General features: G+C 41.8%; 1 long non-coding RNA gene across 1 annotated transcript; it reads left to right on the forward strand.

Moving 5' to 3' along the window:
• Window positions 1-42,937: 42,937 nt before the first annotated feature.
• LOC307117320 lies at window positions 42,938-46,758 on the forward strand. Its single transcript, XR_013815426.1, has 5 exons — window positions 42,938-43,191; window positions 43,979-44,031; window positions 44,684-44,850; window positions 45,407-45,577; window positions 46,211-46,758. It is a non-coding gene; the product is annotated as an uncharacterized lncRNA (long non-coding RNA).
• Window positions 46,759-72,089: the final 25,331 nt, after the last annotated feature.

Below are 72,089 nucleotides of genomic sequence, written 5' to 3' on the forward strand. Positions count from 1 at the left end.
TATATTACATCTTGCAAAAAAAGAGGCATATACATCCCCTTTAAAAGGTGGTTTGTTGCTCCACTAAGTTGGTTTACATTGCTCAAGTTGGGGTGATTTGACTGTTTAGATGGGTTTTAACCAGCTGGTTTTGAATGGCCACCAATCTGCTTTCTAATGCTCAAGGGGACTGGTTTAATGGCTTAGAGGGTGTTTTGAGAACTTAGGAGGCTTGGAGACCAGTTGGCGACTAGCTAACCAAGCTGAACCCCGACTTGACCAGGTTTGGAGTTTTTTCAGCTGCATGGTTTCAAAGTGGTTTTGCAGCTCTAAACAGCTTGGCCAACATGATCTGTCCTAAGCCCCATCAATTGGTATTGAAGGTGATCAGTGATATAGACAAGCTTGGACCAGTTGATAACCATAAATAGCCAGGGCAGACCACGCAAAAACAATTAAATGGGATTTTCCAGCAAAGCAAATGCTTCAAAACACTCACCTGTGTAGGTGTGCTTTCTCAGAGCATTTTATTTGGCTCTGCATACTATATTGTTATTTAGTGAGAGTGACATTACCATACAATTTCATAAAAAATGAAAACAAAAACATGCCTACGCTATCCGAAAATGTTCCCAGTACTGTTTTCAAGATACTTGGAAGGATAATAGTGTTTTGTGTGTGTGTGTGTGTGTGTGTGTGTGTGTGTGTGTGTGTGTGTGTGTGTGTGTGTGTGTGTGTGTGTGTGTGTGTGTGTGTGTGTGTGTGTGTGTGTGTGTGTGTGTGTGTGTGTGTGTGTGTGTGTGTGTGTGTGTAAATAAGGAGGACGAATCAAGGGAGAAAGAAATGAGAGAGCAAGAGAAAATAAAAAGAAAAGAGTGCAACAATAAGCCCAAGCTGCACAGGCACAAATTGCCGTATCCAGCACGGGCACTGCCATTATGTCTTAATGTATTGAAAACTGCAAGTGTCCATGCAGACCTCTAAACCGATGCATCACCATGGCAACCAGGCCCAGAGTAAAATGACAGTGTCTGTGTGTGTTTAGGAGTATTGTGCATGAAGTGCTCGTATGGAACATCTTTACTAATTCACACCACACCAGTCTCCTCACAATAGGCACAATGTTATTGATGCATTATTTTCCATTTACAGTCTGAAGGACACAGCGGTGCACTTCAAAGATGCTACCAAATCACAGCGCTGAAGGATTGTGTCGAGAGTGAATTGAAAATGGCTTTCTGCGGTCCTTTAAAACACGCAAGAAAACAGCAGCCGAACATAGGAGAGATGTCAACAGAGTGAAAGATAATGTCACAGATTTTGAAAATAACAGCATCTGATAATTTATTCATATTGGCGTTTTTGCTTTAATCTTAAAATCCACAAAGGGGAACATGCAAGAGTTCCATTAAAATATAATCAGGCCTTTCAAATAAAACACCTTCATTCAGTCTAACAGCAGTACCCAGGAGAAAATAGTATTGCTCAAATCTTTCTCTTTTATAGAGACTTAATGGACTTGTCTCATATAAGTATTATTTTGACTCAGATGATTTTTCTAAAAGGCCTTGGGAGAAATAAAAATAGAATAATAATAATAATATGGATTCCACAGCTCCAATAATTTAGCCTCAGAAGAGTCTGATGGGAAATATTGGAGTTCATACTGAGATGCTGACTCTTGGTTACAGACTTTGAAAAACATGAGCAAAATTTGAAACATTGATGAGATCCCTGTAAGAAAAATGTGAGACCGGTTTCTGAAGAAAAAACAGAAAATGTTTGGTTTGGTTTCCATTGATTCCCCTTGCTGTCAGAGAGAAACAATTGTGAAACAATTATATACTGTATATACTCTTGAGATGCACTGATGTATCAGCTGCCGATATTGGGCAATTTGTTTTGGTTACACTTTATTTGATGGTGCCTTAGTTACATTGTACCTTCTCAGATAAGTAGAATAATATTAATTAACTCCATGTACACTGTAAAACAAAAAAGGTCTCCAATTGAAAAACCTTCTAGTGACTGATCACATCTAATTTTTTTAGTTGACCAAATTTAATTTCTGTGAATTAAATTGCATCAATTCACAGAAATTCAATTTGGCCAAATGAAAAATTTAGATGTGATCAGTCACTAGAAAATCTTCAATTGGAGACCTGACAGTTTTTTTACAGTGTAGTTACTATAGAGTTATCATTAGGGTTAGGGTTCGGTTTAGGGTTTGTTACTTGCAATTATGCATAATTTAATGTAATTACTATAGTAAGTACATATAGTAACATGTAACTACAACAGCTTAAATTAAAGTGTTACTATTTTTTATCAATTTAAAACCATCAGTACATCACTATAGCAAAAAAAAAGGACAGATATATCAAACCTATTTATGAATTAACATATTTTTAATTAAAATATAGCAGGCTCAACAATATACTGCCTGATCGCCCGGTGGCAGCGTGAAAGATACTCTGGAGTGGACCAGTGCTGCATCATCGCGAAAATTCAGCATTTGCATTTTTGTTTTTTTAAGCCTTGCCAATTTAAATATTCAAATATGCCAAAAAATTATGCCAAAGAAAATCTAATTAGGTACTCGCGCACTGTGTTAGAAGTTTTGTGTGTACACACATCTGAAGCACGCACACAGAAAGCCGCGTCTCAGACAGCATGCGAGTACTGAATTTAATTCCCTCACATGTCTTCTTGTGCGTGAATGGAAAAATTCTCACAAAGTTATCAAAAGGGCCATCTTGGTTTGTATTATAGTAAACAGCATCCGTCTCTTTGCATTGCACTCGGTGATGTAAGGCTTGGATGCAGATGCTCGGCCATGGAAACCCATTCCATGAAGCTCTCTACGCACTGTTCTTGAGCTAATCTGAAGGCCACATAAAGTTTGGAGGTCTGTAGCAATTGACTTTGCAGAAAATTGACGACTTCTGCGCACTGTGTAATAATAACTTAAAAATTATAACTTTGTTATAACACCACTAACAGTTGGCCGTGGAATATTTAGTAGTGAGGAAATTTCACGAATGGACTTATTGCACAGGTGGCAACCTATCACGGTACCACGCTTGAATCCACTGAGCTCCTGAGAGCAACCCATTCTTTCACAAATGTTTGTAGAAGCAGTCTGCATGCGGGTGCTTGATTTTATACACCTTAGGCCATGGAAGTGATTGGAAAGCCTGGATTCAATTATTTTGAGGGGTATCCCAATACCTTTGGCAATATAATGTATATTTAATTTATACAGTGAAAAATACGCAGTGTTATTTTCAATCAACATTTTCATTTCTGTACAGATATTTCTTTCCTGCAGCCTCGGGAGGTCAAAGGTGACGTCCAAGAACTGGAGGTCTGAGGTTAGTAAGAGATAATCACAGTCAGTTAGGCCGGTGTAACCGTGTCACTGCGCTCTCTCTGATTTCATTTTACCCACGATCACGCAGAGCGACCGGTTCCGCGCTGCTGCCTGACCCCCTTGTGCTGGAGTATCAGATCAGGTCACAGCACGAATGACACATTTCATAGTCATTATAAATCTCTGGGGTGGGACGTCCATTGATAGATATATCTGATGAGGAGGTCTGTGTTTTCAGCGAGCTTGGGAGATGAATTAAATAAGCTCATTTTAGACAAGCAATAGAATTTAGGTTCATCGCTTCAACTGGCCAAATAAAAATCAAATTGACCCAGTTCAATCCAGCAGTGCTGGTGTGCCTAATGTATTTCAACGAGCCGTAAATGAGTGCAGTAAATGAGCAGGAAAAATCAGCGCTTGCAAGGGACCAAACACTGAAATTTTCTTCATTTATCTGGACTATATAGCACGCATGCAGAAACACACCTGTCCACGTTTGATAGGAGATGCATAAGAGGTAATATAGGAGAAAAAATGACTTTAGATTGGAAAATACAAAAGCAGCGGGTGGTCTCCCATCAGTATGCGGTTGAAAGAAGCCCCAGACAATTATCTATTGATTACATTTGTAAATCCAACAGTGCAATTTAATGGGCTTTAGCTGGTAATAGGAAAGTTTCTTTGGCAAGAAGGAGAAACAGATATTTTGTTGAGAGGATTAGTTTAATCTATTACCCTCTGAAATCACTAGGCAATTACACAATTGTCTCATTAAGAAAGAAAGACTATGAGCAGGAATACTGGCGATTATAAAGTGAACCTAGTGTCCGCCAGTAATCGCAGCTGACATGTTGACACCACGGCAGAAATCGTTTAACTCATTGTACTGGTCCACAGCAACAAGTCAGACTGTAAATATAAGCTAGATTTGTTCTTTTTATTAGAGTGAGGGTGCTTGCCTGTGCACAAGGTGCCTTCATTAGATTAGATTAGATTAGATTAAACTTTTTTGTCATTACACAAGTACAGGTACAAAGCAACAAAATGTTGTGAGCAGATGAATGGGTCAGAAAAATGGGTCATGATGTTGTGGGTCACTGTATGATCTCTACATATGGCTCTGCTTCCTCCTTCAATGCAGTTTTATCATACACCTGGAGAAAAACTGCACAATTGGAGTGATTTCCTTTTGAATGGATTCAGTGCTTTGTGGTAGGGTTTTTGAAAGTACTTGAGCGTGTGTCCTTGGTTTGCACTCCATAAGACTCCATGGCAACACTATAAACAGGTATGCTGTTTGCCATTGGTCAGATAGTTCAGACAGTCCTGCCCCCAACTCACACTATTGGTTAAGCCAATGTTGCTGTGTCGGGCCAATTTGAGAGGCGCAAACAAACAGAGCAATGTTCTGATACTAAACAGCCAGTTTTATTATCCCTTTGCATAGTACAAGCTTACTTAGGATTTTTTGAGTGAATTTAAATTAAAGTATCATGGATTCAGGTTATATTTGAAGTATTGTGCTAAAAAAGATGTGACTATTGCATCTGTCCAGTGTTCTGCCAGACGATATTCCCAGTAGAATGGTAGCCATTTGCAACGGATAATCAAAAAACATACACTATGTCCGAAATTGAATACTTTCCTACTATATAGTGTGAAAAACAGCACAGCAAAAGAACAGTATGCCCGAATACATAGCATTCGAAAAACAGTAACTAAAAAAGTCTCTGATTGACCTCCTAGTTCTGTCGAGATTTTGAAGTACGCATTCGATGGATACTTTACAATCCCTCGAGGCCACGGGAGGGGATTAATGAATGCAAGTAAAATGACGCAACTGATGCTGGTAGGTCACGTGACAGTAACATGACGGATGTGGTAGAGTTTACATTTTTAACAGTCGCAAAGTTAATTCAAATTCAAATGTAGCACCAACTAAGTACGCGATTTCAGATGCAGCGATAGTGTGTTATCTAGCTAGTCAAAAGAGCTAGATTAGAACCATCTAGCAACATGCCAGTCTATAGAGTGTTGAAGGGGTGATGTATTTTTGTAGGCCAAAACTCAGAGTTAGCATTTTAGCACTTTAGGTTGCATCATTCTGAAGTCAAAGTTTTTTTTTTAATGTGTTTTTGAATATGCCTGAAATAAGGTCTGTTTTTAACACAAGCTCAAGATATTTTCAAGTGTTATACTCTACGACATACCGCCCTTGGCTTTTACTTGTCTTGACAAAAGCAGTTGCTAACAAGTGGCTAAATGGGACTACAGAGGTTGTCGGGGAAATTAAACCAAAGCCATCTTTGAAATGCCTCTCGGGCTGCAATTTCAGTCATGCAAGTAGAGTTCCTATCTCTTTGAATGGGGAAACATCAAAATCTCAGAAGCTGTTCACCAAGCTTATGATTACACTTCATATTTTGAAAATCACCAATGAAATCTGACAACAACTGTATCATAAATGTTCTAAAAGCTCAGATCATGTCGAAAAAATTGCATATTTCAGGCTGGACCAACCAATGCGCACGTGCAGTCATAAGCACACATCTCAGAACATTGACTGTTTCTATAGCTTCTAATGGCAGCTTCAGTGACGCAATGACTTCCCAATAGAGTGCAGTCGGGTCCCAGAAGTAAAAACTGAAAACCATTGATTTTCTCCATAAGGAAATAGATTTTTAATGATAACTTTAAACCTTTAAAGAGATTTGTTAATTAATAGCATATTTGCTTCATATTGTTGAAGCCATCAGCCAGCATTATTTCAACTTAGTTTTAAAATAATCGTGTTTATCAGCAGAATTTGTCAGTCGAAACAAGCAAAACGCACCAAAAGATCTCTTTAGCCACGCTCACTCCCATGAAGCACGAATGAGTCATACACTCTCAAAATATTTAAATATGCATATTTTGCAATAAACTACACAGACACACACACACACATACACATGCCAGGAGTGTGATCCTGGCATTTATGTATATATTTATATATAAATGTAAATATATTTGTAAATGCATTTTTTATTTGATTATGCCGTTTGTGCTACATGGGCTTGTAATTATTTTCCCTTACAGCCATTTTGGGGTATTTTTTGTAAAAAAAAAAAATTGCATCCAAGTTTGTAATGTTATTCACCTTCTAGCTGGTTGACTTGGTTCATGGCTTATAACACTATTTTAAAAACCCTATGGGAATAATAAATGAAAAAAAAAAAATCTTCCGAAACCAGCGATGCTGAACAAAGGGGCGGGCACTGTTGCACTCTATTGCCAATTTAAGGTGGGACTTATTCTGCCATATTGTGCATTGCACTTCATCCCATTTATCCAAAAACATAAAGCGTTACACATTTTATTGGTGCAAAGATCAGTAGGCTGTGTATTTTGAACAACATTTGCAACTGCTTTTTATCACTTTATTAGAAGCACCACAATTTTAAAATTGTGTCTTCTGTTAGTTACATAGCGACTACTGAACAGACAATTAGAAGATTATTTTGAAATGCAAAGTATTGAAAATAATAATAAAAAAAATCTCTTTAAACACTTGCATCTTTTTGCAACACTATAAGTGTGTCCCATCAGGTAATCAAATACAATTGCAGTCTTCATGCCTACTTGAAAACTTGGGCCAAATACAGGAAAATCCATCATGTAAAAAGAGGTCAAGTGCAAAGACCACAAGTGTGGGTATTTGGACAGGGCAATATGAGTGCACTGTCTTTGTATATCTAAAGTCTTTGATTAAACATAATCATGGTAAACAAGAAAACTCAACTATGTACACACACACACACACACACACACACACACACACACACACACACACACACACACACACACACACACACACACACACACACACAGGGTATATATATATATATATATATATATATATATATACCACAATTTTAAAATTGTGTCTTCTGTTAGTTACATAGCGACTACTGAACAGACAATTAGAAGATTATTTTGAAATGCAAAGTATTGAAAATAATAATAAAAAAAATCTCTTTAAACACTTGCATCTTTTTGCAACACTATAAGTGTGTCCCATCTATATATATACACACAGACACATTCTCTAAGTCAGTTATCCATCAGGATACTGAAATAATTTTTCAGTCCTCAGGCTACAAATCCCATCCATCTATCCATTGCTCGTGGCTAAACATCACGCTCAAAACTAGCATTTGAGGCTCAATACAACAGAAGCATAATAGCGCATGAGCAATGTGAATAACACAATTAAGCACAACCTTGAACTTGCAAACTGGGTTATTTATGACGGTGGTCAGATATAATTACACATTGATCGAGTCTCCTGACAGCCTGTGGTGAGAGTTAGATTGACCCTGCATTGGCATAATACCATCCTAATGAATGATCAGTGATACACGGAGGCGCTAATGCTGCTGAAGTTTGGCTAAGCGTGTCCGTTCAGCATGGAAAAACGTCCGAGGAGAGAGAGAGCGATTAGGCATTCTGGGTGATCGGTCTTTTGAAATTATGGATCTGTCATGAGCGGACAATACCACTGACAAATACTGTAATGGGGTGACATCAAACTGGAATGAGAGCACGACAGCTGACAAATTACACTTTGTGCTCCCTCTCTCTTTAACTTCCCTCTCTTTTTCTCTTACCATGTCTTCCATTGCACCTTAGACCTGTTGCCAATCCAACACAGAAACAAGTTTGTGAAATTACAAAACAATGTTAAATGTTTCATTCAAATGTACTGATAATGAACTGCACATGCCAAATAATATGCAAAGTTATTAACATTCTAATTTTTTAAATGCAGAACAATACCAAGCCTGTAGTGCTCCAGTCAGAAATTGAAGCTTCCGCGCCTCGATCGCCCCCCGGTGGTCGGTCCCAGTATAGCTCCTAAACCCCGCCTCTCCATGTATTTGAATGGGCGCGAGACACACTAAACAATTTAATTACACTTCAAATAATTGTTTCCTAAAGATGGTTTCTGTCATTTTAGGCAGTTTTTATTACAATAATTTCATTTCAAGTGTTCGTTTTTTAAATAAGTTTAGTTTTAGTGAGTTATTTGATGCTATAAAAACGGGGGGTGTGACGTCATGATTGACAGCTGAGATTGACGGCTTCTCTGAGTGAAGTTGTCACTGAGGCACTAACAGACTTTTGTCTGGATTTTTGGGAGGAAATTGGAGCTTTAGCTTTCATTTCTACACTTCCATAACTGTTTATTTCACACCAACATAATGAATTGTTCTGCATCTGCGAGAGTGTGGGCGGGCTTTTGATAATCGCGCCTCTACTTCCTGTTCTCTACTGCGCAACTCCGGTCCCGAGATCGCTACTGCGCAGACTCGGTCCCAAGATGTCAGCGCCGTGAGCGGGCCTATGAAAGCTTCAACTTTGGTCAGCGGAAGTCAATGGAGTCGCGTCGTCCATATTTTTTTACGGTCTATGAACAATACATATGTTCCTCTATAGCACTTGTAACTTGTAATTGGTCAAAAAGGACTTCCAAAATGACACCTGGAATTCCCACATGTCCTCATCTGAATAGGGATTTTGACATGAACAGTAAATAATTCTGTAGTAAGAGTTTTCTCCTCCATTTTAAAAGTTAACTTAATTTATTATGCAAGCCTACACTCAAAAAAATGCTGGGTTAAAAACAACCCAAGTTGGGTTGAAAATGGACTTACCCAGCAATTGGGTTGTTGTAACCCAGTGAATGGGTTGTTTTGACCCAGCAATTGGTTTGTTTTAACCCAGTGAATGGGTCGTTTTAACCCAGCGGTTGGGTTTAGAGTGTAAGTAAATTTATGGAATCAAATTATTTTTTATACAACTATTATTATTTTTTGGATATATGTCGTTGTTACAGTGTAATTATACATTTAAGTACTGAGTAATATTAATTAACAGCATGTTAATATAGGGTTAGGTTTAGTGCTAGTTGCATGTAACTATACATAATTTATAACGTCTCGGTTACGTATGGTAACCCTCGTTCCCTGAAGGAGGGAACGGAGACGTACGTCGGACGTACCGATGAATTGGGATCACTTCTGGGAGCCCCTATCAGCTTCGAGCTATCTAGAACCGGCCAATGGACAATTGGCGTGCGAGATTTGCATCTCGCGCCCCGCCCCGCGCCGGGGGTATAAACAGGAAGCGAGAGCGAATGCACGCTGTTTTTCACTGAGGAGCCACACGTAACGGCTCAACCTGCAGTGATGGTACAGCAACTGTGGCGACGGGACGTACGTCTCCGTTCCCTCCTTCAGGGAACGAGGGTTACCATACGTAACCGAGACGTTCCCATTCAGTCGTTCACGTTCGACGTACGTATGGCCGCCTCCGCAACCTTCGTAAAGACGTGGGGCGACAGGGACAGGCCGAAGGGTAAGACGCGGTACTGATATGCCCGTCCCTCGAACGCGAAGCGCAGAAAGGGCCGGTGTCGAGGGAGAATCGAGACATGAAAGTACGCGTCCTTCAGGTCGATCGCTGCAAACCAATCTCGGGGACGGATGCACCTGAAGATGCGCTTCTGCGTTAACATCGTGAACGGCAGCCTGTGAAGGGACCGGTTCAGGAATCGCAGGTCCAAGATCGGTCGTAACCCGCCGCCTTTCTTGGGTACAATGAAGTACGGGCTGTAGAACCCGGACCTCATATCGGCTTGAGGGACCGGCTCTATCGCGTCCTTCGCCAGTAGGACAGCGATCTCCGCCCTGAGCACGGGGGCGTTCGCCTCCACTACAGTCGTGAAGTGAACGCCCCTGAACTTGGGGGGACGCCGGGCGAACTGAATCGCATAGCCGAGTCTGATGGTACGGAGGAGCCACCGAGACGGGCTGGGAAGCACTAGCCAGGCTCCCAGACTCCGAGCAAGGGGGATCATCGGCACCACAGACGTACCCGCAGCGGGGCAGCGAGGCGGAACGCAGGGATCCGGCTCGGACGGCATGGGAGCGGCCCGGAGCGGGATCTGAGTGTGCTGTGCAATACTTACCTGCATCCGCGGAGGGGACGTGCGAGTGTGGGGAGGCCGCTTGTGTGCGTCCCGACAGCCGGCGTCCCCTGCTGGCGAAGGGAGAGGTACTTGAGGGTGGCGAGGCATGGAAGCGTCGACCACCGCCAAGCGCGCTCTCTTGGCACCCAGAGATATTGGAAACTGCTCTTTATTGAAGTTTTGGGTGCACTGGGGCCAGCGGCGGAACAGACAAACAAAAGATTTTCCCCCGGCCCTCCTCCGGGGGAAGGAGTGGTGCTGCAGCCATCTCCCTCAGAGCAGTTTCCTCCATCTCTGGGTGGCCCGTCTCAGGGCCGCTTGCGACGACGCTTGCCACCTTTCTTGGCGGCGGCCTGAGCGGGCTGGACGTCCTTCCCACGGCCGGCCCCACGCCGACGGCTGGTGGAAGGCTGCTGCGGCGCCTTGGCGGGGGCGGAGGCGGGTGGACGTCCTCGGCGACGAGTAGTCGGAGGCGCTGCCGCCGGCGGCGGGGTGGAGGCAGCAGCGGGCCGCCGGGGCAGGATGTGTTTAATCGCCTCCTTCTGCTTCTGGGCGGCCGAGAACTGCTGGGCAAAGCTCTCGACCGCGTCGCCGAATAACCCAGCTGACGAGATGGGGGAGTCCAGGAACCGATATTTATCGGTCTCCCTCATGTCAGCCAGGTTCAACCAGAGATGACGCTCCTGGACCACAAGTGTGGACATCGCCTGTACAATGGCACGGGCGGTGACTTTCGTCGCCCGGAGGGCGAGGTCCGTCGCCGTCCGGAGCTCCCGGAGGAGCTCTGGGTCAGGCCTACCCTCGTGCATGTCAAGGAGTGCTTGGGCCTGGTGGACCTGAAGCAACGCCATGCCATGCAAGGCAGACGCAGCCTGTCCGCAGGCCTTGTAAGCCTTCCCGGTCAGACCGGAAGAGAACTTACAGGCCCGGGACGGGAGACGTGGGTCACCGCGCCAGTTAGAGGCGGTCGCCGGACACAGTTGCATCGCGACGGCGCGCTCCACTGGCGCTCCACTGGCGTGATTCCCACGTAACCCTTGGCTGGCCCGCCGTCGAGGGTAGTGAGGGGGGAGGAGTCACTCGGCCGGTTTCTGGCAGAAAAAGGTGCCGTCCACGACCTTGTGAACTCCTCATGCACCTCCGGGAAGAAAGGTGTCGGGGCGGGACGCTGAGAACCAGCGCGACCCACCCCGAGGAACCAGTCGTCCAACCTAGAGGGTTCGGGACACGGTGGAGGGTTCCACTCGAGCCCAACCCTTTCGGCGGCCCGGGTAAGCATAGCAGCCATCTCAGGGTCCGGGGCAGCCGTTGCCACTCTCCCAGAGGGAGGCAGTACAACTGACCCTTCATCCCCCGAGGACTGAAACTCCCCCTCCGATGCAGCGATTGACATCTGTTCATCCGCTGGAGCTCCAAAAGTCACCACTGGTCTCCCGTGGGAGGGTCCAGCGGGTTCCCTTGGAGGCTCTACCGGCTGCGGAGCAGAGGGAATAGGGGCCTGCGGAGATTCACTCGGCGGGTTTGCCCTAAACGTGATCCTCAGATCACCCTGGCCATCCAAAGAAGCAGGTCCGCCCGGGTTAGGGGCAGACCTAGTTTGTGGGATGGGTAAGGGGACTCCCCCAGCCCGGAGGTAGGAGAGTCTCGATCTTAGCTCCGAGATAGTCATGTTCCCGCAGTGGGAACATGAACTATCCACAAACGCCACCTCAGCGCGCTGTGTGCCCAAACACGTGAGACAGCGATTGTGACCGTCAGCAGGGGACAGGGAACGACCGCATCCAGAAACGCACGGGTGGTAAGACATCTTGAAAAAGACGGCACGTCACCCGTGAAGCTCTTTTTGTGAGGAAAACGCTCTGTGCTGAAGCCCTCAGGGGAACCGCGACAGCGCACGGGATTGTAGTGCAGCCCGTGCCTGTACTCAGACAGGAAAACGCCCTACCCAGACCAACGGGGTTGCTGTGATAACAGCAGTTTTCTCTGTTATCTCAGAGGCAGCTGGATGAGTCAGCGCGGTCCCGCTGAAAGGTGCCGTTTTCTCCAACACGTGTCCTCCTCTGGTTCTCTCCGGTCCTAGAAGTCTTGCTGTAGCAGCGAAAATACTCGTCTTCATAGATGAGTGAGTCCTCTTCATATGCCTGTGTGGCTCCGAAGTGAATGACAGCGTGCATTCGCTCTCGCTTCCTGTTTATACCCGCGGCGCGGGGCGGGGCGCGAGATGCAAATCTCGCACACCAATTGTCCATTGGCCGGTTCTAGATAGCTCGAAGCTGATAGGGGCTCCCAGAAGTGATCCCAATTTGTCGGTACGTCCGACTTATGTCGAACGTGACCGACAGAATGGAAACCACAAGTAACGTGTAACATGGACACTAAATTAATGTGTTGAGGGTGATTGATGAGGGAAAGAGCTGCAGGTGATCATTGAGTGTGTGCAGGTGGGAGCCAGGAGGGATGCTGGGAAACGTAGTGTAGAGGTGATTGTTTGGAGTGGGTATGATTTTTTCAATGTTCTGAACAAAGACTTGTATGCTCACTAAAGGCCCCGATATACTCATGGTGAAGTTCTTTTTCGTTTAGGGGTAAAACGAAGTTCAAAATACGTTACCAGCAAAACAAAGTTTGTTTTGGGAGTTCGAAACGGCTTTCCAAGGCCAATGATAGTACAAAGGTGTTTACCAGCCTCAGTGAACTTTTCAACGTTTGCTTTGGCGAGCCGGTTTGAACTCCAAAACTAAATCCAAACGAACTTCGTTTTGGCCTGATTTTGTTCGAAATGTTCATTTTCTATTTAGCTTGAAGTATATTTCGGCCTTTAGGCTGCATTTATTTGATCAAAAATACAGTAACACTTTGAAATGTTATTAGAATTTAAAATAACTGTTTTGTATTTTAATATATTTTATAAAGTAATTCATTCCTGTGAAGGCAACACTGAATTTACAGCATCATTAAAGAAACTGTCACTTTTGATCAATTTCATGCATCCTCGCTGAATAAAAGTATTAATTTCTTAAAAAAAAAATTTAAAAATGTTTTTGCACTGCAGTGTACTTCCGCCATTGTTTTGTCCAGCTTTTCCTGTGACCAAACAACTGAGACAGTAATGAGAAATAGTCAGGGTCAGATGCCAGCTGAAGGTAACATGAGGTGGATCCCCATTTTGGACACACACTTCACTCACAACAGTGTTGCTTATGGCTGACTGACCCTTCTGTCACTTTTCTGCTTTTCCTCTCACCAACTTGCAGAGCGTAGACCACTGAGGGGGGAGAAACAAGGAAAAATGGCACTGATTGCAAAGCCGTGACAAGAGAATCCATCGATTTCGGAGTGGAATTAATGAAGGTCCAGTCAGCGTTGACAGAGCCATGGCAGCTTCAGAGGAATCATATTGAGCACTTTGCACTTGTGGCTATTAGACTAGAGATAAAGTGTGTCCAGTGATGACAGAATAAAGGATTCAAGCTGTTAAAAAGGCATTCATTAAAAAAACAATTTACTCAAATGCCGTTTTACAAGAGACTGGACCATTGTTTGATTTCACCCTAACTCTAATTGAACTTTGTCAAAACTTTAATGTTCTGTCAGCCACAACTGACCATTTATTTCAGCAAATCTTTTGTGGAACTGAAGTTTATTACATATCTGAATGATGTACAAACCAAACGTAAGGCTTTATTTTCAGTTAACCACACCCATGTTACTTTATCGTGACAAAATCCATAAAGAAACGTGGTGTTGTGTATAATTTTCTATTCAGCTTGACAGCATGCCATTAGAAGTCATGGCACTTTCTTTTAAAGTAATTCATTTAAGTCTGAAGTCTGATCATGTATACTGCAGAGCTGGAAGGTCGAGTAAAAAAAGCGAAGCAGTGGTTTCATAATACTTTAGAAATTCTAATAAAACTTCTGAAAAACATTCATTTGGAAGTTGCACACAGCAAAAGCAGGAAAAGAGTGTCTGATGTGAACAGGTGCAGTGGAAAACGTCTCGGTTACGTATGGTAACCCTCGTTCCCTGAAGGAGGGAACGGAGACGTACGTCGGTAATAACCGACGAATTGGGATCACTTCAGAGAGCCCCTATCAGCTTCGAGAACTTAAGAACAGGCCAATGAACAATTGGCGTGCGAGATTTGCATCTCGCGCTCCGCCCCGCGCCGCGGATATAAACAGGAAGCGAGAGCACCGCACTGACGTTTTTCACTGAGGAGCCGAACCAGAGACCGGCCAAGCAGTGATGGAAGGAACTGTGGCGACGGGACGTACGTCTCCGTTCCCTCCTTCAGGGAACGAGGGTTACCATACGTAACCGAGACGTTCCCTTTCAGTCGGTCACTACGACGTACGTCGGTAATAACCGACGAATTGGGATCCCTATGGAAAACGCCACAGTTACTACCACTTCCAGCGCCCAGCGAGAGCCCCTCAGACCCCGTTCTGAAGCGGGCGGGAAGATTCACGCCAGAAGAGTCATACTGCTGTTCCGCAAGACCCATTCAGCAGACTTGATTGGATAACGCTGGGAAAGCGTGCCCGAAGGACGCTGCGGGAGCCACATCATGCCCGGAGGGAGTTACCATGTGGAGAACACGTATGGGCTGGCCGTGGGCAGCACAACATACGGAAGTCCCAGGGGAGGCCCCGGCCTAATGCAGGCGGGGGACGACACCGTACTGAGACGGCAGAGAACTCTGCCAAGGGAAAGACACGAGCTCGCCGTAGGGAGCTGTACCGTGGAAATACACGTATGGGACCGCCGTAGGGGTCACGACATACGGAACCCAGCCTGACACAAGTTCCACCAATGCATACGAGTGCCAGACCTGGCGTCGGACGCTCCGCAACATCCGACTGCCGAGGGGTGCGGAGGACTCAACAGGGTTCGCCAATCCTGGGGAACTCGACTGGAGAAAATAAGCGCACGTATCCGTTCCAGGGGAAGGGAACGGCGCAGCAAGCCGACACTAGAACGGGCACTTCAGTGAAGCTGACTATGGGAAGCGAGCACACGAGAAGCCACCGGCTCTACACGCAGGCTATAAAACCTAGCGAACGTGTTGGGTGTCGCCCAGCCCGCAGCTCTACAAATGTCTGTCAGCGAGGCGCCACGAGCCAGCGCCCAGGAAGAGGCTACACCCCTGGTGGAGTGAGCTCTAACCCCGAGCGGGCAGGGCACGTCTTGGGATTCATACGCCAAGACGATGGCATCCACTATCCAGTGGGCCATCCTCTGCTTGGAGACAGCCTTTCCCTTCTGCTGTCCTCCGTAACAGACGAAGAGCTGCTCTGAGGTCCTGAAGCTTTGCGTTCTGTCCACGTAAGTCCGGAGAGCACGGACGGGACAGAGCAAAGCTAGGGCTGGGTCTGCCTCCTCCGAAGGCAGCGCTTGCAGGCTCACCACTTGGTCCCGGAAGGGAGTAGTGGGAACCTTGGGCACATATCCAGGCCGGGGTCTCAGGGTTACCTGAGAATCACCCGGCCCGAATTCCAGGCACGATTCGTCGACCGAAAATGCCTGCAGGTCCCCTACCCTCTTAACTGAGGCCAATGCAACCAGGAGTATTGTCTTTAGAGACAAGATCTTAAGCTCTACTGACTGTAAAGGCTCGAAGGGCGCCCTCTGAAGTGCGGTCAGCACCAGAGTCAAGTCCCAAGAGGGTATAGAAGAAGGGCGAGGAGGATTTAGTCTCCTCGCTCCCCTTAGGAACCTGACGATCAGATCATGCTTGCCTAAGGACTCACCATTAACGAGGTCATGGCTTGCGGCGATGGCGGCAACATATACCTTGAGGGTGGAGGGAGACAGCCTTCTCTCCAACCCGTCTTGAAGAAAAGATAGCACAGATCCGATCGAACATTTCCGGGGGTCTTCTCGGCGAGAAGAGCACCAGTCGACGAACAGGTTCCACTTCAACGCATATAGCCGTCTCGTAGAGGGGGCTCTGGCGGAAGCGATGGTGTCGACTACCGCTTGCGGTAGGTCACCTAGAACCTCCGCGTCCCGTCCAGGGACCAGACATGGAGTTTCCAGAGGTCTGGACGCGGGTGCCATAGGGTGCCCCGTCTCTGAGACAGAAGGTCCTGCCTCAGAGGAATGGGCCAAGGAGGTGCTGTCGCGAGGAGCACTAGTTCCGGGAACCACGTCCTGTTGGGCCAGTACGGAGCTACCAAGAGGAGTTGCTCCTCGTCCTCCCTGACCTTGCACAGAGTCTGTGCAAGAAGGCTCACTGGGGGAAACGCATATTTGCGCAGAGCCCGGGGCCAGCTGTGTGCCAGTGCATCCGTGCCGAGGGTCCCCTCGGACAGGGAATAGAACAACTGGCAGTGGGTCGTGTCGTGGGCGGCAAACAGATCGATCTGTGCGGCCCCAAAGCGACTCCAGATCAGCTGGACCACCTGGGGGTGGAGTCGCCACTCTCCGGGAAGCACTGGCAACCGTGACAGCTCGTCGGCCGCACGGTTGAGCAGGCCCGGAATGTGGATAGCACGAAGGGACCTCAGATGCTTCTGACTCCACAGGAGGAGATGGCGGGCGAGTTGGGACAAACGGCGGGAGCGTAGACCACCTTGTTTGTTGATGTACGCAACGGCCGTCGTGCTGTCCGTCCGGACCAGAACGTGCTTGTCTTTGAGCGACCCTTTGAGGCGGCTGAGAGCAAGACGAACTGCCAGCAACTCTAGGCAATTGATATGCCATTGCAGTTGGGGCCCCGTCCACAGACCCGATACTGCAAGCCCGTTGTACGTGGCACCCCAACCCGTGGGTGAGGCATCCGTGGAGACAACATGATGCCTGGACACTTGTTCTAGAGGCACTCCTGCCCGTAGAAACGAAGGGTCCGACCACGGGGAGAGGGTTTGGCGGCATCTCGGCGTCACTTGGACACGGAGGGACCCGCTGTGCCACGCCCATCTCGGGACTCGGTCGTGTAGCCAGTGCTGAAGCGGTCTCATATGGAGCAGCCCTAGCGGCGTTACTGCGGCTGCTGCTGCCATATGCCCCAGGAGCCTCTGAAAATGTTTCAGTGGAACCGCTGTACTGCGTTTGAGCGTACTCAAGCAGCTCAGCACCGACTGGACGCGCTCCTCTGTGAGGCGCGCAGTCATGGCGACCGAGTCGATCTCCATCCCGAGAAAAGAGATCCTCTGTACGGGACAGAGTTTGCTCTTCTCCCAGTTGACCCGAAGACCCAACTGGCTGAGGTGCCGGAGCACCATGTCCCTGTGTTCGCACAACTGCTCCCGCGACTGGGCAAGAATCAGCCAGTCGTCGAGATAGTTGAGGATGCGAACACCACACTCTCTCATGGGAGCAATGGCCGCCTCCGCGACTTTCGTGAAGACACGGGGCGACAGGGACAACCCGAAGGGTAGGACTTTGTACTGGTATGCCCGTCCGTCGAAAGCAAAGCGTAGAAACGGTCTGTGTCGAGGGAGAATCGAGACATGAAAGTACGCGTCCTTCAGGTCGATCGCTGCAAACCAATCCTGGGGACGGATGCATCTGAAGATGCGTTTCTGGGTTAACATTCGGAACGGCATCCTGTGGAGGGAGCGGTTCAGGTAACGCAGGTCCAGGATCGGTCGTAACCCGCCACCTTTCTTGGGTACAATGAAGTACGGGCTGTAGAACCCGGACTTCATATCGGCTGGAGGGACCGGCTCTATCGCGTCCTTCGCCAATAGGACAGCGATCTCCGCCTGAAGCACGGGGGTGCCCTCCTTCGGTATAGAAGTGAAGTGGACACCCCTGAACTTCGGGGGACGCCGGGCGAACTGAATCGCATAGCCGAGTCTGATGGTGCGGATGATCCAGCGAGACGGGCTGGGGAGCGCTAGCCAGGCCCCCAGAGACCGAGCAAGCGGGATCATCGGCACCACGGACGTACCCGGAGCGGGGCAGCGCAGCGGAACGCAGGGGCCCCAGGACGACATGGGAGTGGTCCGTGCAGGGGTCTGGGTCTGACACACGACCTGCATCCGCTGAGGGGACGGGCGAGCGTGGGGAGGCACTTTGTGTGCGTCCGCTCAACCGACGCCCCCTGTTGGCGAGGAGAGAGGTGTCTGAGGGGTACGAGGCATGGTAGCGTCGCATACCGCCAGACGCGCTCTCTTGGCACCCAGAGATGTTAGAAACTGCTCTTTTATTGAAAATTTGGGTGCCACTGGCACTGGGGCCAGTGGCGGAACAGAAAATAAAATGGGGTTCCCCCGGCCCTCCACCGGGGGAAGGAGTGGTGCTGCAGCCATCTCCCGAAGAGCAGTTTCCTCCATCTCTGGGCGGCCCGTCTCAGGGTCTCTTCCGACGGCGCTTGCCACCTGGCTTGGCAGCGGCCTGAGCGGGCTGGACGTTCTTCCCGCGACCGGCTCCACGCCCACGACCGGTGGAAGGCTGCTGCTGGGCTGGGGCGGGGGCGGCCGCAGGAGGACGTCCTCGGCGACGGGCAGGCGGAGGCGCTGCAGCCGGCGGCTGGGTGGAGGCAGCAGCGGGCCGCCGGTGCAGGATATGCTTGATGGCCTCCGTCTGCTTCTGGGCGGCCGAGAATTGCTGGGCGAAATTCTCGACCGCGTCGCCGAACAACCCGGCCGACGATATGGGGGAGTCCAGGAACCGGTTCTTGTCAGTCTCCCTCATGTCGGCCAGGTTGAGCCAGAGATGCCGTTCCTGGACCACTAAGGTGGACATCGCCTGACCCACGGAACGGGCGGTAACTTTCGTCGCCCGGAGGGCGAGGTCCGTCGCCGCCCGGAGCTCCCGGAGGAGCTCTGGGTCAGACCTACCCTCGTGCATGTCCATGAGTGCCTGGGCCTGGTGCACCTGGAGCAACGCCATGGCATGCAAGGCAGACGCGGCCTGTCCGCAGGACCTGTAGGCCTTCGCAGTCAGACTGGACGAAAACCTACAGGCTTTGGACGGGAGACGAGGATCACCACGCCACTCGGAGGCGGTCGCCGGACGCAGCTGCATCGCGACGGCGCGTTCGACTGGCGGGATCCTCTCGTAACCCTTGGCCTGTCCACCGTCAAGGGTAGTGAGGAGGGAGGAGCCCCCAGGTCTGTTTCTGGCACTGAAGGGTGTCGTCCACGACCTGGAAAGCTCCTCATGCACCTCCGGGAAGAATGGCACTGGGGCGGGACGCTGAGAACCAGCGCGACCCCCCCCAGAAACCAATCATCCAACCTAGAAGGCTCGGGACGTGGTGGAGGGTTCCACACAAGCCCGACCTTTTCGGCGGCCCGGGAAAGCATAGCCGTCAACTCAGGGTCCGACTCGGCCGTTGCCACTCTCCCAGAGGGAGGCAGTACAGCCGAATCTTCATCCTCCGAGGACTGGAACTCCCCCTCCGATGCTGCGATCGACATCTGCTCGTCTGCGGGCGCTCCGAAAGAGATGACTGGGCGCCCGTGGGCGGGACCAGCGATCTCTTCCGGTGGCGCCACCGGCAGCAGTGCTTGTGAGGGTTCAGGGACCTGCGTAGGAACACTAGGCGGGTTTGTCCTGAACGTAATCCTCAAGTCACCCCGGTCATCCGTCGAAGTAGGTCTATCCTGGTTAGGGATAGCTCTAGATCGAGGTATGGGGAGGGGGACTCCGCCTTCCTGAAGGTAGGTGAGTCTTGACCTAAGCACCGCAATAGTCATGTTCCCGCAGTGAGAACACGAGCTATTCACAAACGCTGCCTCAGCGTGCTGTAAGCCCAGGCACGTGATGCAGTGAGTGTGGCCGTCAGCGGGCGAGAGGGAACGACCGCATCCAGAAACGCACGGGTGGAATGACATCTTGAAAAAGACGCAGTGTCACACCCGTGTTGCTCTTTTTGTGAGGAAAATGCTCTTTTAAGAGAGTGCTGAAGCACCCAGGGAAACCGCGGCAACACACAGGGGATAGTGCAGCCTGTGTTTGCACTCAAAAGGAACGCCCACCGATACCAACAAGCTCTTTCTCTTGCTGTGATAACAGCAGTTTGTCCCTCGCGGCTTGAGTTCACGGTCCCGCTGGAAAGCGCCGTCACACCAACACAAACGATTTCCTCTTCTCTCTGTTCTTGAAATCTCTTCGCTGAATAGTCAGGAAGCAGTCTGTAAACTTCAAACGCCGGTTCGGCTCCGAAGTGAATGACGTCAGTGCGGTGCTCTCGCTTCCTGTTTATACCCGCGGCGCGGGGCGGAGCGCGAGATGCAAATCTCGCACGCCAATTGTTCATTGGCCTGTTCTTAAGTTCTCGAAGCTGATAGGGGCTCTCTGAAGTGATCCCAATTCGTCGGTTATTACCGACGTACGTCGTAGTGACCGACTGAAAGGGAACGCTAAACACTAAACGCTAAACACCGCATTCTCTAGTCTAGCGCCACTAGCTGGCCTCCGTTACACACGCAATGCAAGAGTGGATGTCTATTTATCATAGCAGAAGCGAAGCAAAATAATGCTTCACCATAATGTAAATGGTTCTTTGGCGGGGTGTATGGTTCCATGAACCACCTTTCCATTGCACAAAAGGTTCTTTGTAGCGCAGAAAGGTTCTCTAGACAATAAAAATGGTGGGACAAAAATGGTTCTTTAAAGAACCTTTCACAAAACGGTCCTGCAGGGAACCAAAAATGGTTCTTCTATGGCATCCCCCTTTATTTTTAAGGGTGTACAGTACACAAGAGTAAATACAAGCAAGAGTTGTTTGTAGCAGCAGCTCCAGACAAGCAATGACACTCAAAACTGTCCTGTAATTGTGGCAATCATTACAAAAACAGCATTTTTTGGTTCTGTGAAACGGCAAAACCAATTTTAGTCGCGTTTGGAGCAGAAACAACACAGCCTCGGCGTCCGTTTTCAGGCCTTAACGCTTCGGTCTCTCCAATGCTGGAAAGCTTTTCTAATATTAAAGCAGGTCCTAAAGCTCTTGCTTGATCATAACCCTTCTTTTCCCAATGATATTCCTCTGAGATTTTCTCTTTTGGATTGTCTCTCATCTCTCTTTCAACAGTCTTTCTTCAAAACTCACTCTCTCTCCACCATCATACTGCCGACTGGCTACACGTTTGTTGTGGTGCTCGGTCCGACCAACTTTTCAACAGCATTTTTGAAAAATCGCTCAACTGCATCTTTAATCTAGAGTAGATAGAACTTCCAAAGACTTGCATCAGATGGCCCGTTCAGACCAGCTGACAACCAGAGCCAGCAAGACACCCCATAACACTTCCATTTCAGGTAAGGGCACACTTACGGCAGTTATTATGGCGGGTATAAAACTGTTCCCAGCCAGAAAACATAATAGATGACGTTATTAATGGCTATTTACCCCAGCGTTTCCTCACAAACATTTGATATCTTCAGTCCTCTATACGAAGCGCACTAGCTCTGAAATACCAATAGGATTTTCAATCTCAGCACCTGTCCTTGATCTCCAGCCCTATACAAATGCAAAGCCATGATTTATTTTTCCATTCCCTGTCAGAAAAAAGAGCTGCTCGTGCCATCAGCCGCAGTGGCTCCACAGCTGGACCTTTCATACCATAAATACATCCTCCAAAAGAAGGTGCCAATACTGATTAAGGAGAAGAAGTGTCCCACTTTGACCTGGATTAGAGAGGTATTAGGTGGAGTGGGCTGTGTGCCGCGAGCCATCTCCCTTCATCGCCGCTGCTAATGCGGAGGCATAGCTCTGCTCGCATCTAAATGTTTCATTACGGCGCGAACGGAGATACCAATTTCTCTCCCCATCTCTCCCCGCTGCCGCCCGCTTCTCCCGCAGAGGGGGGGAGCAAAGCATGACAAATTGAAATAAATGAGAGTGCAGAAAAGGTGGTGGGGGAGGCCGCTGGTCTGAGAGGCTGTGGGGAGGAAGGAGGTAGGACCCTTTTTACATGCATCTCACTCTTTCTCTCTCTCACTTTACTTCTTCGTCTCCTCCTTTTTTGTTCGACAAAATAATGAAATACACTTGATTGTTATTGCCCACGACCTTCATCGAGTGAAGACAGCGGTGGGATTGACAGGGGCCTTTTATATCTGGATGGCCATTTGTGTATGCTGAAATCCTTGTAGACTCAATTTCTTAGATACTTCCTTCGCTAGCGTGTGAAGATCAAAAAACTATGCTTTCTTACCCATCTTGGTTTGAACTTCCATATTCATATAGTGGACGTGACTGGAGATCTCTCTGCAAAGTTATGCTTCTGATGCAAGAAAAGTTCAACTCACTCACGCCTGCAGATCAAAGATGTTCAGTGGGAAATAGAGGAAAGCAGTCAGTGTTTGCCAGTAACGGTCTTTGTAACACATTTTGAATCTTTGAGTAAATAATGCATCAAAAAAACTGCTTCATGAAAGTAGAGTAAAATAAAATTGAATCTGAATTGTTTGCCAACTGAATTACAAAATCATCCTCTGATTAAACAAAGGAAAAACAAAAAACACTAAAGCATTGCAGTATATGTGATGTGATCTATGAAAACCCATCACATGGAGAAATTTTACCTCTTACAGCTTTTGATGCCATATGAAAGCTGCACTCTAAAAAATGAAAAGAAAAAAAAAGATGGGTTAAAAATGGACAAACCCAACAATTGGATTGTTTTAACCCATCAGTTGGGTTGTTTTAAGCAAACATTTAACCCAACTGATGGGTTAAAACAACCCATTCACTGGGTTAAAACAATCCAATTGCTGGGTTTGTCCATTTTTAACCCATCATTTTTAGAGTGTGGGGTCAACCCCTTTCCAAATACATTTTTATTTCTTTCATGGCTTGTCTGAAACAAAAGTTATGGTTATCTGAAGTCGGCTGATCGCTATGATTTTTAGGAACAGATTTTTGAGAAAAACAGGTTTAAATAACCGTCACCCCCTCTTTTTTTTTGTTGCATAGACATGAAAATGCACTACCAAAATTAAATGGAATACTTTGGAATATAGACCTAGGGTTGGTTTTGTTTTAAAGAAGACACGTGTCAGATTATTGTAAATAAATTATGAAAATAAAATAGAAAAACTGTTATGAAAGTTTAAGTTTATATAAATGTAAAATGTAAAAATTTAATATATGCTATAATAATATTTTATATAGCTTATATTTTATAACAATATATATTTTACAAAACATGTTTTACTCTAAAACTGCAAGACAATCAAAGCCAAATATATGACCAAGTTGTGTTCAAAAGTTTTAGGTTGATATGTCAAAAATGTTGATTGGGCGCAGAACCAACCTTTTTCAATAGACATCCAAGCTCCATTACTGACCATATGGGCACCTCCATTCCCATATCATATTCTGATCTGAACCATATATTTCCATAATTTTCATACATTTTATGAAGTAGATATCCTATTCAGAAGTAGTATAGGCAGTTTTTGATTTGAATTCAACCTCTAATAAATATGAGAAGAACATGTGCATTATAGTTGACCAGAATATGAAAAAATGAAAAATTTAATTTATAAGCTGCATCACTGCACAAGGGGACTAGCTAACGTTACCCTGAATAGGACAGCAATTTAGTTGGTAAAATATGTTTTCCATTGTTTATCATGGGCATGCAGTCTCTGAACTGTATGTTTAGATTGCACAACTAGTGTAGAATAGCAAGCACAGGACACCTTGCAGCATAGATAACTGACTCTTCAGTAACTTCTCCATCATCCGATCCTTCATCTCTGGATGTGAAATCATCCATTATATTATCGTTTAAGGCACTGACATCACCAGGATTAAGCAGATTGAGGCGAAGCGATCAGCTGCTTCAGATTGTGTTGTTCTCTTGTGCTCTGCCATCTCACTATACGATAATGTTGTATTAAAAAAACAACTTTTCGTGCCGTAGTTTACATAGGACTGGTGGGAAATGTGCTTTGATACACCTTCATTCTACAAGTAATGGGGTTTATTTTGATGGGTGAACTGTCTTTGTAGTGTTAAGAGAGCAAAAACTACAGCCCATTTTTTTTGCATCTCTGCCGGGCGTGTTCTAAAACATTAGAGCACTTATTCCGTACATACATGTTTTTAAAAAAAATACCTGCATGTCATTACGTCTGTAATTAATTTCTGTAGTTACATTTGTAATTACACAGTTGACACTTCCGTTACACCTAACCCTACCCGTAAACTTACCCACACCACCACATCTGTCCCTGACCCTACCCGTATCCCACCTCATTATCAGCAAAGGTGTTTTGCAATACAATTTGAACACAGTAAGTACATTGTACTTATTTTTTGATGTAAGTACATAGTAATTAAGGCCACCTAATATAAAGTGGGGCCGAAATGGATTACAGATGTAATTACATGCAGCTAATTTTAAAAATGTAAGTACAATGTAAAAACATGTATGTACACAACAAGTACATTGTATCAAATTATTAATTAAAATGTTAGTACGTAGTTAAAGGGTTAGTTCACCCAAAAATGAAAATTCTGTCATTAATTACTTACCCTCATGTCGTTCGACACCCGTCAGTCCTCCGTTCATCTTCGGAACACAAATTAAGATTTCAAAACACGGCATCATGAAGCTTCGAAGCGTTATGAATCAGCGAGTCGATTCAGCGGTTTGAATCGCCAAATTTCAGCAGTTTGGCGGTTTGACACATCCGAATCATCATTCGGCTCACTGATTCATAACGCTTCGAAGCTTCATGATGCCGTGTTTTGAAATCGTCATCACTATGTAAGTCGTTATTTAGGGTTTTTTTGCGCACAAAAACTATTGTCGCCGATTCATAAAGTTATTGTAGAACCACTGTAGTGAGATGGACTTTGTAACGACGTCTTTAGTACCTTTTAAGGGTCTTGAGAGTGTAAAGTGCCATTGTGTCAATGGAGGCCTTTCAGAGCCATCAGATTTCAATAAAAATATCTTCATTTCTGTTCCAAAGATGAACGGAGGTCTGACGGGTGTCGAACGACATGAGGGTAAGTAATTAATGACAGAATTTTCATTTTTGGGTGAACTAACCCTTTAAGGCCACCTAATATAAAGTGGGTCCAAAACAACAAGTCCAACAGAGGAGGGCGGTACGGTGCTTAGGTGGTGGGCACAGTCAAAAGGGAAGAACACAGGAACCAGGGCAGAGCAAACAGCGGGATAATCCAGGGAGGAAGTACTGCAAGTACTGTTGAGCTTCTGTTTATGTTTGTTGATCAAGAACTCAAGTACTGGAGAATTCAGGGCTACAGAAAAGGTTCTTAATGGGTTCTATCAGGCACTCCGTATTTAGTACCTTTTAAGGGTTCTTATCATGACATCATTTTATGGATTCATTCCTTCTTCATTTTAATTAAGTGTTATTAATTAAACACTTTGTAGAAGAAAAACAGATTTACATGAAAGTACATGAAAGTATTAGGCAATCATTTAAAGGGGTGGTTGATTATGATTTAATTTAATTTAATTACCTTTAGTTAGTGTGTAATGTTGCTGTTGAGGATAAACAACATCTGCAAAGTTACGACGCTCAAAGTTCAGGGAGATATTTTATTTTAAAGAAATCGCTTTTTAAGGACGAAAGAGTTATGTGGTAGTGTTGTAGTCATGCCCTCGAAACATTTTCACCCTGATTGCCTTTCTAGAGATGCTAGACTTAGGTTAAAAATTTTACAATGGTTAAAATTTATATTTAACTCGATTCCTCAACATTATAATCCAAATATAGCTCTCTGTGCTGCACATTTTACAGAGGAGAGCTTCCACAGTCAGTGCAAGTTCAATGCCGGATTCGCAAAAAAGCTTGTAAAACACAACCTGTAAGTATGGTTTATTCTTTGTTGATGTGTTTTCCATGAATAGTTTCTATCGTTATTTGTATGCTGTTTGGCTCCGCTAGCCAGTTACCTAAATGCTAATTCAAATTTATCTGACAAACACCTACAAACTTCTTTTTAGTCCCACTAGCGAACTTCAAATGTTGGTGTTTGTTGCCGTTTAAGTGATCAGTGTAAATGCAGGCACGCTAAACATGGTTCTGTGTTTGATATGGCCACTGCAAAAAATCCATGGTTAGTCTTAGTAATTGTCTCATCGCTCTGCCGACAGATATTTGGCTATACACTCGATGTATAAAGATAAAACTAACGATGCAATACAGTCAGTAGCGATCACTATTGATCCACAGTCTGTCATCAAATAATCTCTTCAAAAACTGTAGTATCAATTGTTAGAATGATTATATGAAAAAAAAAGGCTACAAGGCAATCATGTATTCTCTGGGTCTGATTCGGGCTCAAATTGATAAGGCAATATTGACGTTGTTGTTTACAATACACCGGAGCACATGCAACTACCCGTAATGGTAAACAACCCATTCTCACTCCCAAGGTGTCAAAATCCGAAGCATGGTCAAGTGCCTTCCGCATCACAATGAAGACGCTAAAGTCACCCCTAGGCGTCACTATATTGACGCGCTGGGTGCTCCATTAATTTCAGTTGTTTACCCAATGCGTCAGATCAAGACGCATTTTATCCTTTGCATTTGTAAAAGCAGACATGATTTTATTCATTTTTTATTAATTTTAAAGGCTACTTTTATATTTTGGAGCAACTAACCCAACTCCCACCCTAAACCTACCCACTTCTAAACAATATAAAATACGTAACAGGCACAGTCACAGGTATTTATTGCAAAAACTGACCAAAAACACTATAAAACTAAGTCTTCAGAAGTCATACGAAAATCAAATCAAATCACTTTATTGTCACACAGCCATGTACACAAGTGCAACAGCAGGTGAAATTCTTGGTGCAGTTCCGAGCAACATAGTAGTCACGACATGACATGTACAACATTTAGAGCAGCATCAGATTACACTGATGCGCCCACAATTACTCACAGCACAGTAAACTCTACAATAAACAATAAATAATTTACACAATGTGAGTGTGGTTCTCACAGCTTTAACCAATATACACATACTTACAATATACATATACTTTAAACAATATACTTTAAACAATATACACACTAAAACATACATTAAACAATATACATTACGCTATAATAATAATAATAATAATATACAATGTACAGTATACATTATTATTCACAGTAGAGATCCAATGTGCAATAGGTGCTATATGATAAATAATAAATTATAATAAATGTGTATATAATGTGTGTGTATCTACAGTGGGTTGTGCTGAGTGATATTCTGTCAAGTGTGTGTTATGATCCTGATGGATCAAGAGTTCAGGAGTCTAATTGCTTGTGGGAAGAAGCTGTTCTGGAGTCGGCTGGTGCGTGTTCTGATGCTGCGGTACCGTCTGCCTGATGGCAGCAGTGAGAGCAGCCCATGGCTCGGGTGGCTAGAGTCTCTGATGATCCTCTGAGCTCTCTTCACACACCGCCTGGCGTAAATGTCCTGGAGGGAGGGAAGCTCACCTCCGATGATGCAGCTGGCCGTGCGCACTACCCTCTGCAGGGCTTTGCGGCTGTGGGCGGTACTGTTGCCGTACCAGGTGGTGATGCAGCCAGTCAGCAGGCTCTCTGTAGTGCTGGTGTAGAACCGTGTGAGGATGTGGCGGTTCATTCCAAACCTCCTCAGCCGTCGCAGGAAGAAAAGGCGCTGATGAGCCTTCTTCACAACGGCCTCGGTGTGGACGGACCATGAGAGTTCCTCTGTGATGTGGACACCGAGGAACTTGAAGCTGCTGACTCTCTCCACCGGTGCTCCATTGATGGTGATGGGGCGGTGTTTTCATGTAAAGAACGATGTCTTCATGTAAAGAACAAAGTTGATCTTAATGTTTTAATCGCTGAGATGATGATCCCGCTGCTCTGTGAATGCACTCATTCATATTTCATTCAAATAATATACACAACTCTTTAGCATGACGCAATCGGTTACACGAGAGCCAATGACATTTTACAATCAAAGCTGACGTAATGACGCAGTTGGTCACGAGACATACGAGAACCAATGCAATTTCACTATGAAAACTGACATAACGGGCGGCAATTTTTGAAATGTAATGTGTTCATGATCTTCGGTGGATGGAGACGCTGATCACTTTTGGGGATTTTCTTCACACAAATCAATTGTTTGGCCTCGGAACACTTGGAATATTTGTACTTTTTGAATAAATTGTGCACGCAGTCGGATCTGCCTGTTATATTTGTGTTTTATATCATATAACACAAATGGGTAGGTTTAGGGATGGGATGGGATGGGGTTGGGTTACATGTTCAAACATGCTGGCTGATTTAATTGAAAATCTCACTCCAACATATCACCCCAGTGCACCCCATAAACACAATCAAGCCTTCGAAAAATGTTGATCAACCACCCCTTTAAGACATTACTCCTTAGAACCTTTTTGACATAGGGTTCTTTAAAATGGAGTCAAGAACCTGTATTGAACCCCATTGAACATTTTTTTTCTAAGAGTGAGAAATTTCAGCATACGAAAATGACAATGCTGCTATAAAGGGCCCCTTGTCAATCCCACCGCAGTCATTACTAGATGAAGGTCATAGGCAATAACAATTCTGTTCAACAAAAAAGGAGATGAAAAATTGAGAGAGTGAAATGTTAATTCAGTCAATACTTCTTACATATTCGTAAACATCCAGAGAGTCCTCCCTCACTTATTACTATACATTTACCACTTTTGTTCCAGAGCTCATAGAAAACTGATCAAATCTGTTTTATTTTACTGACCTCAAATATCACTGTAACACAATCTTTAAAGGAACACTTAGGGTTTTACCATTTTCGAATCCATTCAGCCGATCTCCAGGTCTGGCGGTAGCACTTTTAGCATAGCTTAGCATAGACCATTGAATCTGATTAGACCGTTAGCAACTCAGAATTTAGATATTTTTTCTATTTAAAACTTGACTCGTCTGTAGTTACATCGTGTAATAAGACCGACAGAAAATGAAAAGTTGCGATTTTCTAGGCTGATATGACTAGGAACCATGGATGCAGCAGGCGCAATGAAATTACGCAGCACCATGACAACCTGCTTGCACAGGGAGCGTGCTGGGGACTATTTTCAGGTGCTGCGTGATATCATTGCGCCTGCTGCACCTATGGTATGGCAGCAAAGTTCCTTGATTATTACGTCGGAATGAGAGTATAGTTCCTCGCTAGCCTGGATGCCAGCCGAACTTAGCCCCGCCCACAACATTTGAGGTCGGTAAATTCGGTCTGAACTTGATCCGTTGTGGAGCAACTATGTTCGAACCAGAGCTGTTCGGACCAATCAAATTGTCAGGGCGGGCTTTATACGATGATGGACAGATGATCAACGTAACCATGCACGTCACCAAAGAGCGCTTGGGTTGAATTCTTTATAATCCTAAACGGAGAACTTGTTCGTATATGCGTTCACCTTTACTATTTCCCTCAAAAATGATGATTGTGTTGGTAAGTACTCCGTGTATCCTTAAATGATTTTTTACAACACCGGCAAAGATCATTTACACTCATCTTCTTCTACTTCTTCCAGCGTGCGTGCAGTTGAGTTCTGTTGACAACTATGCGTCGCTCCTTTGCTCTGATTGGTTGTAGGTCTATCCAATTGAGTGCAGAGGCATTTTCTTTCCTGGTTCGGTTGAAACACGCCTCATAATCACAGCCCAATGGAGCAGTAACAGACTCGTTTTCTGACTAGAATCTGAATATGACGATCTCAGGCTAGTTCCTAGCCATATCGGCCTAGAAAATCGCAACTTTTAATTTTCCGGAAGTTTTAAATAGGAAAAATATCAAAACTCTTTGGTATTTTTTTGAGCAAGATGCTAACGGTCTAATCAGATTCAATGATCTATGCTAAGCTATGCTAAAAGTGCTACCGCCAGACCCGAAGATCGGCTGAATGGATTCGAAAATGGTAAAACTCAAATGTTTAACTCTAGGGGAGTTGGAAAATGAGCCTATTTTCCCTTAAAAATTCTCAGTCTCAAGTCTACAACTCTGTTGTTAGTTTTCATAGAAAAAAAATTTGATTCAATTAATTATAAATAAAAAAGTTGTTTTTCCATCAGCTAGAAAAGAAAATGATCATTGTCAAATATTTATTGAAAAGTCTGTGTAAAGAAAGAACAAGTTGCTGCATCTATTTAGATAATACATAAGCACTGAGCCAAAGAGAGTCAGATTGTTTGAGCAACTCTTATAAAGACGTTTATCTGCGATTCTCTTTGAAAAAAATCCTATTAAGCCTGTGAGAAAATCATTCCCTGTAGTGTCCACTATCTAAATCTATGATGTCTATGTTTTTTGTGTTTCACAGCAGATAAAAGGCATAGTGAATGAGTCTGAAGTGAAAAGCGCTGGGATTAGTAAGCTTTGTGTCTGAATTGAGCTTTTAATTATTCACAGCCTGTTACTGAGAGAGAAACATGTTGAATTCACATTGTCAACGGCCCCTTTGTTTTTGTTTTTTTGTTTTTTTTTAAGTCTATGTGTGTGAGAGACAAACAAAACATGAGTGAAATGTTCAACTAATCCAAAGAAGATTCCAGAGAAAACATCTGTCAATGTTCAAGGCTTAAAAAGAGATTTATCTGCTAAATATTGCTTGTGTGTGTATGCGTGTATGTGTGTGTGTGTGTGTTTCTTTGAATCAAACCACATAAAGCAATTCATTAGACAGCGAATCAAACGAAGAGGCACTGCGAATCGTTCGCTCACCGGCTCATCCTGGGAATCACAGTTATAAAAATATCACATATTGGTATGCTGTGCAGACAGATCCAGCTATAATTTAGGATGTGCACTGTCAGTATTCACTGACATCAGCCCTCCCACATCCCCAAAGGTCTCTCGCTCTTCCGTGGAAAGTCGCGAGCGCACATTCACGCGGCGGTGTGCTCTAGTTACCACAGCAACTAGGCTGAAGCAGTTTATTGTACATTCCACGCACAGTTCCCGAACCCTCCGTCCTCAACAAGTCAATCAAAGACACTTTCTCCCGTTGAATTCTTTACTATAACTTAAAAAGAGTTGTTTTGCCACTGTACGCAACTCTTCAAATCTTGAATCGCATAAATGAGTGTTAATCTAATGATCAGCCTCATCTGAATGTAAACAACGACGACAACGACGACACAAAGGTAAACAACTCATTCATTTTCATGAGCTGTTCCGGTAATGACAGGATGATGCAAGCATCAGAAAGGCCTACTGAAGTATGGCATCTGTGACACATCAAACAAAATTGACACAACAGATCTCCTGTTTTGTGTGCCGTACACATACCGTGGTTCAGCTGGAGAGGTGTGTATACTGTCATAACTCGAAACGGATGGGTAGAGTCACTGAGATCAGGTCGCATGCGGGGTTCTGATGCATGAACGGCCGGTCACACTAGCTGATGAAGGCAATTAGAGTTTCGCTAAATGCGTCACGCTGCTCTGACAAGGCTGACCTGTCTGGAAGAATCATAATTGGGATGTCAGGTGGAGGTAAAAGAAACTCGACAGTTAAGAAAACTTCTTTTGGACTTTTATACTTCGATTCTACAATTTTAGCCCTGTGGACCTTTAGAATATAAACTCATTCGTTTATTTGTCTACTAACAATATGCGCAATCAACAGACAGAATAACCTTTTTAGTTAAGCATTTTGTGTCGACAATATTAAATAGGTATTATTTTCACACATCTTCTATAATTTAACACATTTAGGGTCCATTTACACAGCGCTGTTTTCAACAAAAAATTGACGACTTTTTATGCGTTTTGGCCGTTTACACGACAATGGCATTTTGGGGGCCTGAAAATGCAAAATATTGAAAACTGGTTTCAAAGTGGTAGCCAAAAACGTGAATTAGTGAAAACGGTGATGTCATGCGCATACATAGTATGTGTTTATTCTATAGTTGCATAGTGTTTCTTTACAAAGTCACATCGCCAACTACTGGCCTGGCAGCAGAATACAGCGATTTTATTTATTTTTGCGGATCCGTGTGAACGGGGATTGTTTTGACAGTGTTGCTGTCTGTACGCAAAAGGAACAATTTTTCCGATTTTAGTACATTGTTGTTTAAATGTACCCTCAGGCCAGGGGCGTCGGACTGGGGGTAGAACCAGTACTGATTACCAGGGCCCCAAGGGGAGAGAGGGCCCTTGAAAAGTCTGGAATATATATTAACATGGAACACGGTGGTCCATCAGGACTGCCTATGCATAGGGCCCGGGATCTTGTGCTATGCCCCTGCCTCAGGCAACAGCTTGATTGGAAATTATGCACATGCACAATATAAATATTCTCCGAATAAGTGACATGTGACACTGTTGCCCCCTCGGAAATAACACAAAACTTTCCACCAAATCAAACAAACAAAAAACTTGGTTGAAATGAGCAGGAGATCATTTTCAGACAATATATATTACTTCAATATTTATTTAATTTATCATAGTTTTAAATATTCATATTTTTAAGATACTGAATCTGGGACAAGGGTAAACTAATGAATTCAAAATAAGAATAAAATAATAAGAATAAAAAGTCTGGCAAATAAGTTTCTGTAGTTTAATAAACACATATACAGTTTACCTAATAATAATAATAAAAAATAATAATCTCATTATGTACTCACCCTTGTGTCGTTCCAATCCTGTATGCTGTTGTTTTTCTGTGAAAAACAATCTTCAGCTCTTTTCCATCAGTTTACAGTGAACTGTCAAGCTCCAAAAAGACAAAATTAGCATTATTAAAAGAACTCTAAAAGTAACTGTGAAGAAAATACATTTTGTACATTGCGCTCAGATTACAAACAAACAAACAAACAAACAAACAGAGAACTAACAAACAAAAGAAAGAAAGAAATTAAGAAAGAAAGAAGAAAAGAAAGAAAAGAAAAGAAAAGAAAGAAAGAAAGAAAGAAAGAAAGAAAGAAAGAAAGAAAGAAAGAAAGAAAGAAAGAAAGAAAAGAAAAGAAAAGAAAAGAAAAAGAAAATCATGTTGGTGGGTCATTGATGCCAATGTTTTTGTAGCATAACCAAATATGGTTATGATTATATTGTGTGAGATGAGACATAATAACAATTGATAGTTATGACATTTGTTTTCTCTTTTTGGGGCTTAACAGACATGGTCACTATTAGCTATGTTTCCATCCACCTATTGTTATGTGCATTTTGTGATAACGCATAAAACGCCGGATGGAAATGGCAAGATGCACATAAATTCTAAAAATGTGCATAAAAAAACGAGCCCGATCTCACAAAAATGCGTATAAATAATATGAGTGTGCAATCTCGTGGAATGTATACGACAAAATTAGTTTTGGCGTGCATATGGTACACCGTTTTTCGCGTGCATATGATACGCACTTTATGGCGAATTATACGTACGAACCCCCCACCCCCTACCCTCACCCTACCCAAAAGCGTGTCATATGCACCTGAAAAACTGCGTAGCATATGCACGCCAAAACTCATTTTGGCGTATACATTACACGAGATTGCACACTCGTACTATTGATACGCATTGTCATGAGATCGTGTTCAAAAAAACGCATGTGCTAAATTGAGTCGGATAAATGTATTGTCCGATAAGAAAACATGCGGTAGAAAGTATGATGGAAACACATTTACCGAATAAATTCCTCGATGTGCATTAAAAAAAATCATGTGACTTTGTTATGGGACGGCATAACTAGACCAACCAGGGGACCGATCTCGTTGCACAGAATCTGAAATGCTGTTTTGGTTATTTTGAAATGCCTGAGTCTGGCGTCAAAGTGGTCCCAGAATTGTCCTGCACAACTGCGTTCTCAAACAGCAGGCATCCGCCTCCGAAACCATGATAACATGACCGTGTTTATTGCGCTTTATCCGCGCGCTCTGAGGCACAAGTAGTTTATTTAGGCTATACTTCTCCTATTGCAGCAACTTCCATAATTCTTTCAGATTTTTAGCGCCAGTATATCAGGAAGTGACGATTTTGTTCTCTTCGACTCTCTGGATGGAAATGCTGGTTTATTCGCAAATGTTTTATGCGTAATTCTATTTAAATCCCCAACTTTGGATAGAAACATAGCTATTGACAGCTCAAAAACATACCAGAAAACTTTTGCATTGGGTGAGTAACTTAAAATTGTAGATATTATTCCATTATTCACTTCTCAGTTGGGATTCTCGCTGCTTTCCATAAACAATAAAAATGTGTTGGCGTAGGGAGCCACGACCTTGCTGAGAATTTCACTTGCTCAAAACATCCCAGAAATTGCATAATCTTACCTACTGATGATTTTGAATTGGTCTTTTCATTTATAAATATGCTTAAACTAAGTTATTATAAAGTAAATTAAGTTTGACTCTGTTTGAATGGAGTTTCACACAAAAGCAAAGTGTGCAACCAAGGCTGAACATAACTATTAAAATAAAATAACGATTATAAAATGAAAGCGCGCAAGAATGTTCACTGAAAGGAGAAGTATTTACACATCACGTCTGTCACAAATTTCCCACCTACGTTCTTGGTAAAGAGCTTAACTATTCATTTATATTGTATTCAATGTCTATGATTACTTTTATTGTAAGCTTTGTGAAAATGTTCACCGAATTTAAAAAGAACATGTGTAACAAGTAAAGATTTTTGAAGGAGTTTCAGGGTCTACCGCTCCAATATTTCTGTACTTTTGAGGTTTTCCCATTCCCCTAAACGTTTGAGAAACTAATTATTCATAGAAACACTCTCAAGGTCACAATCTTTCCCATTTGTGCTTGCAAAATTACAAGAATATTATATCTACAGCTTTTTCTGTATTGATTTTTCACTTTGCATTGAAATATTCCTCCACTTTTCTCAACTTTCAGAAACTTGTTCTCAGTCTATACTGACAAAAACAGTATTTTCTTCCTCAGTCCCTCCACAACATTCCCTTCCACATACAAATGCAAACATTTTCTTTTTATTTTGATTTACTGCATTTTCATAGCTCAAATTGATGTCTGTTCAGCCGTAAGATTGCATTCTCTCTGTCTTCTCCAAAATAATTGGCCTGTAAAATACATCTACCTGCTGTGATAACGACATTTTTTAAACAGAAAAACATTGTTACAGAGCTTCGTTTAGCGGGAGAATGAGAATGAGTCGCTAGTTACGGCTGATCTGTGGAGATGGCTAAATGTGAGAAGCTCAGGGTAGGCAGAGAGACATTAGCTGTCTGCTTCACATAAAAGGCTCAGTGCACATCCTAATTGCTTGCGTTGTAAATGTTTACGCTTTTGTGACATGATTTTGCAACAAAGCAGAGTTCTTTCATGACCAAATACTTAAAAAGGGTGTATGTAAGCACAGGACACATTCTTATAACCGGTGGTGCTGGCAACAGTTCGGTCGTGGGTTCGATTCCCAGGGAGCTGACAAAATGTATAAGTATAAAATGTACTTTGAAGTCGTTTAGAAGTCACTAAATGATATAACCATAAAAAGCAAAGATAATTTCCAAACAGGTAGTTCTGAATCAAACTCATGCCACTGGTTAAGCCAATGTTGCCCTTTTGGGCCACTAGAATAAACAAAGCAATGTTGAAAGTGCAACAGAGTTTACACTTTTAGGGCCCTGTTTTATCGATCAGAGCGTATGGTCTAAAGCGCACAGCGTAAGTGCACTTAGGGTGTGTCCATATCCACTTTTGCCACACGTCAGGTGCAGAAGCTGGCTTCAAAAAACAGACGTGTGAGTGAAGCGGAAGGTCCGCTTGTCAGTGCTCAGACCATGCGCCGCACACTTCAACAAGTTGGTTTGCATGGCTGCCATCCTCTTCTGAAGCTGGCTCACAAGAAAGCCCGCAAACAGTTTGCTAAATACAACATGTCCAAGAGCATGAATTACTGGAACCATGTCCTGTGGTCTGATGAGACTAAAATAAACTTGTTTGGCTCAGATGGTGTCCAGCATGTGTGGCGACGCCCTGGTGAGGAGTACCAAGAAAAGTGTTTCTTGCCTGTTTCTAGCATAGTGGTGGTAGCATCATGGTCTAGGGATGCATGAGTGCTGCTGGTGCTTCATTGAGGGAAACATGGATTACAACATGTACTGTGGCATTCTCTAGCAGAACATGATGGCCTCCCTTCTGAAACTGGGCCGAACAGCAGTTTTCCAACATGATAATGACCCCAAACGGAGTGATGGAATGTCCAAGTTTATCTCTAGACCTGAACCCTATTGAACACCCATGGGGCATCTTCAAGCGCAAGGTGAGGTCATTATGGAGGAGTGGAAGAGGAAGAGCTCTGGTGAATTCCATGCCCAGGAGGATTAAGGCAGTGCTAGATAACAATGGTGGTCACACAAAATATTGACACTTTGGACACAGTTTTGACATGTTCACTTAGGGTGTACTCACTTTTGTTGCTAGTTATTTTGACAATAATGGCTGTATGTAAAGTTATTTTCAAAGGACAGTAAATCTATACTGCTATACAGGCAGTACATTGACTTCTCTAAAGTATATCCAATTTTAATGTCTATAGTATTGTCCCTTGAGAACATAAAATGGTTGCTGAAATGTGAGGGGTGTACTCACTTGTGATAGATAGACAGACAGACAGACAGACAGACAGACAGACAGACAGACAGACAGACAGACAGACAGATAGATAGATAGATAGATAGATAGATAGATAGATAGATAGATAGATAGATAGATAGATAGATAGATAGATAGATAGATAGATAGATAGATAGATAGATAGATAGATAGATAGATAGATAGATAGATAGATAGATAGATAGATAGATAGATAGATAGATAGTCAAAAAAATAAAATACAAAATGCAGTACTTGCATAATTAAATAATAGCTGCCTAGATGTCCATCGAGTTAAGGGACTTTCCTTTAAGGGGATCTGACCCTACTTTATCCCTGCCTTTGTGTCTCCTCTCTTCTGGACCTGTCAAATAAGTGACAACAAGTCCGAAAAATCATTGTGGTCCACCATGTCCCCCATGCACATGTTGTGAGAACACTTCAAAAAGCTCACACATAATAAGTGAAAAACATTATTCTGATGACAAAAGCTTGTGAAGTTGACAGCCTGGTTGTGAGGTGTTGCAAATCCACTTCTCACGGCAGAGAGGTCTGGTGCCGTTCACTCCCCGCGTAGTGACCACAAATCCAGGATGAGCGGCACCTCAAATGTCACAGCAATCCGTACAGCGAACACCACTCTGTGAGGGATTTATCATGCATCAAATACATCCAAACAGCAGCCGGACAAGCAATTCATCCATTTTCACTGTGAGAATTATCATTGTGCCTGCGGGATAAGATCCGAAACTCGAGCTCAGTGCCAATGCAACTGTTAACTTATGATTCTGGGGCTCTTGTATATGTTCAAGAGGCACGTAGATGTGGAAAATGAAATGCAGAAATGGAAAGGACACGGAAGAGCCCGGAGTGCTTAGAGGTGAATGCCCAAGTAACTTTCTGCCGCAAGTCTTTCCTTCCCTCTCATTTTCTCCTTCTGTTTTTTTCTTGACCTCTCTCTCTTTTGTCACCTCCATCAAGTACGGGCCAGCGGTTAGCAACACAGATGGTTAAAGTAAGTGTCGGCGATGGTGTCTCCTGAAATGGCGAGAGATGAAAATGGATGGAGGTTTTTAGAAGAACGATGACCCTTCTAACGCAGTTGTTCTCAAGGCTAAAGACTGACTAAAGACTATAGGGAGCATTAGATCTGAAGAAAGTGGATTATTCAAGGTTTCTGCACCATTACCGATGAGGTCTAAAGATGAATCCATATTAGAGTGAACACATTACTAGTCACGCCAATTATCATTTTAGTTTAAGATTACCAATTCAATCAAATTAAATTCAATCTTGCTAAGACACTAGACCACTGCAAATTAAGACATATTGAGCTATGAAAAACCAGCACAAATTTCTGCGTAATCTCTAATTATATTATTACAGAAATGTCCAAAAATCCAAAAATTTGTATTGCCTGTCACTGTAACAATGTTAACGTTTCAGGGAAGAAGGAGGTGGGAACCAGCGAACGTTCAACGTAACTTTAATCAGAAAGTAAAGTGGCAGTCCCTCACAGACGACTGCCGCACAAACACAACCTAAAGTCCTTCACTGTCGCCACTCCTTTTATCCATCCGGAGCTCCTCTGTAAGACTTGAGGCCGGTGTGGCTCATTAGCAATCGCCCCACGTGCCTCGCTCTGTTCCCACAGCTCTCGGCCCCGCCCTGCTTGCCACAGTCACATTATGAGGTAAATCCAGCCCTGGGTTAAGCTATACATTTGTCTGTTAATCTATAAATTCAGAGGTTCCATACTCCTTCTCACTATATAAATGACAAATATTTGCATAATTTTTTAATTCCACAATGTTGTGCAAGGTGACCCGCTCAAACCTTTCCATTTGTACATGTCAGGTTTATTGTAGGGTCTGAGGCAAACCCCCAAAAGGCCTTATTAGATGCAGGTACCATGGTCTTGAGTCGGTGCTCAGCTCGCCCACATTGTCTGGGGTTTGAAGGCTGCTGAGATCTGGATAGCAGTCACACTCGGGTCAAAACACCCATCGAGGAGATGGAGACAACCAAGCATTCTTTCAAGAGAGTTGAACACAAGGAAAACCGCCCTGGTTGGGATCACATCTCTGAAGAGACAGATGATGAAAAATGTAAGGAAGGCACATGATATGATTGATTACAGCCGATGATGAATAGCAGAATTGAAGAACCACGACACAACTATAGGTGAGAAAATAGCGGCAAACTGTTATCAGAAACCCAACCAACCTTATGATTGGCTGTTTAAGCCAAATAAACCAAAGCTCTCTGCGTCACAACTCAAATAGCACGAATAAACAGGAAAACGCTTTGAAGATTAGTTTAAATGGAAAAAGCTTTGATGGAAAACATGAAAAAACCCTTATCGCTGCAGTTGTTTGACTATATTTCCGAATTGGACTAAGTGTAGCCATTGTGAAAAGTTCCTTATCAGCTAATCCAGGAGAGAAAATGACTGCTTTTCAGTTCTCCTTGCGCCGTCTAATTGACACTCAAGAGTGAAACAAACACTGTCGTGAAGTGCTAACTATGAGAGCCACCTAAATGAGACAAGTCTCATTAGCAAACACTTTTTTAGACTGTCCTCATATCTAACTAGCACTTCATTTGATCTGAATTTGAATAAAACGCATCTATGGATTCATAGACCTCGCTTTGCTCGCTTTAAAGGAAAAATGCATGATTAGATTCTCATTCATCTACATAAAAGCAACAAATGATTGCTAGTTAGTCTATGCACAAGGTTTTGATGGCAGATTTATTGAACTAAACGGAGGCATTTACAGTGTTTCAAATGGGACACAGAGGTTAAAGGTTAATTAGAGGAACAGAAAATACCACAGTATTGTAGCAATTGGTAAATTTGCGCTTGGTGTAAAACCCATAAAATACTTTCCTTTTTAAATTACACGAAGGAGTTATGAGCAAAAGTGCTTGGAGAAATGGTCGATTTATATTTATCCATAAGTGTATCTTACCAAGTTTAATCATAGTACATGTGACCCTAGACCACAAAACCCAGTCATAAGGCACACATGTATATTTGTGGCAATAGCCACCAATACATTGCATGGGTCAAATTTATAATTTTTTCAAACACATTAGGATATTAAGTAATGTTCCATGAATATATTTTGTAAATTTCTTACAATAAATGTATCACATTAAAATGTATTATTAGCAGTAACATGCATTGCTAAGGACTTCATTTGGACAACTTTAAAGGGGCTTTTCTCAATATTTAGACTTTTTTGCACCCTCAGATTCCAGATTTTCATAGTTGTATCTCGGCCAAATATTGTCATATCCTAACAAACCATAGATAAATAGAAAGCTTATTTATTCAGGTTTCAGGTGATGTATAAATCTCAATTTCAAAAAATGTACCCTTATGACTGGTTTTGTGGTCCAGGGTCACCTATATGCAAAATATCACTAAATACACTACTTTTCAAAAGTTTGGGATGAGTAAGATTTAATTAATTTTTTTCCAGCAAGGATGCATTAAATTAATAAAAAGTGTCAGTAAATACATTTATAATGTTTCAAAATAAATGCTGTTCTTTTAAACGTTCTATTCATCAAAGAATTCTGAAAAATAATCTCGGTTCCCATAAAAAATATTACGAAACACAACTTTTTTCTACATTGATAATAATAAGAATGTTTCTTGAGCCGCCATTCAGCATATTAGAATGATTACTGAAGGATCATGTGACATTGAAGACTGGAGTGATGATGCTGAAAATTTAGCTTTACCATCAAAGGAATAAATTGCATTTTGACATATATTCAAATTGAAAACAAATATAATAATACTTCTCAATATTACTCTATTTTACTGACATAAACTTGCCCAATTTTGAACGATTTGAGGTTGAGTAAATGATCACAATTTACATTTTTGGAAGAACTATCCCTTTGACTTTATTTTTATGTATACATGTATATTTCATAGTGTAACTTTTGGTTTTCAATTTTAATATTCGTTAAAAAAATAATTGATATCAAATTCATACCAGATCCATCCACCTAGCCAAACACGTCAACACGGTTTTGAAGACTCGGCCTCGCCTTGGGACGCACATCATCACAGAGCTGCTTTCACACCCTCAAAGGCAAATGAAGGCATTGAGGATTTCTTGAAATGGAAAATTGGCAGCCGCTCTCGGGTGACATGACCCGTGCCTGTCAGAGCGCTGAAATCTTCTTTAATGTTTCCATCTTGTTGGCTGTGCAGTGGCGTGGGGAAAGGGCAGGAAGTGAGATATTCAATAACCCTGACCTTTCTGCTCACCAGACGTGCACGGCCATTTGCCTGTTAAACAGTGACTGGTGGCCCTGAAACTACAAGTGTTAAGAAGATGAGGGTTATCATGGAGGAATGGTGATACTAGGATCTTACAACATGGATTTCACCAGAACTGTCCGTTTTAGAATGTGTGCCTGTCAGTTATTGAGCTCTGGCAATTTATTACATTCCTGCAGTAGCCTTTTCTGTCATGAATTTAATTAAGCAACATTCTGTATTTCTTGTTGACATAAACCGGAAAGTCAGTTCATTGCTTTAAAATGTTCCCTGTAACACTTTTGATAATATTTAAATCCGTTTTCACAATGCTTTAATTTTTCATTTGACATATCAGCGAATGATATGAATAGTTTCATTATGCCAATAATTAAATTGACAGTCAGTGCTAAATTAAAACACACACTCACACACAAAAAAAGGAAGTTGCTGAGACGTGAATTAAAGAAGTAAGGCTGAGCCGTTTTTGATTTTATGGTCTTTAGCAGTCTTAAAAAAAAAAAAAAAAAAATCCTAACCATTAGAAATTAAAACATAATACCATAATTTCTCATTGAAACAGCCTGCAATATGCGTCATGGGCACGGCAGGAACATGACATAGTATAAATGCTACCCAAAAATGAAAATGTCATCTTAGCTGTATTAGTTTCTTCTGTGATGTAAGGCAAAATGTTTACAAAAAAACACCCCAAAAATATCTCAAAAGTAGTTTAACTTGTGCACAATATTCCAAGTCTCTCTACATAACTTTAAGTAACAGACCAATATTCAGGTCAACGTTGTTTGAAAATCTTAATTGCAACTGCAACTCTCTACATTCAAATCGTTCACATTATGTGAGAAACAATAGTGGTTGCCTAGCCTGATGTCGTCATACTCAATTCTAGTCAGAATATGAGTCTGTTACTGCTCCATTGGGCTGTGATTATGGGGCGTTTCAACCGAACCAGGAAAGACCTACAACCAATCAGAGCAATGGAGCGACGCATAGTTGTCAACAGAACTCAGCTGCACGCACGCTGGAAGAAGTAGTAGAAGATGAGTGTAAATGATCTTTGCCGGTGTTGTAAATATAATTTAACGATACACGGAGTACTTACCAACACGATCATCATTTTTGAGAGAAATAGTAAAGGTGAACGCATATACGAACAAGTTCTCCGTTTAGGATTAGAACGAATTCAACCCAAGTGTCTTTGGTGATGTGAATGCTTACGTTACTGTTTATCATCTGTCCATCATCGTATAAAGCCCGCCCTGACAATTTCATTGGTCCGAACAGCTCTGGTTCGAGCATAGTTGCTCCACAACGGATCAAGTCCAGACCGAACTTCCCGACCTCAAATGTTGTGGACGGGGCTAAATTCGGCTGCCATCCAGGCTAGTGGTTGCCATTAATGACATAAAACCTGGTGCCATGTGTTTATAAAGCCTGGTTTTCCCCAAGGTTTTTAGTCCAATTCTGTCACCGCATGACATTTGGCGCCTTTGGCTTTCTTAGTTGGGGTTTTAAAAAAAACTCTGCTTAATATTTAGTAATATTATCAATTTGACTGCACTGATGAGAACAAAACTTGAACTGGATTAAGCTGAATAATGACACCATTGTCTTCGGTAGAGCTGCTTTATTGCGGAATCGAATTTGCTTCATACACTGTTAGACATTTCTGTAATTTGTACAGTTATTTACTATATATCACCCAGTATAATACTGTAAATTCTCTTTACAGTAAATAACTGTAATTCCCGTTGCATCATGGGTATTTTCTATGACGTCAAACACCAAATACAGTGATTTCCTGTATTTTTTAAAAAATAAAGTATAATACTGTATTTACCACAACGGCCTATTTGGCACAATTGGGATCGACAGGATTTGCTTGAGATTTATATTAGGAACCATCAGTGCAGCGTTGAAAGTTTCACCCGAGGAGAGAGCTCACGGTTCCAGAGAACATATGAGCTGTGTCCGGACACCCTGCGAAGATTTTTTCATCCCCCGTGAGAACGGCAAACAAGCAAGGTAAGTGTGATTTGTACTATCCGCGGTTGTCTGCACCCCAATTTTAGCTTGTCAGCATTGGTGCTAAAAACTGAGGTAAACCTAACGTTTTATGAATTTATTGAATTAGATTAGGAACCGGTGCAGCGTTGTAAGTTTTGCCCGAGGAGAGAACTCACAGTCCGGACAACATACTTTACATAACGTTAGGTTATCATTTGCTTAAACTTTGCTGTTAAAACTGAGGTAAACCTAACGTTTTATTTAAAAAAAATGAGTATATTGAATTAGATTAGGAACCAGTGCAGCCCGCGTCGTGTGTAACGTTACTGCCCGAGGAGAGAGCTCACGGCCCGGACAACATACTTTATAACGTTAGGTTATCATTTGCTTAAACTTTGCTGCTAAAAACTGAGGTAAACCTAACGTTTTCTTTAAAAAAAAATTAGTTTATTGAATTAGATTAAGAACCAGTGCAGCCAGCGTCGTGTGTAACGTTACTGCCCGAGGAGAGAGCTCACGGCCCGGACAACATACTTTACATAACGTTAGGTTATCATTTGCTTCAGCTTTGGTACTAAAACTGAGGTAACATAAACCTAACGTTTTATTTTTAAAAAGACTTAACGTTAGTGAGTTTATTGAATTAACTTTACCAATACAATGAAGATTTTGTTTATCGAGCATATTAAGCGTACATTAGGACGACGTTAGTTAGTAAATTAACGTTGGCCACTAGTTGCAAAAAATAATGTCGTTAACAAGCAAAGTTTACATTTGGATTGACATTATTTATTTAACATTTTAGATAAGAATACCAGGAGCCTGCCTGTGCTGTGCGACACTGGAACTCATACAACGGTAAGTAACGTTACTCCTCTTTGTTTCTCCACATATTACTGATAATTCAAAGTTTTTCTTGTATGTTTTAGTCGGGTCTGTTTAACTGAATCACAAAATTATTTAGTTTTTCCACCTCTTTTTAGCTGTAACTAGCCATGTACCATGTTTTTTTTCATAAATTATATTATACTAAAATAATCCAAAACTGTGTTTGTCCAGGACTGACAGATTATAATTTTATTTTCTGGAATTTAAGCAGTCCTGGACAATTTTTGGATGATTTTGGCAGATGAAATATAATTTATGAAAAAAACATGGCAAAACTTTAGAATAATGTTGCTCAAGTGCAAACCTGAATACATTTCTGAACACAAAAGAAGATGAAAAATGTTTGTAACCTAACAGATTGAGGCACCATTCACTTCTATAGTAATTTTTTCCTACTATGGAAGTGAATGGTGCCTCAAAATTATCTGGTTACAAACATTCTTTAAAAGGTTTAGAACTACAGGGCGAGTAAATGACAGAATTTACTTTTTTTTTTTTTGTGAACTATCCGTTTAATGACAGACCATTATTCTAAAGTGTTACCAAAAACATTTAAAGCAAAGGCACTAAGGGTGATGAAATTTAAAATATCTTTATTCTCTTAATTTTCTCTTGCTTTAAGTTTTTTTCGTGAGGAAAAACCCAGAGGTGGGAACAAGATGCACCACCTAAACCGGAGTGAGTCGGAAGACCAGGGAAGTTGTGAACAGGAAGACAACTGTAATCAACAACAGAGTGTCATCCTTCCTTCGCCACCTAATGGAGTTTGAATGGAAAAACTTGGACTAGGTGAGACACTTTTTTAATAGGATATGTAATGTACACAGACACTTACGCTGCATTCACACAGGGCGTCATGCCGGTTAGAAATTTTGTCTGACCTGACACAGCGCCGACGCCACGTGACAGTGACGTATGGCATCAAAGTACCGCGAGAGCGATTCGAGAGCAGTCGGCTAATACAGCCGGTGCAGTTTCTCTAGAGCGACTGCACAGACTTTGATGATGACACAGCTGTTCCACGATTGGCCAGATTTTCCGCATGACAGCGATCACATGTGTTTCGTGTTTATTCTAAAACCTTCAGTTCCTCTAATGTGCACAAATCTCTTTTTTATAACAGTTAAACCTCTTTTCATGTAGTTGCGATGTTATATTGTCATGTTTATCAAAATAAAACAGATGAAAAACGTAGACCCCCACTTCATTGATAGTTTAGGCTTGTATGTTAACTTTATTCTTGTACAAACACACGCTGTATTAATCAGTGCATAAAGTATTACATGACAAAAAATGTCTCTGAAACATCTGTGTATTGACAAATATTGCATTTATTTCACTTCAGCTGATAAAGTGTCCAAACACCGCGCGAGTGTCACTGCGGGAAGCAGAAAGTGTCCGACTTCACGTCTGTGTTTGCAGCTCCTCCCCGCCTGCACGTGGCTACTCTCGCCGATTGGTTGCATCCAGCCACAGCTGATGTCCAACACACCTTTCAACTTCTGCCGCTTGCAACGTGAGTAAAGCAACGCGACGGAACCCACAATTCAGTTCAGCAACGCATGACGTCAACCATTCAAAGTAAATGAGAAGCGTCCCGTGTGAATGCAGCATTAAGTTTGAGGATACCTTACTAAAGCTAATGCAGTATACATGTAATCCATCCTGCAATAAAAGATTACATTGTTGTTTTTGATTAAATAGTTTGTGAAATCATGTTGAGGTGATTCAGTAATATTACTTTTTTGGAGCATATAGTTTGGGCTGCTGCTACTATTATGTACTAACAGTTTTCTTTAGTTTTTTACTCAATATTAATTTTGTTAAGCTAAATAACAGACACCTCTCTAATATGCAATCAGGTTCAGCATCACTACAAAGTACATTCTTCAAAATATTCATTACATTGAATCACCAGCTAAAACAAAAACTGAACATTTCACATCTTCATGAAGGCATTGCAGGACTGGATTAGACTAGACAGCATACGTTGAGCTAGGTGCACCTCAAAGTGTTAACTGTCTATAAAATAGTATTTTACCATTATGATGAATTGTAATGGGATTATTATTTTTTATTAAATTCCAACAGTGTAAAAAGTTTGTGTATACTCAAATTGTATGACTAACTTCATATCATTCTTATCTAGAGGGACTTCTTGCCATAATGGAGCAGAATCCTGGTTCCTGTTTGAAATCATCCAATGTGGAAGATGGCACAGATCGGTACAGACATGAAACTTGTGTTTGTGTTGTGTTGTGTTGTGATAACTTGTTTCAGAATTAATTTGCTCTTTGTTTATATTTTATTCATGTATATGTGTATTTTGCACCAAAGGTACAGTATTCTTCAACCAACTATTTACAGTATTCTACCAACTATTTTCTGCAGAGTTTTTAAAATTGTAGCTCAAACAATAGTGTGTGGTGCTAGCAAGGTCATGGGTTCAATTCCCAGGGAAAGCAAGAACTGACAAAATGTAAAATGTGTATCTTGAATGCAATGCAAGTCGTCTGCCAAATGCATAAATGTAAATTTAAATAATAAGTGATATTGAATGCAATCTGATTACTTTTATACATGATTTTCTGAAAATAAGATTTGATTCGAGGATGTTTTAAAGTGAACTTTTTCCACACATTTAAATGTTTAAGTTAAAGCACTTAAAATGTTTTAAATAAAGAATTTTATATTTCATAATAATTGTCTGTTTGGATTACTTCTGTAGGATAGATTAATGTAAGAATTAATGTAATTCAGTAAGTATTAATGATTGAATAGGATTAGGATTAATGCACTGTTAACCAAGGTTTACAGTAACGGTACTGTATTACAAAATTACAGTAACATGTAGTTACTGTAAACTGAAATGCGGTTCTTGTACTGTAAATCTCAAATACAGTAACTTACTGGCAACAGTGTTGCCAGTAAGTTACTGTAAAATCTCTTATAAATGTCTAACAGTGTAATTGACAAATTTTGCAACATTCATGGACTGAATTAAATCAATACTGAACTGACTCGAGTTGGATAACGACACTATTGTCTTCTGTAGAACTTATAGCTGAATTTAACTGGTTTCATTGAGTCTTTATTACTGTGAAGCTGCTTTGAAACAATCTGTATTGTACAAAGCGCTTTATAAATAAAGGTGAAATGACAACTAAAGCCACCTTTTTTTATTGAAAACAAGCAGAAATGAGATTCGAGAGTGATTATCAATGAACTCCTTTTGGCAGTTTGGCAGTATCCATCCACTTTCATTCATGGAAAACAGAAGCTCAGACACTCTGCCCTTCTTGTGTTGCACTGAAGAAAAAGTCGAACAGGTTTGGAACGACATGAGGGTGAGTAATCTACATGACAAAATTGTACTTTTTAGTGTGAACTAGCCCTTTAACAATCAAAAAATCTGTATCTCACGGAGTTCCTCAAGAGTTGTCAGCATTATGAACTCCCTTCGCCGAGTGTTTCTCCTCTAGGATTCCACATTTCACAGCCCTGAAATCCAATGAATCGAAACCTCAAACAAAGTGAGACAGACTGAGAGAAAATGAGAGGGCGAACGAGACCGATCCCATTTTCTTCCACTCGCATAGCCCGTTTGGTCATCGATTGCCACCGCAGGTGAGTAGTTAACGTCTGCGCCTCGAGTTCACGGTGAATGGGCGATGACTGATCTGAGCAACACATTTAGAACTGAAACGATTTTTTTCCCAGCAAATTATCGATCAATGCTTTCTTCCTTCACTCAAACCGACGCAGCAAGCAAAACCTCCGATTAATAATAAGTGTGGATAATGAAGCATGAGCCTGAAAAGAGAATTTAGGAAGATAGTGGGAGTTGGAAGAGGGGAAAATAGGGGAAAGAAAGAGGAAAAAGACCCCCTGCAGGGCTTCCAACGGGTTCCTGGCTGATCTTTCCCAGATATCACACATTATACCCCGAGATGTAAACGCCTCTCCCTGCAGAATCAAACCCCTAGTCATTCTGCTGGGGAGGGAGACCATTACACTCTAAGACCCACTCAGTAACAGAGAATAATTAATGTGCCCCGCTCCCCAACCCCCAGCCTATCATTCAGAGCCTTTGAAGTCTGTTTATTAATGATAAAGACATAACCCAGTTTGAGAGACTGTTGGCGTGTGCTTTGAAGGTTACGTTCCTCTGGTGGCGATTAAACCGAATCAGTGTGATGGGGTGACTTCATGTAGTTTTTGGGATATGTTCATTAAAAGTGAATTACAGTGCATTCAATGTATATATATATTTTTTAATACATGTTCCATAGAAATCAAATCAGCCACCTTGGTGTTGCTAGAACAATGCTTTGTGAATCGGGACATTTTGACGATTTGGAGTCGAACCCGAATTGGAGGATCGTGGCTCATTTAGTTGGGAAAGCTGCTGTGCAATGACTCCGAACGCACTTTGTCTGAATGGCATTTAATAATTCTTATTACAATGCAAATTCCACTTAATGATTCTAGTCCCTTAATGATTCCAGTGCTTTAAAGAAACCAACTAGATTGCTCCAGTAAGTCTGTGCAGTTCAGTGAGTCAAGAACTGTTCTAAATGATTCAATAATTGAGTGAGTCACTAAGCCAATTCCAATAAAGGCCTGTTCATTGTATAAGCATTCACACCAGGGCCGTGCAGAGAGTTCTTCAGAGGCAGGGGCTCAAATGTAAAAAAGGGGCAATATGTAAATATATATATTTTAGGGGTGTAACGGTACACAAAACTGACAGTTCGGTACGTAGCCTACCTTGGTTTTGAAGTCACGGTTCGGTACGGATTCGGTACAGCAGTTTTACAAAATTACTTTTTATTCAACAGTGGTTTAATGAAAAAAAAATTGTGTCTGTCCTTAAATGAATTCAGTTATAACTAAAAGTTTCTTAAAGATAATGCTGTAAACTATATAGGGAGCCCTTACATATTGCTATTAAAGATTAACAATAGAGCCCAAACTATTAGCCTAAACTCATTTGCTATTTATTTTTAGATATAATAATCAACACTCATAAGCTTCACATAAGGCAGTTTTTGCATTAATATCTAAATCTAATTATTATAATTTTTTCTCCAATTCGTTGTTGAAATATAATAATTTAGTGGCTGTAATTTTCATGACAGGTTTATTTAAACATACATTAAATAAACAAGACATCACTACAGGTTAAGTGGTAATGAATATATTTAGGCTAATATAACGAATAGGCTAATATAGTGCATGTATTCAGTGAAAGAGTTAATCTCTCGTGAACTCACAGCTGTGGACACTGAATGACTTCTGAAGTAAATGTGATTCTACATGACATTGTTTACAAGCTGTTTTATTGTCTTTTCGCGGTTGAAACACCGATGGAGCGATTACACAACATATGATACGTTTCAGTAAGTTGTAATGTATCCTCAACATACCTTTAGATATTCATTTCTTTAGGAAGAGATGATCGCGTTCACTCGCGCGCTGCCGCTTGAAGTTGAACTGATACGCGTCAATCTGTCACGTCACATAATAGAGCGTTAAAACGGCATTTATCGTTTGAATTTCGTGATAAAATGGACTGAATACTTAATATGTTCGTGTGGGAACTCGGATTGAAGTGTGTTCCGCACTTTAAACAAGCCGACTGTTAACTGTTATAGATTGCATTCATAACCGTTCGGTACACGCGCGCACCATACCGAAAGCCCGAAACGTTAGTTCGTCTGTCCATGTAATTTTCAACCGATTTATGAATAAGAACAGAAAATTACCGCTCCACTTCACATGCCCAATGGAATTTGAACTTGCTTTGCCAGATCACGATTGGTTGGTGCCGATGACATGATGACAAACGGGCATTGGTGAATTGTGTAATACTTTAAAATATATAATATATAGATTTGTAATTCAACACATTAGCTCTGATTATGGATGAAAAAAAAATATTGGTTTACTTTTTTTCCCGTAAGGCCACACACTCTCTGAAAGGACCATATTTGGCTCGAGAGCCGCTTCCGAACAGAGGAAAATCAGCAATCAGTCAAAACGCACGCAACCCATAGCAACGCGTTATGGCAACGCCTCAACAGAAATTGTCCGACTTTTGAGCCGTTCGTTACTATTGTATACATTGTCATCAATGTCATGTTATAATAATCACATTTATTTAGTTTTATTGACCACGATATTATCATTGATGTGTCTGAGAGGGGCACTTTTGATTCATTTTGAAAAAGGGCAGGGGCTCGAGCACCCAAAGCCCCCCCCCCCCCCTGCACGTGCCTGATTCATACTAATGCACAATAACAACCTGTTTATTATAATCTGCTGTAGTTGTGTCATCTGCCGTTTTAAATGTTTGGGATGTTTTTTTTATCGTTCATCAGCTGGGAAAAAATTATTTTGAAAGGGATTCCAACGACATAGTTGTGGTGTGGACTCTACTATTACATTTAGAATGATTTTGGAAACTATATCTTTATTGTTATCATTAGTAATCATCCTTGGTGTGAACAGGCCTTAAAGGTTTAGTTCACCCAAAAATTTAAATTGTGTCATAATTTACTCACCCTCATTTCGTTCCAAACCCATTAGACTTTCATTCATCTTTGGAACACAAAATTAATATATTTTTCATGAAATCTGAGCGATTTCTGTCCCTCCATTGACAGCTACGCAACTGCCCCTTCCTTACGGGTTCAAAAAGTTCATAAAGAGATCATTAAACTAATCCATATAAATTGAGCAGTTTAGTCAATATTTTTTTAAAAGATATGAACGCTTTATATGATGAACATATTTAATTTAGGCTTTTATGCACATATAAACTTTCATCAACTCACACATCAGTTGTGGTAAACGGAAGCTCAAGCAGGTGCGCTTGACGAGTGAGAACTTTATTCTTGTGTGTTAAGCAGCATGTTTGAGCTTCTGTAAGAACCAATGAGGTTCATTCTCATGTGTTATGCAGCACGTTTGAGCTTCCTCAAGAACCAATGAGGTTCATTCTTGTGTGTTACGGAGGATGTTTGAGCTGCCTCAAGAACCAATGAGGTTCATTCTTGTGTGTTACGGAGGATGTTTGAGCTGCCTCAAGATCCAATGAGGTTCATTCTTGTGTGTTATGCAGCACGTTTGAGCTTCCTCAAGAACCAATGAGGTTCATTCTTGTGTTACGCAGCACGTTTGAGCTTCAGTAAGAACCAATGAGGTTCATTCTCGTGTGTTACAAAGCATGTTTGAGCTTTCTCAAGAACAATGAGGTTAATTCTCATCTGTTATGCAGCACGTTGGAGCTTCCTCAAGAACCAATGAGGTTCATGCTCATGTTACGCAGCACGTTTGAGCTTCCTCAAGAACCAATGAGGTTCATTCTTGTGTGTTACGCAGGATGTTTGAGCTGCCTCAAGAGCCAATGAGGTTCATTCTCATGTGTTATGCAGCACGTTTGAGCTTCCTCAAGAACCAATGAAGTTCGTTCTCATATTACGCAGCAAGTTTGAGCTTTCTCAAGAACCATGGAGGTTTATTCTCATGTTACACAGCACATTTGAGCTTCCTCAAGAACCAATGAGGTTCATTCTCATGTGTTACACAGCACGTTTGAGCTTCCTCAAGAACCAATGAGGTTCATTCTTGTGTGTTACGCAGGATGTTTGAGCTGCCTCAAGAACCAATGAGGTTCATTCTCATGTGTTATGCAGCACGTTTGAGCTTCCTCAAGAACCAATGAGGTGCATTCTCATGTGTTATGCAGCACGTTTGAGCTTCCTCAAGAACCAATGAAGTTCATTCTCATATTACGCAGCAAGTTTGAGCTTTCTCAAGAACCATTGACGTTTATTCTCATGTTACACAGCACATTTGAGCTTCCTCAAGAACCAATGAGGTTCATTCTCGTGTGTTACACAGCACGTTTGAGCTTCCTCAAGAACCAATGAGGTTCATGCTTGTGTGTTACGCAGCACGTTTGAGCCTCCCCAAGAACCAATGAGGTTAATTCTCGTGTTACACAGCACGTTTGAGCTTTCTCAAGAACAATGAGGTTCATTCTCATGTGTTACGCAGCATGTTTGAGCTTTATCAAGAACCAATGAGGTTAATTCTCGTGTGTTATGCAGCACGTTTGAGCTTCCTCAAGAACCAATGATGTTCATTCTCGTGTTATGATTACAATTCAAATTCCACTTAACGATTCAAGTTCTTTAATGTTTCCATTAATGATTCTTTTAGTGCTATTAACTCACTCCGGTAAGTCAGTGCAGTTCAGTGAGTGAGTCAAGAAGTTTTCTGAATGATTCAATCATTAATTCCAATAACTCACGAGTTACGTGAATCTTTATGGCCGATTCATTGAAACGATTCCGTTCATAAGAATCATTAATTTGCTAATCGGACATGCAGTTTTGCCTTTTTATTAACTTAATATTATTTCACAGCATCCATCACATTCAGTTCTTTCTCTCTGATCACATTCATTTCAGACTGTAAGCTCACGTCACAACATTTTTTTTTAAACTAACAGAATATTTTATTGTATTCTGTCTGCCTGCAAATTAGAATGAATCTAATAAAAATCATTCACTCTGAACTGGTTCTCAGTACCAATCCTGTAATCAAGAGGCAGTACAAGCTTCACAGATCTAGTTGGTTGTAGTACCGTCCCATCACCAGGTGGAGGTGCCATCAAACAATCCTATCCCCGAAAATACCACATCCCACAGACCTGTTCCAACCTCAGCTGGAGTTCCCATCCTTTCTTCATTCAGTTTCTATAGCGCATCCTTCTCAGAGCGAACAGTAATCACCACTTTGACAGACATTCAGATTCACATGCACACACACTTCACCAAAGCATCATGCACACCAATCCTAGGGAAGCTACTTTAAATCACGTGGCTTGACCAAGTTTTTAAAGTACTACAGTCAAGCTATTCTTTTGGAAACAAACTACATGCTTCTATGAGAATGACAAGTATTAACAAGAAGCACCAGATACATATTATAGAAAAAGTCTATATAAAGTGGCGTATACAATATAAACTTGTTTGTTCACAGAAAGACCGTTTAAAATCACTAAATCATAGATAATACAGAAAAGCAAATGTGCAAATCGCAATGTTAACAGGTCAGAGGCAGAACATGCAGTATATATAGGCCTATATATATTATTATATCATTATTCACATACATGCACACATGCCCTCGGTTCAGTGCAAGTGTGACAAACATTCTCAAGCTCCTCCGGAGCTGCCTGGAAAAGCAAGAGATGAGAGGAAAGATGCAGCAACCCCCGGCCTAGTTAAGCTCGGAGGAAGGCGAGAGACGGAAGAGAGAGAGAGAACGTGGTTCTTTTCATTAACCGCCTGATTTTTGAAGCCTCAGTTTCCCCCTGGTTGGAGCCAGTCTACTTTAGCTCGCTCTAAACAGCCAATGCATAATTCAAAGATTCTCTTCCCTTCAAAAGGAAGCTGCTTTGAAATACTAAACTTTGAACTGCTGCATTCTGAAAAAAAAAGATAGAGAGAGAGAGAGAATAGGGGGAAAATGTAAAACAAAATACTAGTGTAGGGGAGGAAGACAACAGCCATTCGGAGCTTCATGGAGTAACCCAAGCGCTGTCTGAAAATGATTCTACAAAAAGGGGGAATTGCCAGAGTTGTAGGCCATTAAAAACATAATGAAAGTGCTGGGTGTAACCATACGATTCTGGCCATTTTCCGTTAAAAAATGAACTGAAATGTGACAGGAATAACAAAATATAATGCCAAGCAAACTGGCTATTAGCACTGAATGTCCAGCTAACCACATTCAGTTTAATACAACCTGTCATATCATGGACAAGAGAGAGACACATATTAGCCTCCAAAAACAATGTGTTTGACTGAATTTTAAATAAATTCTGTCATTATTTACTCACCCTTATGTCGTTCAGAAAAAGACGGAAACAAAAATGATTCTTGAGCAGCAAATCATCATATTAGAATGATTTCTGAAGGATCATGTGACACTGAAGAGTAATAATAGCTTTTCCATCACAGGAATAAATTACATATTAAAATATATTAAAATAGAACGAAGAAGTTATTTTAAATTTTAATAATATTTCACAATATTACCGTTTTATTTTGGATCAAATAAATGCAGCCTTAGTGAGCATAAGAGACTTCCAAAACACCAAAAAAAAAAAACTTACAGACCACAAACATTTGAATGGTATACATATATATATATATTGTGTGTGTGTGTGATGGTATACAATACATTTATATTTATTTGATTACTAACACATTGATTCGTAATATCATCTAATATTTTTGGAAATTCACCATACCCCATTTCTATGTTAACATGTTTATGGATAATTCTTCCTGATAATGACATTTATTATTGAAATGTAATACCATTTACAGCTACGAATTATATGAATTTCTTTGAATTGTATTCAGTTTGATTCCCTTGACTTCCTTATATTTAAATTCTGGTTCCATTCCACATCTATTTGTCATTTATAAATGTAGGAATTTAATTGGAAATTAAAAGGCAATCTCTGAATGGCGTGCAACCCTGGGCCACACCGAAGGACAGGAGGAGAGAAAGCTGGTGATCAGCACAGTACAGAAAGAGAGAGACATCACACAGATCAAAGCCTTTCTGGGCTTTTGCGAGCTCCTGATTGCAAACAGCAGGAGACCTGTGGTGCAGGCAGCTAAAAAGCAAGCAGAAAATTTTACTTTGGTGTCAGTTTGGAGAGATGGGGCTCCCCAGGGCCTCGCAAGTCCGACTGAAGTTTACATTAACCAGCAAATAACCCGACTCTGAGAGACAATGCTACCTTGAGATCACAAGCATCATCACCGGAGTGCTCTCAGAAGGATACTATTTGACTAAATTAATATTTTTTTATGCAAGTAACTCTACACTTGACAGAACTAAAAGGTGCCCAGACCACCAGCGAGTGCAGTCGCATTAGAGTACAGCAACACATAACCCGCATTACCTTCTGAACCACGTTGAACAAAGGGAATAAATTCATAAAATACCTCTTTTTGTACTCAAAGGTTGATTGGGGTTTTCAAGACAGTCTGGCTTAATACGTGTCTTATATATATAACATTTCAGCTCGACTCCCATAAGGCACCCAGGAATGATTAAAAGTTACCTGCAATCTCTGATTACCGGTGGGTGCCCTGACTTGTGCCGCAGAATACACGTGCCCTTTTACTTAGCGGCAGTTTAATTAAAAATCCAGTCAAATTAGATTTCTGCGCAATAACAGATGATAATAGGTCACTAGACAGATAGTTGCAGTTGTCCTCCCTCATTAAAACTCTCTGGGCACCATTTATCTAATGAAAGACTCAATCTATTCATCTCTGTAGGGAAGAAAAGGACGGAATTAGTGCGACGCCAACGTGCACCAAGCCCGTGTCCGCGAAGGCTAACCTGACCACTATTAAACACAATGGTGTTTTTGCAAGATGAGACATTTTCTCATTGCGCGCGTGAGATCGATGCGATTTCTCCTTGGCCATTGATTTGACTCAAATGCATTGTTTGGCTAAATGGCACTTAGCCGTAACACAATCTAGACCGGGCTAATTGTTACAATTGATGTAATTGTCCAAGTGGCAATGGGGAAATGGTTAAATGTCACCAGAGAGCTGGAAGAGATTCTGGGTATACTTGGTTAAAAGAGACTTGCATTTCGCACGAAGGCCACAATTAGCATGTTTTAAGTTCAAGTTCAACTAGAGGCTAAAAATACAGAATGTTTTGCTAATTTGCCATCTCCTTTGTTTATTGAAACCAGATTGAGGGTTTCAACCAAAGAAGCTCTCTCCGATAAGGGCAAAAAAGCAGTGCCTCTTTGTAAAAAGATAGACAGACAGACAGACAGATAATTGGATTTAAAAAATATATATATATATATATTGCAAAATATGAGACTAAATAATGTATAAATAATTCTAAACGTACAGTCCAACAGCATAGCCATCTCCACTGAGCCCATTGTGGTCTCAACGAAGGTCCTAGAAAGACAGGGATGAAATACAATGAAATGTCACATCAAATGTCACATAAGAAGAGGAAGTGCCCACCTATCGTGTTCTCTTCATCACTATGATTGGCTAATTACGCTGTAACTGCAATAAAACATGTTCTCAACAAATCTGAATAGGTCAAACTGATAAACATGAGCACCACTGTCAGTTACGTCCAAACTGACAAGAAATTGAAATTCCTTGAAAATGATCTACAATCCTTGTAGTACCTCTGTTTCTAATTATCTTTAAAGATTATTAATAATAACAGCTGAACACCAGTGTTATTTTGATATTATTTATATACTATTATAGTATTTTTTAATAGTTTGAATTAGCGCTTTTTATTATACTATATACACTATATTGCCAAAAGTTTTGGGATGCCTGGCTTTACATGCACATCAGGAACTTTAATGACATCCCATTCTTAATCCGTAGGGTTTAATATGTCGTTGACCCAACCTTTGCAACTAAAACAGCTTCAACTCCTCTGGGAAGGCTTTCCTAGGAGTGTTTTTTTTTACCGTTCTTCTAGAAACGCATTTGTGAGGTCCGGCACTGATGTTGGACGAGTAGGCCTGGCTCACAGTGTCCGCTCTAATTCATCCCAAAAGGTGTTCTATTGGGTTGAGGTCGGGACTCTGTGCAGGCCAGTCAAGTTCCTCCACACCAAACTCTCTCATCCATGTCTTTATGAACCTTGCTCTGTGCGCTGGTGCGAAGTCATGTTGGAACAGAAAGGGGCCATCCCCAAACTGTTCCCACAAAGTTGGGAGCCTGAAATTGTCCAAAATGTCATTAAGAGCCAATCCCAACCCCTGAAAAACAACCCCACTCCATAATCCCCCCCTCCACCAAATTTTACACTTGGCACAATGCAGTCAGGCAAGTACTGTTCTCCCGGCAACCGCCAGACCCAGACTCGTCCATTGGATTGCCAGACAGAGAATTGCTATTCGTCACTCCAGAGAACACATCTCCACTGCTCTAGAGTCCAGTGACGGTGTGCTTTACACCACTGCATCCGACACTTTGCATTGCACTTGGTGATGTAAGGCTTGGATGCAGCTGCTCTGCCATGGAAACCCATTCCACGAAGCTCTCTACGCACTGTTCTTGAGCTAATCTGAAGGCCACACAAAGTTTGGAGGTCTGTAGCTATTGACTCTGCAGAAAGTTGGTGACCTCTGCGCACTGTGTGCCTCAGCATGCGCTGACCCCGCTCTGGGATTTTACGTGGTCTACCATTTCGTGGCTGAGTTGCTGTTGTTCCCAATTGCTTCCACTTTGTTATGATATCACTAACAGTTGACCGTGGAATATTTAGTAGTGAGCAAATTTCACGAATGGACTTATTGCACAGGTGGCAACCTATCACGGTACCACGCTTGAATTCACTGAGCTCCTGAGAGTGACCCATTCTTTCACAAATGTTTGTAGAAGCGTCTGCATGCCTAAGTGCTTGATTTTATACACCTTTGGCCATGGAAGTGATTGGAAGACCTAAATTCAATGATTTGGAGGGGTGTCCCAATACTTTTGGCAATATAGTGTATATACACATCATAATCGTTAAGTGACTTAGTTCAAAAAAATATTTTGCTAATATAAACATTCAAAACTATTATTGCCTTCTCATTTAAGACAACCAAATGCCATTGATTTCAATCAAACTCAATTCAAAGTTGTACAATTTTGAAGCAATGTTTGTTTAATCTTTGGCCCTAATTTAATTCAATTATTAATTCCATGAATGTTTGAAAGGAAAGATTTCTTTAAAAGAATATTCAAGGTTTTAAATTTTCACAGTACCTCTAAAGCAAGTTCTCTAAACAAGAGCGATGTGTCATTACTCGTGAAAAACTGACAGCCCTTGACTTATATGACATATATCCACAGCCTGAACTTTAGAGAATATATTGTTAATCTTCATCGTTCTATTTATCCTGTTAAAGTCTAAAAGTCTCTTAATTGCTTTAGGTTTCTTTTAAAGGTTTCTGAAAAGGCTAAAATTACTATATAAATGTCTATAATTCAAAGCCTTCACCCTGATGCTTTCTCGCTGATGCTAGCACTGTAGTTGTCAAGAGTTTCCTTGACAGATAAAGACCAAGGGCCTGAGGTATAAATGTTGTGTATGCACAAAATGGGCATAGAAATGTGCATATCTAACCCCTCCAGTTCCCACTCCGAGCAGGCATTTCCGGCATGGGAGGCAGGTGTACTAACAAGGAGGAGTGAGGTTTACCGCACAGCCTGTTACACTCACCTCCCTAAACCTCACTCCCATCCAGGTCACAAAACCAATGTAACCCCTCAAGTTCTACTCACCTCACTCTGAGTGGGATTCGAACCAACGTTTCCGGCATGGGAAACAGCTCTTTACTAGCTGGCCTACACATACGTGCAGTTTCCCACGTACATATCGGGATTCATAAAAACTTGGCGTAAATATGTGCGCACTTTACAGACACTCTTTTAGTGGTGTGTGATTTAGCGACACCAAATGGCCAAGCAATAAACTGAACAGAAGAATAAAAAACTAATTTAAGGCCCCGATTTACTCAAAGCAAATTTTTTCATTCTTCACTTGGGGGTAAAAAGAAGTTTGAAATACATGAGCAGCGATATACTGTTAGCGAACATCTGATGTTGCCCACACTGCTAAGAGCGACGGTTAGATGAATATGTAAATATGTGCTGGCGTTTCACTCAATAACAAAATAATCATACAAAAAAATTAGAAAACAGCAAGCATTTTTTATATAAAGCATTAGAATCAGATCACAGCAACGTGATTGATGATTGGCTTATGAGGGCTATCCTCTTGGAATTGTGTTCTGAATTATGGCCAGTATTGGAGAGACCCTTACTGAGAAATCACACTATATTTGTTCTATTGCAAGTATTGATGACATCAGGCCACTTGGCCACTGGTACTTTTCAGTGGGAATTGGCAGGCTTATCAGGGATGTCATAATCATCCCTAAGCCGCATCATGCCACATGTATGGGCTGCCATAGTAGGGATGGCACCGTTACATCCATTTTCTTTATTCACAAGCTGAACAGGCCAACATCAAAACACAATTTCCAGCGACCACCAGTTTTCCCAATGTAATCGGTGCTATTGACTGCACTCATGTTGCAATAAAGGCAACATCTGAGAATGAATTTGCTTTCCATACCCAAAAACATTTCCACTCAGTGAATGTGCCAATCCTACGCGATGCACACGTCTCTGAAAAATGTTGATGCGAAATAGCCTAGGTCAACCCATGATTCCTAAATTTTCTCCAACAGTAGTGCAGGAGACAGACTACAAACAGGATGTGTGCAGGATGGATGGCTACTTGGTAAGACAGTAGTGTGCATGTCAATGTGTGTAATCATGTAACTTTTTTAACCCACTTTTAAATGTTGGCTGCCCACTCCACTAAACAGACTCCATACTGCGCAAGAAAGGCGCTACAATGACAAACATTTCTGGACAAGGTGAGTGGTCGAACTATTGGTCTGTTGAAAGGATGGCGGAGGTGCTCGGATAGGTCTGGCGGTACCGTACTGTACAGCCCTACAAAAGTTTGCCGTGTTGTGGTGGCTTGCAGTGCTGCACAACATTGTGCAGAGACATGATCTACCCATCCCACTGAACCCTAGTACTGACTACAGTGATCCTGACCCTGGCCTTCCAAATGCAGTGTATTATGCTAGGGCAATTCAACTGTGTTTATATATAATAAGTGGAAATTAACAGGAAACATCAAGTGAATTAATTATTTATGATAATATGTTTTTTTTTTTTTCAGTTCGGAGCAGAGAACAATGACGGCATGGACCTTGGATGCTGTGTCTGCGTTACTTCATCCGCCAGGATATGCCTTAAAGGTCCCATGGCATGGCATTTTTCTATTATTTTATAATGTTTCCTGAGGTGTACTTATATTGTTAGTATGACTTTTACATCATAAAATGTCATAATTTAGAAATAAAAGGCATTTTTTCTATACTGCTGTTTGCCCTGTGGCTGAATGCCCTGTTTCAAGAGGCGTGTCTGCTGTGAGACTTCAGTAAAAACGCCCACTGTTGTGATTGGCTGACATCTTTGCATTTTAAATGAGCGGAGGGGGCGTGGTTTAACGAGGTCTACGAGGCAGGAGCAGGCACGAGCTGCTGCCAGAGAGACGGATGGACCTGAGTTCACTTCATATCAGTTCTCAGCATGTCTGAACTGTTGTAGTTACAGCATATACTTCAGGTTATTAGTCTATTTCTAGTCGGAGGGACTGTCACTCATGTCAGAAAGTTAGTAACTTTAGTAAATTATGGATCAGCGCTGACTGGAGGCGCGAACCCTTTAGAACGATTCAGTCCGATTTGGTGAACTGATTCGGTTCACTAAAAAGAACTGGTTCAAAAGAAAGATTGTTCGCGAAGCGGACATCACTAATGTACCAGAGACTGAGCTCAGCGATTGCTAACAAAGTTATTTATAGTAACTACTGAGTTATGAGAGCGCTGTCTGTCAGCGCGAGTTTATTGTGTTTGTGTTTGAGAGTTCTGAATAAACACAGAGTCCCAGTCACACCGAGTCCGTCTTCATCATTATTACCAACTTTGTAACACATGCAAAGTACCATTACAGCTGTCGAGATGAACGAGTTAAAAGTAAGTGTTGATAATAGCATTATTTTTAAAATAAAATAAAAGCGTCAGTGACGCGCGTTGAGTACACAGCGCAAACAAAGACACAACAGCAGTAATCGAATGTAATCCAGTTTATTGTGGGGCTAGGCTGGCTAGCCCGGATATGCTCACGCTTACCCCCCTTCTGCTTAATCTCACGCCGCGTTTGGTGCCTCCGCTGTGGGCCAGATGCAGTACTGGGGGTCGGGGATGTTGAAGGCCGAGTCAGTGCAGCCCGAGCTTCGGCGTGTGTGAAGTTTATCTCTAAAGATCTGACTCTGCCATGTTGAGCAGAAACTCATGACTGTATGCACATTTTAGAACCGATAGACGCGACGAGGACGTACAAAAACACTGACTCACAAGATAGAAAACACCGTTCTGTCTGGAGAGAGAGAAGCCGCATTGTGTGCACGAATAATAAATAATTAGCTACACATCAGAAATTACTGATCACAGATCAGAAGGAACTGAAAAAAGACTTCTGTTTTCATTTGTACATCCAAACACTGAGAAACTGCCAGCGTTCACTCGTTCACAACCCATGATCTCTCGAGCGTTTGCATGGGTGTGCCAGATTCTCTGGGCGGAGGAAAGGGAGGAAACCGTTCCTGCTTGGACGTCAAACCAGGAGACTTCAGGATTGGCTAGTCTGGCCTGTCATTTTCTCAAAGGCAGAGAAAGACAGCCAGAACTCGGGTTTACACCGATTTCTATCCACTTGGGGACAATATTCAGGCTAGGGGAACTCATATTAATGTTGAAAAACCTCATAAAATGATAATTTAATGCCATGGGACCTTTAATGGGTCAGTGCTTGGTGGTGGCACGGAAGATGGAGATGTATTTAATGGTGGTGGTGGTGCACAGGATCCCATTGATGGTGCTCTGGATGGTGGGCACAAGATATATTTGATAGTGGTGGTGGCTCACTGGATGCCATTGGTGGTGCTCTGTATGACCGCAGTGGTGGCACATAGGATGCAGTTGGCAGTGGTGGAACATAGAATGCCGCTGGTGGTGCTCTAGGATGGCAGCAGTGGTGGCATAAAGGATTCAAATGGCAGTGGTGGCACATAGGATGTCGTTGGTGGCACATAGGATGCAGATGGCGGTGATGGCACATAGGATGCAGTTGGTGGTGCTCTGGATGGTGGTGGCAGTGGATCATAAGATGGCATTGGGGCCGCTCTAGTTGGCAGCAGCACATCGGATGCCATTGGTGGCGCTCTGGAAGGTGGTGGTGGCACATCGGATGCCATTGGTGGCGCTCTGGAAGGCGGAGGGGTTGGCACAAAGGATGACCGTGGTGGCGCTCTGAATGGCAGCTGTAGTGGCACCGTTGGGGGGGCTCTGGATGGCAGTGGTGGTGGCACATAGGATGCTGTTGGGGACACTCTTGGCGGTGGTGGCACATAGGATGCAGTTAGAAGTGCTCTGGATGGCAGTCGTGGTGGCACCATTGGTGGCGCTCTGGAAGGTGGTGGTGGCTCATAGGATGCCATTGGTGACGCTCTGGATGGCAGTCATGGTGGCAACATTAGTGACGCTCTAGATAGCAGTGGTGGTAGCACATAGGATGCCGTTGGGGCGCTCTGGAAGGCGGAGGGGTTGGCACAAAGGATGACCGTGGTGGCGCTCTGAATGGCAGCTGTAGTGGCACCGTTGGGGGGGCTCTGGATGGCAGTGGTGGTGGCACATAGGATGCTGTTGGGGACACTCTTGGCGGTGGTGGCACATAGGATGCAGTTAGAAGTGCTCTGGATGGCAGTCGTGGTGGCACCATTGGGGGCGCTCTGGATGGTGGTGGTGGTAGCACATAGGATGCCGTTGGGAGTACTCTGGATGGTGGTGGTGGTAGCACATAGGATGCCGTTGGGAGTACTCTGGATGGTGGTGGTGGTGGCGGCACATAGGATGCCGTTGGGAGTACTCTGGATGGTGGTGGTGGTAGCACATATGATGCCGTTGGGAGTACTCTGGAAGGTGGCGGTGGTGGCACATAGGATGACATTGGTGGCATTTTGTATGGCAGTTGTGGTGGCACCGTTAGGGGCACTCTGGATGGTGGAAGTGGTGGCACCTAGGATGCCGTTGGTGGTGCTCTGGATAGTGATGGTGGTGCAAAGGATACACATAACTCTTCCCCGCTTGGACCACAGATGCTGTCAAATAAAGCTAAATTTAAAACAGACAAATACTGTTCTACGGTTTTAAAAAAGTACTCAGCATCTTTCAGAACGATAATCATGTTGGCATCCTAACACTGCATCTATGCAAAGAGATTCTTTTTTTAACAGCAACCTTTAAATCAGACCCCTTTTTTTATTTCTTGGACCGTGTGGGGCACAGAGGTGGCAGCACTGACTGCTGCCATTACCTGCTCCCACTCCACAGTTTTTCTTGTATTTGAAGTTCTAGCAGAGAGCACACCAAACAGAATTATTTTTTGTGCCTCTACCTCAGACAGTAAAACCTCCATCTTACAGTCTGAGTTTCTTTTTTTTCCCCTTTGTGTTTTTGATCGTTCACTATTTTACCCAACAGAACTATTGAAAATGACTGGTCATTTAAATATGCAGTGAGATCATACATATTGTGAAAAAAGGCAGTCTTAGAACTGAACGTGTTTTTCAGGTCTGAAAACGTGAGGCGCACCGCACTGCCTTTTTTGGTTGACGTTTTTTTAATTTAGACAATAGCAGTGCACTGCGAAAAAATAAATAAAAATGTAATGCCTATGGCCCTGTTCACACAAAACGCGTTTTTTGTAGCGAGAGGCGCTTTTTTGAATGGTTTTCTGTTGGCAGTGAGCGTTATGCGCGCTGTTTGTGCGCCCCGGGCGCCTCGCGTTTTAACCGCCTGCTGCGCCTCGCGTTTTTGAAGGAGCGCTCTCAGCGCATAAAGTTGGAGCAGAAAGGGTTTTCACGTTTTTCACAGATCGCGTTTTTCCCCCATTGACCAATCGAATGAATGAAGAGGTGGGCCTTTCGTTGTTGTGACGGTTATCTTGATTAGACTGACAGCACAGCTGATTCGGGGGTTGCCTAGAAACATAAAAAAAACCGCCGCGCACTGCTATTTTCTAAATTAAAAAACATCAACCAAAAAAGGCAGTGCCTCGAACCTGAAAACACGTTCTGTGTGATCGGGGCCTTAAGCTTCATATATGGATATTTCAGGGAGATGGAGGCAAACTGAAAGCAATAAATAATTGTGATTTTTAAAGCCAACCTTGTGGAGTTTCTGCAGTACGTACATTTTTTTTAATCAATCTGAAAACTTTTGTGCGTATGCACACTTTTAGGATGAAATCAAAGTTTTATATATGAGGCAACAGATGAGCACCTCTTCATGATAAGGATAAGAGCATGGTCAAGGCAAATGTTTGAGGTGTGTTGTTATGCAAGCACACAATATTCACTCTGTGAGAGAACAGAACATGTGTGGGCCAGAGTCATTATATTTTTCAAGTGTCAAGGATGGTTGTACTGAATTCACAAAGTGTCACAGGGTACATTCAGCCAAGTAAACGAGTGAAATTACTTAAGAACTTACATAAAATGAAGAAGCTCAACAAAACCAAAACACCAAATAACATTTCAGCCTAAAATCAAAAGAAAATAAAAAAATTATAATTTGCTTAAAGGGAGTGAAGTGACACTTTTGCATTGTGGTAATATTTTAAAGACAATTTTAATTACATTTTCTCTTAAATTCCCAATTACTATACATTCAAATGTACTGTTATGTTAAATTATGTAAAAAAAAATATATAACAATTTAACATAGCAGTACGTTGTATATAGTACATTATTTATAAATCAGGATAGAATCTTTTGTATTTTTCCAAGTTTAATTAGCTTTTTTTTATTTTAACAAAACCACTGTGTTTTAGTATTGAGTAGGCTACATCAAAAAATACTCAAAAGTAAAATGTCTGTATGCAGTAAGGCAATAATAATAATAATGCCACAATGAAAAATACAATAAAATAAAAATAATAATTGAAAAAATGCTCCTAAAACGTTCCTACATTTTACTTTTTATGCAATACCTGGACATTCACATTAACAGTCCACATTCATATTTGAACAAATCAAATATAAATGGCCCCATGAATGGAGCTTTCTCAGCATTTTTGGCAATACAACACAAAGCGAATCGTAATTGATTATAGAAAGCTGTTTTGCACTGATGAAAGATATCAGTGAAGCCATGAATCTACTGTCAGGAGTATACCTGCTCCTAATGCATCAAAGAGCTCCTTTGTCCCTCTAAATAGTGTGGTTTCTCCAAGACCTCATTACCATAGTATAGCTGACTTGTGGGATCACTTTGGTCCCCAGATGCTGCTTTTATTCCAGCCAGACCCCACTGTATTTCACCCTCATTAATAAGAAATCTCATTACACAGACTTTCATTTGATAGACCCTGCCATTGGTTTCCTGGTGGGTTCGGCTATCGTTACTTCAAAGGCTACTGCCCTATTAAGCTGCTTATTGATATAGTCTTGTGGGATTTGTTTAAACCAATAACATTATGAAGACAATACAATTGATGTTTATTTTCTTTAATATTGTGGTTGGAGAGGCTTCAATAAAAGGCTAAACACTGCTTGATCACTAGAAAAATGCAAAATGATGAGAAAACCATGGCCAATGCATAATAAGACAGCTCACCAAATCCGCTATCTAAAGAATTACATAAAATTGCGGATTTAAAGCATTCCACTGAGTAAGCCAATAGAAACTCTCTCGCTACTAAACAAAGCTTTTTCTACAACAACAACAAACGCTACTTTTCTTGTGAAGTCTCTAGACTCGTCATGGCATGTCTCCTGGTTTTAATTGTGTCAGGCAACCTTGGATATTTATTTGACTCATGGAGTCTTATGACAAACGGATTGAAGAAAGAAAGCTAGACCTAATTGGCTATCAAAGTAAAGAGTCTATCTTTGCAGGCTCCGGGCCCTTTGTGTTATTAGCGGCATTGATTGAACAGGGTTGACATTAAAACTAAGGAAAATTGAAAGCAAGATGCCAATGGATCATCAGCGAAGCACACATTTGTGGTTGAGAAGAGAGAATATGATTTAGTTCTGTTGTAATGGCGTTGTTTTATAATTATCTTTCTTTTGAAATTCACCATCTGGTGTATGTTTGTTTCCCTCAAATATATGCGAACAGACAAACACATACATTAGTTATGCTGTGAGAAATTTGCCTCTCACTACTTCTGAGCCTCCTATTGGTATATTCGCACATGTATTTGTGCTTTTTAAAGCCTACTCTTACTGATTTTCTACCTGGAAGACGATAAAAACTAAAACCACACAGAACAACATTAGAAACTGCACAGCAATGCCCTTGGCAACCACCCACGATACCCTTGCATCATGGTGGCAACTTCTGCCCAACACTTCTCAAGCTTTCTACAGAAAATATGAAAATTTTCTTAAAATAAATAATAATAAACTGATTCAATCATAGGACAATACAGCATTATCTGGAAACAAGTAACTTTAATAGAACACAGCTTGCTGTTATGTATTAACACACAGCATGGAGCCATACATCCCACTCTAATCCCATGGCACGCATCCATTCCAGCATTATTGGGAAGCACTGAAGCGATTTACAGTACACACACACTCGCTGCTTGTATTCTTGATGAATTCTGCATCATTGAGAACATGCAGCCTCCTCTCACAGTACCTGGATGTATTAGTGAGATGTGTCATTGTCTTATCAGAGTCTCATTCCTCTGTCACCTGCTTCCCACATTGCTGTAGGAGCGGATGTTTGTCAGTCTTACACCTCTCTCTCTCTCTCTCTCTCTCTCTCTCTCTCTCTCTCTCTCTCTCTCTCTCTCTCTCTGTGTGAAATAAAGAGCCAGTATCCTAAGTAACAAACTGTTATTTTTCTTCATTGTCATAACTGTCAATTGATGCTATTTACACTCGAAATAAAAAAAGTCAATATAGCAGCAAAATAGTCAAAAGTCAAAATAGCATGGGTGAATGTGAGGCAAGGTAAAGCACTTTGGATGGCCCTGGGTCTGTTGAAAGTGCTATATAAATGCAGATAATTTACCATTTAACCATTTTTCTTAGCAATACGCCATTTAGTGAAAGATATTTAGCGATAGATTCTATTTACACTATATGTAAAAATAGCAGTATTTTCTTTGCAATACGTGTAAATAGTAGTTAGATGCTATTTATACTTAGACGTTTGCTTTAAACATATTATTTTTGATTGTATACATACAGTTGTGGTCAGAATTATTGGCACCCCTGGTAAGCATGATCAAAGATGGCTGTAAAAATACTTTTGATCTTTCATTTAAAAATGCGGAAAAATCGAGTAAAATAATTTAAAGTGGGGGGTAAATCACATTATGAAATAAATGTTTTTCTCCTAAACACGTTGGCCATAGTTATTGGCACCCTTTTATTGAATACTTTTTGCAACCCGCTTTTGCCAAGATAACAGCCTTCTCCTATAATGCCTGATGAGTTTGGAGAACACCTGACAAGAGATCAGTGACCATTCCTCCACACAGAATCTCTCCAGATCCTTCAGATTCCCAGCTCCATGTTGGTGCTTCTTCTCTTCAGTTCCCCACTCATTTTCTATAGGGTTCATGTCAGGGGACTGGGACGGCCATGACAGAAGCTTCATTTTGTGTTCTGTGACACATTTTTGTGTTGATTTTGATATTTGTTTTGGATCATTGTCCTGGTGAAAGATCCAACCACGGCCCATTATACGATTTCTAGCATAAGCCGTCAGGTTTTGATATTTTATCTGTTGGTATTTGCTAGAATCCATGATACCACATATCTGAACAAGATGTCTAGGACCTCCAGCAAAAAATAGGCCCACAACAATAAAGATCCAGCAGTATAGGTCACCGTGGGCATTGGGTACTTTTTATCCCTGTTTGCACCAAACACATCTGGGTTTTCTGCCAAAAAGCTCTTTTTATAGTTTCATCTGACCACAGAACCCTTTTGAAGTTAGTCACATCTGACAAATGAATATGCTGAGTTTGTTTTTGGATGAGCAAGGAAGATTTTTCTTGAATCCCTCCCAAACAACTTTATAGGAGTTGTTAGATTTTTTTAAAGGCTTTCTGACCCCAAGACTGACCTAATCTCTGCAATTCTCCATCTGTGATCCTTGGAGAGTCTTTCAAACCCTCTTCCTCACCGTGCATTAGGACTGTATAGACACACATCCTCCTTCATGCAGATTTGTAAAATTTTTATCTTAATTAATGCCCTGATGGTGGAAATGGGGGTTTTCATTGCTTTAGCTATTCAAAACTATATTCTTTGATTTTACTCATTGTGATGGATGATTAAGGGAATTTGCCCTGTCTGTTTCCTCATATTTATTCTCATGTGAAACAAGAAGTCATAGACAATTTCATGCTCATTTCATGCATCACCCTGGTGTGCTAAAAAATGGGAATATTAATGGGAATGTACTTGAGAGATATTTTACTCATAAAACATTAGGGGTGCCAATAATTATGGACAATGTGTTTTGGAGAAAAACTTTAATTTCATAATGTGATTTACCCCCTACTTTCAATTCTTTTACTCCAATGAAAGGTTAGATTTTTGCGCATTTTTAAATGAAAGATCAAAAGGATAAACATTGCAGATTTATTTTTACAGCCATCTTTGATCATATTCACCAGGGGTGCCAATAATTCTGACCACAACTGTATATAAAAATCAAAATTAAGTCGTCATCAATTTAAAGGGGTCCTATTATGCTTTTCCACTTTTTCAACTTTAGTTAGTGTGTAATGTTGCTGTTTGAGTATAACAAGATCTGCAAGGTTACAAAGCTCATAGTCCACTCAAAAGGGAGATATTTTATTTAACACAATTCACTTTTGAAGAACTACAATGGATGACTCGCTTGAACTAAAAAATTTTTTTTTTCATAATGTCACTCATTTAAATAATCCCCAACCACGGAATACACAAAAAAAAGTGGACAAGGCCTGGTTGAGCTGCATTAGAGAAGACAATTTTTTTTTCTTCCAAAACTCATTTATTTGATGAGAGTGGTTAAAATTTAACAACAAAACAATGTTTATCGGTTATTTTATGGAGAACAGCTTGTTTTCTGTAAGCTCTCATTTTTGTAAGATGGTTCACCGCTCCTTAGGAAAATTAGCCATGGTTTTGTGATCGATTTGCATTACCTTAGTTTTCCGACAAATATCATGGTGGAAAACATCGTATCTATAATTTATAAGAAAATTACAAAAAACATAGCACTCTGAAACGACCTGTGAAATCCATGCTTGAAAAGTCTGTGCATGTAATCCATCCTGGACGATATTTCCTTCAGAAAATGTTCATTAACATTGTCAGGGTCTGAATCAGCCTCAAATTGCTTTGAAATTGATGCCATCCGTAATATTTACACTAGAGAATAATTCGCAGTTATGGAGGGGTGTGACATTTCCCAAAACAAGCGCTAAGCGGTGCCAATCACAACACACTGGGCCAGCTAACCAATCACAGCACATTTCATATTTCTGAAGGAGGGGCTTCATTGAAATAAATGGTGCGTTCGAGCCAGACTGGGGAGAGAGGCGCTGTAATAATGAAAAATATGTGGAAAAATAATGTGTTTTTTGAACAATCAAGCATGAAAACATTTTAGTACACCCCAAACGCAAAATCAAGACTTTGTAAGAGGGCATAATAGAACCCCTTTAAATATTATTCATTCATTTAAATAATGCTATTAATATTACTTTTAGCACATATACCATTTTTTTTTTAAACAAAATGATTGTGGCACATTTCAATAAAAAAAACGAAAAGAAAAACCTTTGCGTGAAAAATCAGACAGTTTGACGAGAGCGAGACTGAGCTCTAGTCACTGCATGGATAAATGAGTAAATATGTAATTAGAGAACCCTCGTTAGCGCCTCATTAGGACCCCCTCTGAGAAGGTTTAATTAGCTCAATTAGCAGTGAGGGCTCAGACCTACTCTCTTCTATGTAATGCCTACAATGGTCATCCCTCCAGGGACCCCCTCTAACTCTGCAAACTGTCTCAAAACTCCGACAGCATAGCGATGGAGCCCAAGGCTCCAGGGACACATCTCATTGCTTTGCCTCCCATGCAAACAGATGGCTTTCATAAAACGAAAAGATTGCCCCCTCCCTCTTGATGTGCACATGCTAAGATGATACACTTAATATGTAGTGCAGAGTCACAGATGTGCTTCGTAAAAGGTAGAAAGCTCAAGATTTGCATTTCCTGAAGGAAATACCAGTGCTTTGCAAAGCACCAAAAGAATTATAGGTTGTAGACTTTGGTTCTGCTTAAATGAAATGCCGCATTGGAGACTATGCTGTTGTCATGGCAGCAGACATTTTTGCTTTGAAAAATGCGTGAAGTGGGTAGTGGAATTGGGAAGAAAATGAAAGGTGTCGAGGCGCGCTTTTTAAAAGTTCTTTTAACTTGAGCACTGCATTTGTAGAATGTCATGTCCTGTGTTGGGGAGTAACTATGTAACGGTGTTAATTTAATTACAAAATAAATGTAATCCATTAGAAAAAATGTGTTATTAAATTACAGTTACTTGTGAAAATGTTAACGATTACAAAGGGGGTTTCATCTGAATATTTTCTGTGAAAAGCTAGGATATGTTAAATAATATTAATTTGTTGCTTGTTTTTGATATGCATCCTGCCATTTAAAGGCCGTTTAGTAAAGCGATTCTATTCCGATGCTTTTGATTGGCTCTCTTGTTTGAATTTGCAGCGCACCACATCGGCCAATTACATCAATCCACATTGCCGCTGACAGCTTTAGGCTACAACCTGTCTGAGAGTTGCAACCATGGCGAGTGATAAAAATGTGTTCCAATGCTGGAAAATAGAAAAATCATTTCATCCAGAAATTTGTATTTAACCTCAGGGTGGCTATGCTTTAAAATTAAAATTCTAAAATTTGATGAAGGATTTTGAAAGTCAGTAAGGTTTCCCGGCCTGGTTTAAATGTTTGAAAATTATTAACAGTTGACAACATTCCTTGTAAATTTAGAAAAGTAATCAAAAAGTGATCAATCAGTTACATTACTTTAAAGGTGTCCTATAATGCATTTTTTACAAGATGTAAGGCTAATTGTGCCCTTCATGACAACTCTGATGGGGGTGAATTTTTTTTAATAACTAATTCGTTTACATTATATAAAGCTTTAAAGTCCAGCATAATTAAGGGCGTGGCCACTTTGAGTGACAGGTGGATAGCCATTTATCTGCTGTCTTTTAGTAATCACGTCACCTCAGCTCCACCCATGTCCCGCCTCTTTGCCCATTTTCTATAATACGGGAGTGACGCGCGATGAGGTGCTGCCAAGATGGCAACAGCCAGCTTGACTCTACTTTACACTTCAAAACTGCTCTTCAGAATCCTATGGGTGAGGTCACGGACACTACATCCATATTTTTTTACAGTCTATGGCAAAGACACGCCATTTTTGTGTTTGTTCCTTTAAACGTGAATGAGCTGCTGCTCCCGGCCCCCTCTCAAGAAGAGGGCGGAGCTTCAAGAGCTCGAGTTAGCAGCTCCGATTACCTCACGCAGACACGCACTGAAAATGTCAGAAACTTCTCAGCCTTTTATGTTCAAACTGGAGACACTGGACAGTGATGGAGAGACTCAAGAAGAAGTGACTACATGTAGAATGCAACAGGACGTTTCTGAATGGTTAGTTGATTTATTTTTGTAGCTGATGTGGAGTGAACTATCTCCAAGTCATTGATTTGCATATTCTGTCATGATAATCTATAAATCGCTCGTGTGGGAAATGTTTTAAAAGGCCTTCAGAGCCAGAGAATATGCTGCATGAAGATAGAACAGGTATAGTTTAGTTAAATTACGGTTATAACGTATGTTGTCATCTTGCCTTAATGACATGCTATTGCATTTGTGTTACTTACTGTATTGCAAAAAATGTGAAAAGACTGATGCGACAGCTTGAGCAGACTCCCAAATGTGCTCTTCTCAACATGGCCTTTGTTGCGTGTTCCCGGGGGCAGGGTTTATGTACATTTTAGGATTTGTGATGTCACCAACCCGGGAAGAAGCTTGTTGTAGTCCCTACCAGCCATTTGTTGTAGTCCTTAAAAATAAATTTCTGTAAAAGAAAATATTTCCCTTTGCATTGAACTTTAAGCGTCGTAACTTTGCAGATGTTGTTTATGCTCAAAAAGCAACATTACACTAGCCTGACGTCGTCATACTCAAT

The sequence above is a fragment of the Gobio gobio genome (assembly GCF_949357685.1).
Source record: "Gobio gobio genome assembly, chromosome: 21".
NCBI lineage: Eukaryota > Metazoa > Chordata > Actinopteri > Cypriniformes > Gobionidae > Gobio > Gobio gobio.